General features: G+C 41.6%; 1 protein-coding gene and 1 pseudogene across 1 annotated transcript; one reads left to right on the top strand and one right to left on the bottom strand.

Moving 5' to 3' along the window:
- Positions 1-14,475: 14,475 nt before the first annotated feature.
- Positions 14,476-66,964, top strand: LOC113449842 (olfactory receptor 6M1-like). Its single transcript, XM_087917279.1, has 4 exons — positions 14,476-15,452; positions 44,080-44,361; positions 54,571-54,849; positions 66,919-66,964. Exons 1-4 carry the CDS (start codon positions 14,476-14,478, stop codon positions 66,962-66,964), a joined length of 1,584 nt encoding a protein of 527 aa, XP_087773405.1.
- A 2,077-nt stretch (positions 66,965-69,041) lies between these two features.
- Positions 69,042-69,985, bottom strand: LOC113449843 (olfactory receptor 6E1-like; annotated as a pseudogene).
- Positions 69,986-72,089: the final 2,104 nt, after the last annotated feature.

Genomic DNA, 72,089 nt, shown 5'->3' with positions numbered 1-72,089 from the left:
GGCGAGTCGGTGACTAAGGACCGCCCCAATTCCAAAAGGGGATGCGTCTGCTGCCAGTACTAAAGGAAGGTTGGGGTCGAATTGGATGAGCACTGCCTCTGACGTAAGTAGTGATTTGACGGCGTTAAACGCCTGGTCTTCTTTGTGCCCCCAGTGCCACGGTGACTTTTGTCTAGTAATCTGTGTAGGGGTTCGGCTACTGAGGCTTTATGGGGCAAAAAGGATGCATAAAAGTTTAGGAGTCCCAAGAAAGCTTGTAGCTCTGTTTTGGAGGTCGGTGTGGGAGCTTCGTGGATCGCCCTGACCTTGGACTCCAGGGGGTGAATGCCAGAGCGTCAATTTTATAACCCAGAAAGTCCACCTGTCTAGTGGCAATGGCGCATTTTTCTTTTTTTTAACTTGAGGCCATGCTGTCTGAACCTCTCTAACACTGCTCGCACTCTCTGGAAGAGTTGGGGTCTGTCCCTGGCCGAGACCAAGATGTCGTCAAGTAGGGTACTACACCAGGAGGCCCTGTAAAATCCGCTCCATGAGGGATTGAAAAATACCCGGGCAACACTTACGCCAAATTGGAGACGCTTGCATCGGAAGGCACCCCTGTGAGTGACGATGGTCTGAAGTTCGCATGTTTGGTTATCAACAGGAACTGTTGATATGCTTGAGACATGTCCAATTTAGCAAAATACTGCCCGGTTCGAATGTGTGCAATAAGTGCTGAATGACGGCACGGGGTAGGCGCTAACTTGTAAATATTTATTGATTGTTGTCTTGTAGTCCGAGCAAATTCTCAGGCTACCATCTTTTTGAGGGTGTGACAATGGGCGTCTCCACTTGGCGAAATCTGTTGGCTCAATGACCCCTTGTTTTAGTAGTTTATCCAATTCAGCGTCTAGTTTTGGTCAAATAGCAAATGGAACTCTACGTGGTTTTAATCTGATTGGGACTGCCTGGGGTCAACGGTGAGCGAGATGGGGGTTCCATTATAACACCCCAGCTCCTCGCTGAACACATCTGCGTAGTCAGCGAATAAGGAGTCAGTGTCTGAGGTTGAGACAGCATGGACTCCTGTTAACCCTAGGCGAGGTGGGGAAACCAATCGAGCCCCAATAAGGTGGGTAGATTGCCGTTAACTACCACTAGAGGTAGGTGGCCTTTAAAAGCTCTAAAACTGACAAAGAACTTGCCTCTGCCGATCACGGGAATGGCCTTCCCTGGTAGTCCTTCAGACCGAACTGGCATCTCTGAAGCCGGGTAGTAGATAGGCTGGGGTGGAGTCTCTTGAGGGTGTTCCACGAGATTATTGAGAGCGCTGACCCTGTGTCAACCTCCATGTGGCACGGTTTACCTTCTAGGAAACGGAGAGAGAAATTTTACTAACAGAGTGGCAAGTACGCCTGGCAAGGCGGTGCATGCGACAGTTTAATACTTGCCTCTGTGGTCCCGAGTGCGAGGACGGGGGTCTTTGTGCAGTGCTTTGGGGGCTTGGCAGACTCTCGCAATGTGCCCCTCTTATGGCAGTTGTTGCAAACGGCTCCTTTAAACTTGCAGGTGGCCCTTTGATGTGATCCCCACAGGCTAGGCACAGGGTGATGTGCTTGGGTGGACCGGTGTATTCTTGTTTGGCCCCTACCTGCGACCGTCTGTCATTGGTGAGGCGATGGACATCGTTCTCATCGTTGTGGCCTTCCTCCGCTTCCACCTCTTCGAATGGACTGGGAACGCTGCTAGCTTGGCGCTTGGGCCCTGAATTTTGGTGGCTGAGTTCGTTGCTAGCTCGGCTGCTAGGGCCTCCTCTACCGCTTGCTGCGAGGTTGAGGTCTTTTTAGCTAGCAGTCGCCTCTGTAGGTTGAGATCCTTGACCCCACAAACCAATTGATCGAGGAGCATGTCCTCCAGGTATGTTCCAAACCCGCAGTGCAGGGCTGCTGTTCTGAGGGCGGCCATATATTGGTTGATGGTCTCCTTACTTGATTGCTTCCTCATTCGGAGCGTGAACCTCCTGGCGATTTGTGAAGGCCTGGGAGCGTAGTGGTTTGTGAGGATCTCAAGCAACTCCGGACCACGGAACGCGTTTTTAATTCTCTCGGCGCCACGAGTGCTGCAGCGGTATCGTAAAGCGGTGGCTCCGCAGTAGATTAGGAAATAGGATTTTTCCGATGCTCTCCGCATCCGACAGGCCGACCGCATCGATGTAATGATTGAAACGGTTCTTATCGATTCCCACTTCTCTTTGTCTGGTTTAAACGCCGGGAATACTGGATTGGAACTCATGGTGCTGGAACGGCTGGGCTACCTGCGGAAAAATCTTTCTGGGACTACGAACGCTCGTGAGTTACTAGTGATATCAGCTCTGGAGAGGTTTTTTGCTACCCTCTCTTTCTCTCTCTCTGGGTTACCACGTTGGCTGCTAGCCGTTGGAGGTGTCTTGATTCGCGCCAAAAAAGTGGGCGTTAGTGACTCTCTACAGCGCTGTGCTGTGATTCCTACTGGCCCGAAATTCAAATGACACCCGTTTGAATTTCGCGCAAATGCAGAGCGGCTGCGGCTCGCAGCGCTTCACTTTCCCCGTAGCGAGGCTAACAAGCGGCTACAGACGCTTCTAACTATTTGACTCAGACCGCTTTCTCTGGCTGCGGATCTGCGTTTGCTCTTTGATCGCTCGTTTCGCTAGCTGACCGCTCTCTCTGGCTGCGGATCAGCGTTTCCCTTGTTGCCAGCCGATCGCTCTCTCTGGGCTGTAGATCGGTGGCTAGTGACTCAGCGGTTGCAAGGTGCTTCTGGTAGCCATCCCACCTTCGTCGCCAGTGTTAAGTTTGAGCAATGAGAGGCTGAACCAGAGCATGAGTGCAACAGTACTTTATTTTACAAATAAAGGGCTGACCGTGCTTGCCAAGCCTGGAACTGGCTCGCAGCAATCAGCAGCCAGTTGGACCCCGCAGCCTGCTTTTATAGCTGGCTGCTGGGGAGAACTCGACCAATGGGAATGGGGGAATAACGCCCACACAAAGTGAGTGGACCTGAGTGAGAACTCCTTGAGTCCTCAGGACATAACACCCACCAAGCCACACCCACAGAACTGGTAGTAAAATGTTTTTGAATCCCACCACTGCTATAGTTGAATGCAGTGGCCTCACTGATCTCACTAAGCATGTGATATTCTAGCCAATGAAACACTTGGCTGCTGTGTCCAATTACATGCACCTTCTGATTTGCATCAATCTAGAAAGAGGGATTGTAACTCCACCTCTCTTTAGGCCTGTCTTTGCTTCCAGTTCTGCCAATAAACCAACTTCTGTTTCAGTATCACTGTGTCTGGATCTCTGATTCTAAGGAGTCTCTTTGAGGGAAATATTTTCTACTACATAAACTATGATTCAGAAAGGGGATAGGCTTCTATTCACTGCAATAATAGGTTCTGGACCAGATAAAATTGGATTAATAAATTTGAAATCATCAGTGAGAGAACAATAGACAAACATCTCTTGGAAAGAAGGAGCATCAGGTTTTTACATGCTATCATCCAAGAAATTCTAAAACCCATACTAATGTGAAAGGTACACACTCTGCCAATCATCCCAAAGGTGCTTTTTCTAGAGGCATCTGGACTTTCTGTTTTTTCTTTGAAGATGTTTCACTTCTCATCCAAGAAACATCTTTAGCTTTTGTTGGATGGTGGGAACTGAAGAAGCTTCTTGGATAAAAAGTGAAACATCTTCAAACAAAAACCAGAAAGTCCAGTTGCCTCTTGAAAAGGCACCATTAGGAAAACCATTATCTGGATGACTGAGAATCTCCACATTCACTCTGCAAAAATAATCTAGGTCTTGTCTATGGAGATTCACAGTCATCCAGGTCGTGGTTGTCCCAAAGGTGCATTTTCAAAAGGCAACTGATGTTGTTAGTTTTTCCTTGAAAATATCTCACATCCTATCCAAGAAGCTTCTTCAGATATTTAATATTCAATTTCAGAAGCTTTTGGGATGGGAAGTGAAACATCTTCAAGGAAAGACAAAGTCCTTTTTGAAAAAAGCACCCTTGAGACAATCTAGGTTTTGGCTGGTAGGAAATATAAGTGATCCTTGTTGAATGCCCATTTATTCAAGAATTGTTTGAACATGCAGCAGTACTGAACAAGGGACACTAATTGTGGTATTCACAGAACTGACGGCAGTCCCCACTCAGGTCTGCAGTTCTGGCGGGAGCGCCGATCGCTCCCATTGGCTGATGCCATTTGACAGCTGACTATAAAAGGAGCTGTCAAACGGCATCAGCTGTTGCTGCCAGCTGATCTGCCTTGTTAGCCTCGGCAGCTGCGGCAACCCTTTATTCATTGAATAAAGCTTCTAACTGTTCGCTCTGAGTCTGTCTCGTATCTCCGCCACTCCACAACACTGGCGATGAGGGCGGGGTGCAATAAGAGGCAACCAGACATTCAACAAGTTGAGCTAAGTCACTTAAAAAAGAGCCGGACCCACCAAGAGCTGACAGCTGCAGCCACTGACTCTCTCCGCAAGCACGAAGTTTAAAAGCCTCCACAGCTGAGGAGACAGACACCGCCTGACAGGCACACCTGCAATCACTCTTTTAAGAGCACGATTTTCAAACCTTCCCCAGCTAAGGAGACAGACGCTGCCACCTCACGATGACTTCCAGCCCGGCATTCCCACCCTTCAAGCCAACTGCTGAGATGTGGGAATCATACAAAAATAGTTTCTTCTGCTTCCTAGATGCGATAGACCTCACGGATGCCACAGACCACCGAAAGAAATCATACTTCCTTAGTTTTTGCGGGGCCACGGTTTTTGACACCGCTACAGTTCTGGTCGCCCCTCGTTCTATTAGAACTATCCCCTGGGAAGAGCTTCAAGAGATCCCCTCCAACCACTACTCCCCTAAGCCTTCCCAAATTGCTAGGAGACATGCCTTTAGGATGAGGAAGCAGTCTGAGGGGGAGTCAGTTAGTGAGTATATGGCAGCTTTACAATCAGCTGCCCTACAATGTGGGTTCAGAGATTACCTGGAAGACATGCTCCTAGATCAAATTGTCTGTGGGGTCAAGGACCTGAGGATTCAAAGATGTTTGCTAGCTAAAAAAGACCTGACCTTAGCTATAGCTATAGAGGAAGCCCAAGCTACTGAGCTATCTGCTCTGTCAGCAGCTGAAATACAAGGGACCCCTATCAGGCAAGGAAGCTCAACTATCCACTCTGAGGAAGTTTCCCTAGATGAAAATCCTGAAGACACAATGGAGGTAAACCGCCTTAGACAACAGAAGCCCGCCCTAGAAGGACCTAGGCAAAAAATCAACCTCGCCCCCAGGCAGTAACCTATCTGCCTGAGCTGTGGAGGTACCCATTGTAGGGCATCCTGCAGGTTCAGGAATGCAATCTGCCTGAACTGTCAAAAGAAAAGCCACCTAGTTAGAGTCTGCCAAGCAGGGAGAACTTTTCCACAGAGACCTCAACCTACTGCTAATTTTCAAAGGCAAGTTGAGGATGGCTATACCTGCTACCACTCAGATCACACTACAAAAGGCTCTAACAAAATAAGTATCTTTGTTTTTCTAGAAGGTAAGCCTTGCAGGATGGAGGTGGACACTGGATCTGCACTCACAATCATCTCCTGGGAAACCCTGAAGAAGATGCATCCCAGAATGTCCAAGAGGAAGCTCCTGAACTGCCACCTGACTGCGTGATTACCAAGGCAAGAATATCCCTGTCCTCGGGAAAGGCAAGTTTTTAGTCCAATTCCAAAACTTCAAAGGCCACTTGCCTTTGCTGGTAGTAGATGGTGCCCTCCCTAGTTTACTGGGACTAGATTGGTTCCCTGCTCTTGGCCTCAGCATAACTGGTATCCATGCTGTTTCAACCTCTGAAGTAGACACCCTACTCACAGACTACCCTGGTGTATTTAGCAAAGATTTAGGGTGTTACTCTGGTACCCCTATTTCATTCAACATAGACCCACAGGCAACTCCCATTCGCCTTAAACCACACAGAGTAGCTTTTGCTATTCACCCCAAGTTAGACATAGAGCTAGATAAATTGCTAAAGCAAGGGGTGTTAGAACCAGTAGATTTTGCAAGATGGGAGACTCCCATAGTCACCCCACTTAAAAAAGATGGCAGCATGAGAATCTGCACTGATTACAAAACTTCCCTCAATCATTTCCTGCAAGTCAGCGCATACCCTGTCCCTGTCATCCAACATCTTTTACACACCTTTGAGCCTGGGACTATCTTTGCAAAATTAGATATGTCCCAGGCCTACCAACAGTTTCCTGTTGACAAACAGACTGCAGAATTACAAACCATAGTCACCCATAGAGGTGCATTTAAGTGCAAACGTCTCCAATTTGGTGTTAGTGTAGCCCCTGGGATTTTTCAATCACTAAGGGAGAGGCTTCTCCAAGGACTCCCAGGCATAGTCCCCTATTTTGATGACATTTTGGTTTCAGCTATGGATAAGACACAACTAATACAGAGGGTCAGAACAGTCCTTGAGCGGTTTAGGCAGCATAGCCTCAAACTTAAGAGGGAGAAGTGCACCATCGCCACTAAGCAAGTGGACTTTCTAGGCTACAGAATTGATGCCTCTGGTATTCACCCAATTGAGTCCAAAGTCAGGGCTATCCACAAGGCACCCACATCTTCCAACAAGACTGAACTCCAAGCCTTCTTAGGGCTTCTAAATTTCTATGCTGCATTCCTCCCACATAAAGCATCTATAGCAGAACCTCTGCACAGACTTTTAGATAAACAATCCCCCTGGCATTAGGGACCTAGGGAAGCCCATGCATTCAAATCCGTCAAGTCCTTGCTCACATCTAATGCAGTTTTAATTCAATTCGATCAGCAGCTGCCCCTAGTCCTGCCAGCAGATGCTTCCCCCTTTGGTGTAGGGGCAGTTCTGAGCCACAGGCTCTCTAGTGGCTCTGAGGCACCAATTGCCTTCTTCTCAAGAACCTTCTCTGCTGCAGAAAGAAACTACAGCCAAATTGATAAAGAGGCTTTGGCTGCAGTTGCTGCTGTTAAAAAGTTTCACGAATTCCTTTATGGTCACTATTTTGAACTTATTACAGACCATAAACCACTTTTAGGCCTTTTGTTAGGGGACAAGCAAACCCTACATGTCCTATCACCAAGGATGACCAGGCCGCCTATTCATACAAACTAGTGCATTGCCCGAGAAAGAACATGTGCCACGCAGATGCCCTCAGTTGTTGCCCCCTACCAGTGCCAGTCGAAGACCCCGCACCCATACATGCCATTTTTGAGGTCAACGAACTCAACTTGCCTATTACAGCTGAAGTCATTGCCACTCACTCCAAAAGGGACAAGGTAATTGCCCAAGTCCTGGACTGGGTGGGAAGGGGGTGGCCTGCAATTCAATACACTCCTGAATTTTTACCATTCAAGATTCGCAGGGAAGAGTTGTCATCCCTACAGGATTGTTTGTTGTGGGGAACAAGGGTGGTCATCCCTGCCACACTACAAGAGCCAGTCTTAAAGGTCCTACACGAAGACCACCCGGGCATTGTGAGGATGAAGGCCCTGGCCCGCAGCTATGTGTGGTGGCCAGGCATGGATGCCCAGATCTCCAGCTGGGTAAGTTCATGCCAGCCATGCCAAACTACCAGACCAGCCCCACCTGCAGCCACTCCTACTCGGTGGGAGGATGCTGGAGCCCCTTGGTCTCAGCTACACATCGACCTGGCAGGCCCAGTGCATGGGCAGACTTTCCTAGTCCTAGTGGACTCCTTCTCTAAATGGATTGACCAGGCTCTACTTCCTTCCACAATCACACAGGCCATCACAAGAGCCCTGACCAGAGTATTTGTCACCCATGGCCTCCCTGACACACTGGTATCCGACAATGGCCCCCAGTTCACCTCTTGTGAGTTTGAGGTTTTTGCAGCCAATCTGGGCATCAGGCACATCCGCACAGCCCATTTTCACCCTGCAAGTAATGGGATGGCTGAGAGGGCAGTTAGATCAGTAAATGAAGCATTGGCGAGGTTTGGCCAAATAGACTGGCACTCCAAACTGTCCAGATACCTTCTGACCCAGCATACAACCCCCTGTACCATGACTAACAAATCACCTGCAGAATTGCTAATGGGCAGGTGCCTTAGGACCACCTTGGATAGATTGCACCCCCATTACACCCCTGGCAACCCCTTGGGTTCTGACAGCCTTACCAGGGAATTCGCCCTGCATGACCTGGAATGCCAGGAATTATGCAGGGACCCATTATGGGTACCAGGACAGGTTGTATCAGTTACAGGGCCAAGATCCTACAGGGTCCTCCTGGACGACAGTCGTCTGTGGTGCCGACACGTAGACCAGCTGAGGAGGCATTGGAGAAGGACTACTGATAACTCCCACATCCAGCCAAGCAACCTGGTCCATGCAGCAAACACCAATGGTCCCCAGCCAGGCGAACCGATCCACCTATCAAATGCCAAGGAACCGGTCTACCCGTCAGACGCCAAGGGTCCGGTCTACCCAGGGAACGCCGAGGGTCCGGTCTACCCAGCCGATGCCAAAGGTTCTCAACCAAATGACCCGGTCTACCCACCCAGCTGAAAGACGTGCCCGAACCAAGCCGAATGGAGAAACCTACCTGGAACACCGCAGGGCACTCGGACTAAAGTCCCTGATGATCGAACTCGCACTCCTGCAGCTTCCAGGGCGATCCAAGGGGTGAAGGACTCTGCCCAAGCTGGAGATCCTCCAGGACTCAGGCGGTCCAACCACCAGTGCAGGCGGCTGGCCTATTTACAGGACTATGCATGCTCCTGGCCAGGGGAAAGGAGTGTGGTATTCACCAAACTGACGGCAGTCCCCACTCAGGCCCGCAGTTCTGGTGGGTGTGCCGATCGCTCCCATTGGCTGATGCCATTTGACAGCCGGCTATAAAAGGAGCTGTCAAATGGCATCAGCTGTTGCCGCCAGCTGTTCTGCCTTGTTAGCCTCAGCAGCCACAGCAACACTTTATTCATTGAATAAAGCTTCTAACTGTTCGCTCTGAGTCTGCCTCATATCTCTGCTGCTCCACAACACTAATGACTAGTTCTTGAAGTTCCAACAGTCACAATATACCATGATCTTGTTGTTATGGGTGAAATTTGGTTATTATACTTGAGAATATAAAGGGCCAAACTGAAGCCATTTTGTGTCCGTAGTCTGAACTTTTAAAAGCTCAGAACAGTTATGAAATGTGGTTTTGCTAGACAAATATGTTTGATTGTAAAACTTTGTATTTGGCTTACATTAGAGAAATGTTCTAGGGCACTCTGACATTAAATAGTCACATTAAGAGAAAGTAATGACCCTATTATAGCTTTCTGGTATTTGCATAACAGGAAATCTGGAGATAAATGTGAATAAAGAATGTCGATAATTGTCGAATGTCAAGTGGGGGAATTTTTGTGGAAAGACCCACAACTTTCCTATGGGATTCTATGTATTTTTGATTTGGAAAACAAGATGTGTTATGGAACTCTTTATAAAACTATATTTGGATATAAATATGTGGTCTTTTTGGAAAAAGGCATATCCTTTTCCTCATACTATGATCAGTATGTGTTAAAAGTTGATCGGTACTACAGTATCTTAAATAAAAGCCAGTTACATGTTTCAGCATATCAAGTCTGTTATTTCATTTCATTTCTGCTCCTACTTATAACATTGTGATCATAATTTTGTAACCCCTTTCAATTTCCCACAAATTGCAACTTGTGGTGGTATGAAGTCATCCCTTAATGAGGCCAACCAAGGCCTCGCAGAATTCTGTCATTAAGTAGTACAATCGTGTGACATTGCACTTATCAGTCCCCTTGCTTAGCAATGGAAATTTTGGTTCCAGTTACCATCCTTAAGTGGTTTATATTTTAATATTGTATTAAGGATAGCAATAATGTCAAGAATAGCAGTGAATCCTCTTCAGCAAGCCAAGCTTAGGAAAATAAAAGTTGTATTAAAATAAAATATACCAGATAATTTGAATATTTAATATTTCAGTAGATCATAGAGAGGAGATGGAGATCTAGAAAAAGTTCATCTTAAGATATTTTGTTGTAGGGAAGGACTTCTGCAGTCATGACATAAGCCTAAGATTGAAAATCAGGTTTGTCAGATGTTGCATCTTTTCTATCCTGCTCTATGGAGTGGAGAGTTGGTCTTTGACAGAAAGCCACTTAAAGGGTCTAGAAGCATTTGGAATGTAGAATTACAGGCGGTTGTTATATATAAGCTGGGTTGACATAATCAGAAATAAGAAGGTGATAAGCCACCTGGGAAAGCCAAGGGAAATCACCAAAACCTAAAAAAGTGAAAATTAGAATATGTGATGTGGCACCCAGAAAAATATGGCCTATTTCACTTAGTCCTCCAAGGAAAGATTGAAGACAAACGAGGTCTAGGCAAAAGAACATCATGGCTTCAAAATCTAAGGGACTGGTTTGGACAAAACTCAGCAGCACTTTTTTGTATGGCTGTTGATAAAAGTAGGATTGCCAACATAATCGCCAACATCTGATGATGAATAGAGCAGGAGGAGGAGGAGCAGGAGGAGGAGGAGGAGTGGCAAATAAATCTAACAAGCAAACACATAGCAATACTTGATCATAGCAATCCTAGATCTTTAATAATAACCAAGAGGCATAATGTTGGACTGTAATCCTCAAATTCATTCAGTTTCATTGCACACATGTTATACATTGACAATGAAGATTTGAACTTGAAAATTTATATTAAAAACAGATTTTTTTCAGAATCATGTGTGCAAACTAGAATAGAGAAAGAAGAATTAACTGAAACCACAGAGATAATGTCTAATCTATGTTGTGGCATTTACAGGTGGTAATTCAATCATCTGTTGGGAGGTGGCCACAATAATTATTCTCTGTGAAAACTCCCTTTTGTTGGAACAGTTTGTCCCCAGAAGCTCTTCCACCACAATCTTCTGACAGTTTATTACAACTTGACTGTTCAGGATGGCTGTTCTCACCAAGGCTTCCTGAGACAGAAACAATCATGTGCTTAGAACCAAAAGCCCTCTTTTTATTTCAATGGCTGTGAATTATATTCATTCACAGCCTGTAATGGGTCTCAAACAGTTTGTGAATAATCCAACAGAAGTCTACCATAGTCTTTTCAGGATAAGGCTGATAAGCACCCATCTTTATGTTCCTTGAAATTCTGCCAATGACTAAAATGCCAACTGTACAAGGCCAAATGGAGCGCAAAGCCAACACAAAGGTTCAGAGTTTAAACTGATCAGAACAAACAAAGTTGCTTCCTGCAAAGGCTCATGTCCCTTTGCTCCTCCTTTATATCTTATGGGAGTGGGTAATAATCTTCAAACCTTACTCCCAAGGGGGCAATCACCTTCAAGCCTTACTCGCCCCTTTTGTCTTAACTGTTCTTGCCTTCTGGCAGTTCTGTGCATGCGCACACTAGGAACAGGCTCCCCCTATTCCGCTGCCTCACTGAAATCAGATTCTGGAGGCTCCAGAGTCAGCACTTAACTTTCAGATGGCCCTGGCCCGTTCTCTGAGTTGGATGCAGATCTCTCATCCAAGTCCTCTCCAGACTCCAGGATTGGCCTATGTTCCTCCCCACTGTTTGACTCTGCTGCCAGCTCCGCAGGCCGCTGGTGGACCTCCACAATGGCTTTGGGGTTATAGGACAACATAATACAGTATGCTTGACTGAGTGAAGTGACAAACCCCCATTGCATTAATAATATAAATGCATATACAATCAATGCAATAGATGGTATCTCAGCTCACCATCTCATTTCATTAACTGAGAATCCCACAGGCATTCTATTCCTAGGTACAGTATTTACTATTGCCATGTTGATCACTGTTCCAGTAAACAAATAAACAAAACAACAAATCCTAAGGCCCACATCTATGGTACCCATTTGTTTGCATCACTGGGGCTCCATTAAGTTTGCAAGAGAGCCATTGTTCTCAGCCCAAAGGAGGAACAGTGGTGTGGAAGTTTAGAAGCTTCTCCTTGTAATACTATTACAAGGAGACTGGAAGCAATGAATACGATTGTGGGTTTCACTCATATTGAACTGGAAACAATGAATATGATTGTGGCCAAACTGATTTAAAGGGGTGTATAAAAGTGAAAGATGAAGTATTAATACTATTGGAGAGGTTGGGGCTAAATTTGGAAACTTTTCATGGAAAACATGCATCTTATTAAAACTTTTAAGACTCAGTAGATTTTTTTTTAAATAAATGGTCTTTGAGAAAGGAGTGAGTACAACAGTTTCATTTTAGCAAAGCATAGTACAGTAACATCTTGGTTTCTAGGTACTATTGTTTCTAATTAGACCCCTAGAGTGATGGGTTATATTCTCCCATGGAAGTAGACCCAGTGGATTTTGAAAAAAGAATTTTTAAAAAGTGCAGAATAGAACTGTAATAATTGGACAGAGAGAAACTGAAAGGTTTCTTTCTTGTACAGTTAATATAGGCAATGTTTTAAAATGCTGGCTTAAAGTTGTTAAAGATCTTTCATATTTTAGATAAGAATCATATCCATCTATCTGTCTGTCTATCTGTCTATCTGTCCATCTATCATCTCTATTTTAATAGTTACAAAAATCTGATGAGCCAGGCAAATTACAAGTAGAAACTATAATGTATGTACGCATGCTACCAAACATGTCTAGTGCCATAACGTATGACAGAGAACTGGCTTTTGATGACATCATTTTGACTATTTGGGCTGTATGTTCATTGCCTGATGTTTTGAGAAGGTAACGTGAAACTAATTGTTTATACTTCCCATATCCTGGGGAATGAAATCTTTTTTAACTCAATGAGGTGACCTATGAATAAAAATATACTTCATCGTGATGAAGAAAAAAAAAGTTCTGGCTCAATGCCATGGACAAAAATTCCTTGAATTGTACATGGTTGTGTGATAGCATCAGCTTCTTCTTCTGAGCAGATTCTACAGTACACAGCCCACCATGAAGATCTAAAATCGAAGTCGTAAGCTGGTAAAAGTTGGTATTCCTCAAAGGATTATGCCGAAGCTTTCTTTGCCCTCAAATATGGAATGAATGGAGAAAGGTGCTTGTGTGAGATGGCATTTCATCTATTATGCCTCCAGAATGTGTGCAGGGATATCAACATTCCTTCCTCTTCTTTCACACATCTACAATATCTTTTTGAGCATTTGGGTGAGGGACGCCATATGTCTATGAATATTCTTTGGTTAAGGAAGGTGATAGCTATTTCTTTAATCACACCCTCCCATCACAGCAACTGTGTTCATATGAACACAGTTGCATTGTTGCATTGTTACTTGTACTATAACTAATACTGGTCCATATTGCTTAGTATACGGGGTTCATTTGAATTTTCCAAGTCTTTGGAAGATTATCTACTGATTTTAATATCACTCACTGAAGGACATGCAGCATAAGTCATACCTGCAGTCAAATGACATGGTTATAATGTGTGGGAAAGAAAGAAGGGAGGGAGGGAGGAAGGCTTGAATAGAATGGTTTTATGACTATAGGAAATGCCGCAAATCTATGCAGAAATGTTTGGGATATATAGCTGTAAGAAAGAAGAAAGTAGGGAAGAAAGGGAGAGAGGGAAGGAGGAAGGAAGTAAGTAAGTTGGTCTTTTCAATGCTAAAACTTGTATATTTCAATTTTATTTCTTGGGAATTGAAAACGTGGGGTCTAGTTTACATTCATCACACTTAGTTCCAACTGAAAGACATAGATTTTAACTTAAACCCCTTTGTCAATGAACCTAAATGTAACCATGTTAAGTAAAGCTTTAGTTGACCACAATGATCAAGATGGAAGTGGAGGGAAAGAGCTAAACAGCAAATCTATGTGAAGGAGGTTTGCCTAGAAGGCTGTTTGTTGCTTGGGCACAGGATTTTATTTTATCATTTGAAGGAGATAAAATCATAAATAATGTTTTTTTTAAACCTAAAAAATACTGTAGCATTGTTAAAATACACATCTACCTGCAAGAACAACTGTGCAATTTTTATAGATGTGCAATTTCTGTGGTTGGGTTTCCATGGGACACTCAGGTCTGGCTGAACAAATTAATTTCTTCAGAGAATGAAGCTGCTGATGCTTGAGAAATTGAGTTATACCACCATCTTCTGAACTCCCACAACTTATTTTGATTACAAGTGGTGAATTGTTCAATCCCAATTTAGCCTAGCTTTGGGAGACAAAGCTTTGAAGTTTGGGAGAGCTCAGCTTTTTTCTAAAACCATCGTGGCACCATAGGTGGTGCTTAACAAGAGGGATGGGGCAAGAAAGTATGAGAATGGGGCAAGAAAGTAAGAAGTATTTGAATGTCAAACAACAAGGAGAGGTATAGTTATGACATTGTTTCAACATGCCTATTTTTGGGGAAGTAAAACATTTTGGGAAGTCAACCCTTCTTTTTTTCTTTGTGAGATTAGAAATGGGAAATCACACCAGCTATGAAGAATTCATCCTCTTGGGCTTTCTGATTGGGCGAAAAGCAGAGAAATTTTTGGCAATTATACTGATGGTAATGTATACATCAACAATATTTGGTAACTCGACTATTCTGTTCATTATCATTACCAACAGTTGTCTCCCTACACCAATGTATTTCTTCCTCAGCAACCTCTCTATCCTAGACCTTTTTTTTTCAACTGTAACTGCTCCCAGTTTGTTGAAGAATTTAATCTCTGGAGTCAGAACCATCTCCTTTGCTAGCTGCATGGCCCAATCCTATTTCTATTTCTTCCTGGGCAAAGCGGAATACTTCCTCTTGACATGTATGTCCTATGACCGCTATGTGGCCATCTGCAACCCATTACATTATCTGGTGATCATGAATGATTGTTTTTGCATTCAAATGGTGGTGGCTTGTTGGTTGGTTGGCTTTGCCTTTGTCCTCTATCCAACCACCATGGTCACCAGGTTCTCCTATTTCCACTCCAATGTCATTGATCATTTCTTCTGTGACACTGAACCTCTACTGAAGTTATCTTGTACAGATACTAGCTCAATACAAATTATCCTCTTTCTGTTATCATCCATTGCCATTCTTTGTTTTTTGAACCTGACACTGGTCTCTTATATTTACATTGTTTCTATTATTTTGGTTATACCCACTGACTGTGGGAGAAAGAAGGCCTTCAACACATGTGCGTCACATTTCACTTTGTTCTTGATGGCTTCAAGTGTCTCCATGTTACTGTACATTGTACTGTACATTGTCCCATTTAAGCCATCAACTTCGTGGGTTCGGAAAATTCCGGCATTCCTCAGCAGCATAATTAACCCATTCCTGAGACATTTTGTGTACACCCTGAGGAACGATCTGGTGAAGACAATTCTTCAAAAGCTCTTTGATCGGACTCAAACCATGGTTCAGAAGGCAGGGAAATTCTTCATAATTGTGGTCAGGTTAGTAGGGAAAACTAGAATTTAAAACAGTGGCATCCCACTCTTATTCCCCAGTCTAAATATGGAAGCCATGTTCCAGAGCATTCCTAGAAATGAGTCTGGGAAGGAAAAACAACCCTTCTACATTAAATTCAATGTAATGCAAATGTCATTAAAATACTCAAATAAGGTTAAAATTATGACTTTCCATTCATTTAATAAGCACCACATTCTGCCATTTAAAGATTTATTCTTTCTTTCTATAGTGTCTTCATACTTTCTATGATTTCAACATTAAATATTATCTAGATATTTTTCTTTCTAAAAAATGCACAATTAGAATATATTTGCTGAAAAAAAAACCCTCTGCACTGGTGACAGGAAGGGCAGCAGGCCAGTAAACACCCAGCTCCATTCAGTTGCCCAGACTCAATCCTCCATGGGATTATGGAGTCATTAAAAGAAGATGATTTTTCTTAAAAAAAAAAAACTCAAGTGACAGATAGTCCTTGACTTATAACAGTTTGTTTAGTGCCTGTTTGAAATTACAGCGGCATAGGAAAAAGTGACTTATGACCATTTTCACACTGACGACCATTGCAGCATCTCCATAGTCACATAATCAAAAATCAGATGTTTAGCAACTGGTTCATATATATGACCGTCACAGTGTCACAGAGTCAGATGATCCCCTTTTGCAATCTTCTGACAAGCAAAGTCAAAGGGGAAGCCAGATTCACTTAACAACTTTCTTACTGTGGAGAGAAAGGTCATAAAATGAAGCAAAGCTCACTTAGTAAATGTCTCACATTGTGTCTCTGAAATATTATTGTGAGTCTCATGTGTAGCGTGGTGTGAGAAGCAGTCCTGCACTAAAGCACTATGGTAAACATAGAAGGCGGAGATTCTATTTCTAAACCAATTAGTTTTTTTTGTTTTGCCCAAATTTTTTTATTTCAATCAACACATACACAACAATACATTAACAATACAGCGTCAATATATCATACATTTTAGTATAGGCAAAATTAATAATACCAATCATATCTCTCAACGCATATATTGACATTAATTCATAATCTTTCAATGCTTATTTTCAACCTTTCAAAACTCTCTCCAAATGCTTATCACCATATCAGTTAAACATACCTAGTAATTCCATTATTGAATTTTCTCCCTGCTTTTATTTTATTTTTTAAATAAAAAATTCTCATTTGACAAGCAGTGTGCTTCCAGGTTTCACATCTCAATACAAACATGACCATAGTTACCTGTTCATTTTGTTTAATTTCATATTGCATCATCCTTATTATTATTAAATATTAAGCTTATCTTATCCATAAACCAAATAGTTTTTTGACATTATTGGTTTAACTCAGCGACTTTTTGTAACAAAAGTTGGGCTATCCTGTGTTTAGGGGAAAACAATATTTCAATATATTTACAATTCCAAAACTTGACTTTCCCTCCTCCTAACAGTGAGATATCATGACATAGACAATATTGGTAGATTTAGGATAAGTGCACATCTCTTAAATATTTCTATTTATTCTGGTACAGTCCACTTCAGAAGATGAAATGAGTTCTGATTCTGCATTAAGTGAAGGCCTGCTAGGTCACACAGTGTGCAACCAGATGTATTTGGTTAGCTCACAATCGGGCCTCACAAGAGCGACTGTCTCCTTCTATTGTTCTCCACAACCAGTATTTCAGGTGTTCCCCCTTGGATCACAATTGGACATTTCAGTCATTGATCATCCTGTGTATGTGTGTCAGGGGTGGGTATCCAAATTGTTTCTTACCAGTTCTATGTGCGGTTCTATGCATGCACATTTTGCATGTGTGTGTGGGAGGGGCGGCCTCAAAGACAGATCTCTGCTGATGCTGGTAAGCTGAGCTTTGCACACATGAGCACCTAATGCATAGTTTGCATGAGCACAGAGGGCTCAAAGACCACCCTCGGTGTCAGCACTGATAAGCTGAGCTGTTTTATTTTTAGCTCAGCTGAGGCACAGTAACCTGCTCTGCAAGCGCAAATCAGTGGAGCTAAAAACACAAGGGAATGTAGGAGAGGTAAAGGCGAGGGCAGGTGGGCAGGGCCAACCGGAGATGGTATTTGCCAATTCTCCAAACTAGTCAAAATTTCTGCTACTGGTACACCGGAACTGGTCCCAACCGATTGAATACCACCTCTGGTGTGTGTGTGTGTGTGTGTGTGTGTGTGTGTGTGTGTATGTGTGTGTTTGTGTGTGTGTGTGTTTGTGTGTGTGTGTGTGTATATCAGTGTATACATTGCTGACAGCAGCATCTACCATAGTTTAAAAATGTGTTGTAGGATGTTAAAACTGAAAATCTACTTGTCTGTTGGCCGATGTAGAGCCACCGCACATAAAAGTAACTCTGGACAGTGTACAAACCTAATTAAAAATAGTAAATATATAATTTATATATGTATAATAATTTAAAATTTTTCTATAAGAAAGACACACACCAAACGAGAGGATGGTGTTCATTACAATAAGGAAGCTAACACAAGTCTTTCAGATCCTTGGGGACCAATACCAATATAATATCATGTATTGATAAACATGTGGACTGTTGGGGTGGATCAAAGGATTCCACAAGGTAGATGTCATGACAAAAAAGACCTGCCTCCTGGGACTTGTCAAAGGTAATTTCCTGGAAAATGGGTCCCACAATATACCTTCTCCTGACCTGATGGCCTACACAAATGCAATTGGAGAGAGACAATCCATCATATAACCCAGCCACCTGCTTCTTCAGTGCTATTTGTCAAGACTGACTGTTGAGGTAATTCCCCGTTAGGAGAATGAGTGCATACAGGAAGATGTATTTGAGAGGAGTGTTTGAATAATACACATACAGCACACAGATACACTGTACAGTAAATGTAGGTTTTTACTTCCAGAAACGTTAAGCAAAGTCCAAAATAGGCAGTCCAAAGTCATTCACAGGTAAAATGAGTCAGTTTTCATCCAGGGATAATCCAAATATCAAATTCCAGTGTCAAAAACAGTTCAGTATCAGACTTACATTAAATCCAGTAATATCAGTCAATTAGAAGAAATGAAGCAACGGCAATACTTTCCAACAGAAGGAAACAGATACACTCACACTGTCTTCTGAGATTAAGGCCTAAGATAAATCAGGTTTCTGGCTCCATCTTATGGCCATTTGAGAAACCACACCCAATTGCAGTTTTTAGCATGCTCTTAAAGATACAGTTTTAAAATGTTTATCCTGGTTTATATATTTTTAACCCAAATAGCTGTTAGGTGACTCATATTCCTAACATTCTCCCCTTTTGGGTAAGATAATATATACAACCTTACATTCTAAGTCCATAATCTTCACAGCAAGCTTTATGCTTTATAGAGCCTTGGGCCTTCGTAAAATGATCTGCTGTATTGTTTTCTGACATACAGTATTCTAGCTTAATCATTTTACTTTGCACACATTGTCTCACATTTAAAAATCTTAAATCTGTGTGTTTCGTTCTTCTTTTAACAGCAATATTTGAAGCCATCTGTATTGCTGATTGGTTATCTTCATAAACAACAACAGGATCTTTTACATCAATTCCCATATCAATTAACAATTGCTTATACAAAACTAAATCTGTACATAGTAAAGACAAACATGAGAATTCAGCCTCCATTGTTGACAAACTTAGATGTTTCTGTCTAATAGATCTCCATCCAATCAATGCGTTTCCCAATAATTGGACTAATCCAAGATGGCGGCGCCCAACTAGGAAGGTGAAGCTCTTGCTCCTGGAGCACTATCTCCCTATAAAGCCACCACCTACACCAGAAATCACTTTTAAAGCTGCTGCTTGCACCAGTAACCATGAGTAAACCTGATCCCAAAAGACAAGCCCAAAAACTCTGGATTCTGAAGCTGTAGAGCCCTAATAATGCTAGCAGAGCTCCTGCTAATTGATCCGGAGCCCTCGTCTCCTTCCCCAGCGATGTGAAGCTCTTTCCATCGAGTCCTATTAACCACACTGGTGGAGCTCTTGAACTGGATCACTTGGAGCCTGCAGAGTGCAAACAACGTACCTTCATTTAAATCCCTCAAACAGCCGATAGAAGTATCTTCCACGCCAGACAATGCATTCCCCTTAATATCCCCCACACAGTTTCCCCAGAGCCACATCGGACAGCTGGCAGGGAGAAACAAGGAGGGAGGAGAAAGCCCTGAGGCTCTTAGGAGCCAAAAGTCACCCTGGACGGCTGAGGAATGCTTCAGTTGTCGAGAGGAGAGGACAGACTCCTTGACTGACCCGAAGAAAATCCCTCCATCTGAACTAAAAAGAAAATTGCCAGCATAGCTAAATCAAAACCAGTAAGGCAACTGAGACAGAAGTGAAAAAGAAAGGAAAGATCTTGTAACAGCGTGCTTAGTCTTGGTAAGAATCACTCCAATTTCTGCAGTGGAATTTTCCTTGGAAAGTGGGACTCAAAGGAGGAAAATAACTGTGATTAACGATCTGGAGTGACTGTCAGATTTAGTTTTAAAAAAAAAGTATTGCAACTAGAAGTAACTTTAAAAATAAAGGACAGATTGGATTAGTTAACCCAAATTTCTGGACTGTATTTTTAGTACTACTCAACTTGAAGAACTTCAGGAAACTATTGCAAAACAATCTTATTCAGAGACATATTGATTGTAGTTAAAGTGTTTTAATTCAGCGAGTTTTGCTCTCTTTCAAAAACCCAGCGTGCTTTGAACATCCTGTTACAGCCTTTTGTTTACAGAGTAATAGTAGCAGCAATCAGAGCAATAAACTCCTCTCACCCAGTCCATCACAGCTGCTAGTAAAACAAACAACCCTTTCCTTGAAGACTCTCAATACTACCTCATTACTTTAATCAAACACCCATTAATTCATTACCTCAAAACTTACAAATTTTCTACCTCATCACCTATATCAATGATTAGATAATCAATTTCTATAAAATATTTTATTAATGGTTTAATTGATTTATTCTTTTAATTGATTAGTGTGATTAGAGTGTTTAGTGCAAATAGTGTGATTACTGACTAGTTTAAAAGATCAAGATTCATGTAATTTAATTGATTAGTAAAATCAGTGATTTAGTGAATTTAATTGAACAGTGTGACTAATGATTAGTGTAATTAATTGATTAGTGATTAGTGTAATTGATTAGGTTGATTGTTGCTTAGGAAAATTATCTGACTAGAGAGATTACTGCAATTGATTAATTGGTGTGATATTGGCTATATTGATTACCCAAAATTGTTCCATTAATTAATTCAATCAACGTACTATCTTAACAAACCTACCATGCCAAGAAAAAAATCCAATGCCAAACCACAACCTAAAGAGAAATTAATCCCCACCAATGAACCACAAGACTCCTGCACATGCCTTAAATGCTACAAAACTCTAAAGGATAATGAAAACTCCATCAAATGTTCTCCGTGTAACAAATACTCTCATCATGACTGCTTGGGATTACCCAAGCAAATGGTTCAATACCTAGAATCATGCAATGAGTTTCCATATCTCTGCAAATCATGCAGACCCAAACTGGATCTGTTAGAAAGAGTTGATACCATTGAAACACGAGTAACATCCCTTGACACCATAGTAGCATCCCTGGACGCCTTAAAAGAAAGATTATCCAACCTCAAAAAAAAAGACACAACGCAAAAACCTGAACATCCAATAGCTACAAACCACATCTCTACCCAACAACCACAACCCAATCCACAACCCAATCCACAAAAACATAACCCAGACAAATATTGATATCCCAATCCTCATCAGAGAAGCTGTTGAGCATGAACGGAAACGCCCAAACGCCATCTTATTTGGTCTAGAGGGCATCAATGATAATGATGACATCACAACTGTCCGAAACATCATCAGTGATTATCAAGCATCAACCATCTCCCCTGATGAAATACTTGACATTTCCCGCATTAGCTGAGAGCTCAAAAACAGAGACGGCTCTGTGACCCCACGCTTCTGCAGGGTCATTTGCAAAAATGAATCAAGCAAACTCAAATTCATTTACACTATAAATTCACTTGCCAAAACCAACACCAACTATAAGAACCTCCGTTGTCGCCCTGACCTAACCATACAGTAACGTGCCCACTCCCGTGTACTCCGCACTGAACTCAAAAAACGTCTAGACAATGGAGAGAAGGACCTGTACATTGACTACCATGCTGACTGTATCAAAAGTAAATCACACATCCCGCAACTCAGCTTTAACCTTCAACCACAACCCTACCTCAACCAATCCACCATCACCCAAGACTAGGCACACATGCTCCTAACTACCTCAATGCCAACTACTACTGGCCTTAAATGCAAGCTACTTAACGCAAGAAGCCTTGTAAATAAAATACCTGAATTTTTCCTCCTACTAAATATGGCTAAATTCGACATTATATTTGTCTGTGAAACATGGCTCAACGCATCTCTCCCTGACTCCATTACCACAGTAAGAGACTATCATGTTTACCGATCAGATCATGAAATTCGTAGAGGAGGTGGTGTTGCTATCTTCTATAAAAAGTCCTTACATCTAAAAAATATCCAAGTTACCCAGGAGCTTGCTCTTCCTGAGACCATTATCTGTGAACTATCCTTAAATATCACAATTCGATTCTTACTATGTTACAGAGCACCTGATTATGACATCGAAACAAGCTAAATATACTACTAACATGGGCAGCATCCTGCCCATACCCTTTTATCTTTCTTGGTGATTTCAATCTGCCTCATATTGACTGGACCCTAAATGAATGTACAACTGAAACCATACATGCAACCTTCTACAATGCTGTTACAAGTCTGGGACTGGAACAACTAGTAACCAACAACACTAGACTAAACAACTGCCTCGATCTCATCTTCTGCAATAGTTTGAATTTAATTTATGGAATACAAACTAAAGAACCCTTTTCCAGCAGTGACCACAATATGATTGACTTTTGTCTCAACATACATCCACACAAAAACCACAATGACGTAATCCCCAATTATAACTTCAAAAAAGCCAACTATGATCTTATAAACAACGATCTCTCATCCCTTGATTGGCAATTTCTATTCACTGGATGCAATACTGTTGAAGACCATTACAACATATTCTTACTTGAAGTCAAAAGAGTCATCAAACTATATGTACCAACAACAACTCCCAAAACAAAACAAAAAAACAGATTACCCATAACAATAAAGAAACTTCAATCCAAAAAGAGATCACTCTGGCAGAAAAATAAATCTGGTCATGTTGCCAATTTCAAAAGCCAATACCAAAATTTATGCCACCAGATAAAGACCGAATGCACCAATTATCACATTAAACAAGAGGAAAACCTTCTAAGCACCAATTCCACCCGTGCTTTTTACAATTTTGTAAATAACAAACTAAAAGACTCAAGGTCCATCCCACCCCTGATAGGACCTAATGGTAAAGACTACAATGACGACACCATTAAAGCCAACATCTTTAACACATTTTTCAGCTCAGTATTTGTAAACAGCAATGGATCATGCCCAGTATTTCCTAGCCGAACCACAGATAACTACAATGATCTAATACATATCGATTTTACAGAAGACAATGTTGAAAAAGCACTTCGCAATCTAAAACCATCTCTATCTATTGGACCAGATGGAATATGTGCCTACTTCTTAAAAAAGTTATCCACTGCCATAGCTGAACCTTTAAGCATAATCTTTGAAAAATCTTTCAGGACCAGTTCCTTGCCTAACCTATGGTCACAAGCCACGGTCATCCCCATCTTCAAAAAGGAGACCCCAGCCTAGTTGAAAATTACAGACCAATCTCCTTATGCTCGTCACCTGTAAAGTCATGGAATCAATTATTAACCAATCCATCATCCTTCACTTAGAGACAAACAACCTACTCTCCAATAAACAATTTGGTTTTAGAAAAAAACTATCCTGTAATCTGCAACTCTTACACTGCAAAAACATATGGACGACACAACTCAATCAGGGCAAAGCAATAGACGCAATCTACATAGACTTCTGTAAAGCCTTTGATTCAGTGGTACACGACAAACTACTCCTAAAAATAAAATCCTATGGTATCTCTGGACAACTGCATAACTGGATAGAAGCATTCCTGTCAAACGGACAACAAATGGTCAAAATTGGGAGCGTCCTATCAAATTCTGTACCTGTCAATAGTGGTGTCCCCCAAGGCAGTGTTCTAGGACCAACTCTCTTCATACTCTACATAAATGACCTCTGTGATCATATTAAGAGCAACTGCGTTCTTTTCACTGATGATGTAAAGCTGTTCAATACCACAGACAATACTGCTACCCTTCAAAATATCTTGACTATGTATCAGAATGGTCAAACAAATGGCAACTTCAAATCTCAACAAATAAATGCTCTGTCTTACATATTGGCAAAAAAAAATCAGAAAATAAAATACAGGCTGAATAGTCAAGACCTTGTTGATGATCCAAACTCTGTCAAGGATCTTGGAGTACTCATATCAAATAACCTAAGTGCTAGAGCCCACTGCAACTACATAGCCAAAAAGGCATTAAGAGTTGTTAACCTAATCCTACGTAGCATTTTCTCTGGTAATATCACACTACTAACTAGAGCATACAAAACATTTGCTAGATCAATACTTGAATACAGCTCATCAGTCTGGAACCCACATCACGTATCTGATATTAGCACAATTGAGAAAGTCCAGAAATATTTCACAAGAAGAGTTCTCCACTCCTCTACTCGTTGTAGAATACCTTACGCCACCAGACTTGAAATTCTAGAACTAGAAAACCTTGAATTACGCCGTCTTCGGTCTGATTTAAGCATGGTATATAAAATCATACATTGCAATGTCCTACCTGTCAATGAATACTTCAGCTTCAACCATAACAACACAAGAGCACACAATAGATACAAACTCAAGGTTGACCGTACCAAACTAAATTGCAGGAAATACGACTTCAGCAACAGAGTGATCAATGTCTGGAATACTCTACCCAACTCTGTAGTTTCTTCCCCAAACCCCAAAAACTTTAACCTTAGACTGTCTACTATTGACCTCACCCCTTTCCTAAGAGGTCTCTAGGGGGCATGCATAAGCGCACCAACGTGCCGACCGTCCCTGTCCTATTGTTTCTTTTAGTTTTCTTTATTTTTCTTATATGTACCCATTTCATGTATTCAAAACTATGTATACACTTATACTTATTATCTTGTAAACAACTGACAAATCAAATAAATATAAATAAATAAATAAATAAATAAATAATACAGCAGTACCCGATGTAGATTTTTGTGTATTTATGTCTGTAGCAAAACTTGCATCAGCATATGCAGTTAAATTCAGTTCATCTTTTGGCTCCAAATACAATGCATAATGCATTGTCTGTTTCAGATATCTTAACACACATTTGGCAACTTGCCAGTGCCTTTCAGTGAGCTCAGCATTAAATCTCGCTAATTGATTAACATGGTATGCAATATCTGGCCTTGACCAATTATTGAGATAAGATAAACTACCAGTCAAGGACTGATAAATGTTTTTATCAAAAACAGGACTTTGAACATCACTATGGCTAAACTCCATAGCTCATTGGTGTTTTAGCCAGCTTACAAAGTTCCATTTTAAAACTTTTTAGTAATTGGTTAACTTTATCTGCCTGTGAGATTTTGTATCCTCCCCTAGTTCTATCTATCTTTAAACCAAGATATTGTTTGATTTCTCCTAACTGTTTTATCTTAAATTTATTTTCCAATAGTGAAATTATCTCAGTAGCTTCTTGTTCACTTTTGGTGATTAATGCTATATCATCAGTAAACAATAGCAACAATGAAATCATACCATTACTTTCTCTTTTAAACAAACATGGATCAGCCATGCCAGCTACAAAACCTATTTTAGTTAATTCTTTAACTATACATTGGTTCCACTCATATCCTGATTGCTTCAAAGCATAAAGACTCTTTTTCAATTTCCAGCAATTGTTATTATCAGTATTATCATTTTTGAGACCTAAAGGTTTCTTTAAATATATAGTGTGTTGCAACAGTGCATGCAGATAAGCTGTCTCTATATCCAAATGATTTACAATGTATTTCTCTTTAGCTGCCCACACTAATGCTGTCCTTAATGTAGTAGCCTTCAGACTAGGTACAAACACCTCATCATAGTCATTTGCTGTCTGATTGAACCCTTGTGCTACTAACCTGGCTTTATGGGTAACAGTCCCATCTACACCTGTCTTTAGTTTATATATCCATTTACATCCTATGGCATGTTTACCTGGTGGTAACTTAACATTTTCGTATACCTCCAACTTTTTTAAAGATTCCAGTTCCTTTTCCATTGCTTTCTGTCAAGCAGCCTGATCCTTAGAAGGAAACAGTTTTAATTCACTATAATTACTTGGAACTGTATTCACTTTGCATACAACACTAGCCTGATATCTATCAGGTGGTCGTGTTACTCGGGTTGAATGTCTTGGTAATACAGGGCTTACTGGTGGACTTTCCTGTGCCACCTGCTCCTGTTCTTCTACCTCCTCCAGTGCCTGTTCTTCTACTTCCTCCTGTTCTTCCTCTTTAATGGCTATTTGGGGTTTACTGATTTTATCTTTAGGGACTATTTGGGTGTCAATAATAATATCATTGCTGGATTCCTGTTCCAGTTTATCCCATCCAACGTGCTCAAGAAATTTTGCACTAGCACTACAATAAACATGAGCTGTGCCTTGATTCCAAAATCTAAATGATCTATGGTTGGCCTTGTAACCCACAAAAAATAACTTCTTAACTCTATGTTGCCCTTTCAGTCTTACTTGTGAAGGAATATGCACCCATTCTGGAGCTCCAAATGTGTGTAGGTAACTTAAATTTGGCTTTCTGCCATGCCAATGAGTGAATGGCAATTCTCCAGTTGTTGTATTAACTACATTGTTTAAAATATGGTTACTACACATTATGGCCTCACCCCACAGTGTTTCAGGTAAATCTGTGTCAGATAACATAGTACGAGCCATGGCTTGTAATGACTCATATTGTGACTCATATTCCTAACACTGACTCACCCTTTCACCTACTTTCTCCTTTGCCTGATAATGAAAGGGAGGGTAGGTGGAATAGAAACAACAGGGGGGGCCTTCCAAGAATCCATTGGTTCCCTTGTGACATTGCTTCCATTTCAAGGATATACCAAGCAGATTTTATTTATTTGTTTGTTTGTTTTGTCAAATGCTTACAATATAATAGAAATAAGTATAAACATGCTTAAATACATGAAATAGGAACTAATAATTGGGGGACAATAGGACAGGGGTGATAGGCATGATTGTGCGCTTATGCATGCCCCTTACAGACCTCTTAGGAATGGGGTGAGGTCAGTAGAGGTTAGTTTGAGGTTAAAGGAGTGGGGGTTGGAGCATGTGACAAGAGAATCAGGTAATGAGTTCCAGACATTGACCACTTATACTTCCTGCAATCAAGTTTGGAGTGGATTACATATCTGTTGTGTGCTCTTGTGTTGTGGTTAAAGTTGAGATATTCATTAACTGGTAAGACATTATAACATATGATTTTATGTACTATGCTTAAGTCCAATCTTATCGGGTGTAGTTCAAGGTTGTCTAAGCTTAGAATCTCAAGTCTGGTGGTGTAGGGTATTCTGTTGTGAACAGAGGAGCGTAGTACTCTTCTTGTAAAATACTTCTGGACTTGTTCAATTGTATTAATGTCTGATATACAGTGCAGATTCCAGACAGCAGAGCTGTATTAAAGTATTGGTCCAGCAAAGGTTTTGTATGCCCTAGTTTGCAAATCATTATTACCAAAGAAGAAGCTTTGTAAGATTAGATTTGCATTGCTTTTAAATTAGATGTCCCAGCATGGCCGGCAGGTTCCCATAACAAAATGAGCAGAAATGATTGGTGGACATAATGGACTGTGGTTGGCCCATAGGGGAAGTATGAATTAATTATGCTTGCTTTGAGTAGGAAATCCAGAGCTGCTTTTGCTTTTTCTGTACCAATGTGGTAAAAGTTTATACACTTGGTAAAATAATGTCCCAGGAGTTTCTTTTTCTGAATTCTCCAACTGGACAATAGAAAGCTATATCAAGTAAGTGGCATCACAACCAGTGATTGTGTGGTTTATATGTGGCATGAAGTAGGCATTTATGATTTCCAAACCATGGTTTATGAATGTGCAACTTTCACAATTGTGGCTTTATTTAAGAACAATAAAGACATTTGCAGTAGGTTTCACTAAGTTACCTAATATATTCCCATGTAAATATTAAAACTAGATATAATTTATATTAGCTTCCAAACAAGTCCAAAAGCACTGTGAATCAGAAATTACCTGACTTCTTCTTTTGAACTCAGAAATCCATTTCTTAGTTTTACAAAGTAATATTTCATCACACTATTATTGAGAATTACAAACATTACAAAATGGCTACTTCTGGTTTGGGCTTCTTTGGTGATGGACCGAAATCTGCAATCATCCACGGTTTTGATCCGTGTTTGCCACTGGAGCACCAAGCTGCCTGGATTCTGGGCTGAAGCCACCCCGTAGAGGTGGTGAAGAAGGGGGAGCCCTCGGCTGGCCATTACTCCCTTTCCCAAAGGTGGTTGCAGCAGTGGTCAGAAATTGCTACCTCAAAGAAGAATCCAACCGGACAAGATTGTGCAGGAGAAAGTTAAAGGAGAAAGGAGAAAGTTTGACCGGGTTGTGGAGAACATTTATTTAAGGTACCTGGAATCAGAATTTTAAAAACTAATACTATTCCAAAAAAAGATCTTAAGCAGCGAAAGAGAAAAGGAAAGGAAATGGAATTGGCTTTTTTTCCTCTCATTGACAGTTTTAATTGACTTGGAACATTAAGAAGAAGAGATTCGAATAAAAATTGATAGTAATCCACTTTGACATTAATAGGCTATTTCTAGCTGAAAATAAAGTGTCAAAAGGATAAAGATTCTTGGATAATTTAAAAATTTTCTTAAAAAAAGAAAGAAAGCAGAGGAGGGAAAAAGGAAACAAGAAGGTGGAATCTGGAAAATGGAGGAGACCACCTGGAACTTAAAAAAATTGATAGTGGAATTTTAACAAGGCTTGCAAAAGATACATTGTGGCTGAAACTGAGAAAAGAAGCAAGAAACAGTTTTGTATTATTAGATGATTCCTGGAATTTGGGATGGTGGATCCTAATGAAACAAAATAAAACCAGTTGGGGGGTGTTTAATTTTTTTAAAAAATGGCATCACTCCTTGAAGAATTAAAAATGAGACTTAAAGAATAAAGAGAAGAAGCACAAGAGGGAAGAGGATCTTTTGGCTTTGTATTTCAATTTTTAGAAATTGAGATTTTGAACTATGAAAAACAACAAGAAACGCTGGCAGAACAAGAAGGGTGGGATAAAGAAGAAGCCATCTTTAATGACCAACCAAGTTTAAGTGGGGTAAAAAAGGGAAAGGGGAGAAAGAGAGTTAAAAACTTAAACATTGAAGCAACAACCCCAAAAAAGAGTAATTTGAAAAGCAATCATAATATCAGGAAGAAGCAGAAGGGAGGATCACAGAAGGGAGAATCAGATAGAAAAGGGAATAAAAAGGGGAGGGAGAAGAAGAGAGGGAAGAGGGAAAGGAAAAGAAGCTACAAAGGACAGAAACAAGATATAAAGGTACAGGAAAAGCATACAAGAATTAAAGGTATAAACCTATTTAAAAAACACAGAGACAATGGTTAAAATTTAATTTAAGGAGAGGATTCTGCAAGGGTGCATAGGATAGCATTGTTATATTAGAAATAGAAAAGGGTTAGAAAATATGTTTAGATGATTAAAGTGATAGAAAAAAAATTGTATTGATGTGTAATGGAATATTTGTTTGAAAAGAGAATAAGGCTCTCAATGATTTAAAAAAGAAAGTTAAAAAAAACTGAAAAAAAACATGGAAGATTTTTATCAGTTGACAAGATGAATTTGAATAAGAATAATAATTTTATTGACTCCTTCTAATAACTATTGTTTTGTTTTTATTTAAGTCAGTAATGAAATATAGATGATTAAAGTGAAAGACAACTGATATTACTACCGTGTTTCTCCAACAATACCCCCCCATAGGAAGACCCAGCATGTTTTCTAGACATAAAATGAAATTAAGCCCCTCCCCCAAATTTAGGCCTAGTTTAAAACATGCAAAATTGGGGGGTAGGCATGGGGAAGTTAGGAGTGCCCTGTGGGCAGCTATGACTCACCATCAGTCACTCCTAACACCATAGTAGAGCACAGAGGGCTCCCTTACCCCTTCCTTACCCAGGTCAGCAGGTGGGTGACGTCAGTGTGGATGTCCAGCAGCATTTCAGCCGCTTCTCAGGCCTCTATAGCTTCCATGGTTCCCACCGGTGCTGGTGCCTTTCTAACCAGTGCTGTCTCCAACAACAGCATCTGGGTCACTCCCGCTTTCCCCCCGTCCCCATAACAACAGGAAAAAAAAGATTTTGAGGTACCTGGGAGCACCATGTGCTGCATTTTGGTTTAATTCTGAATGGCTGGGTGGGTGTGAGAAAAGCCGAGCAAGCGTCTCTGCTGCTGCTACCCTTGGTGCTCCAGCCTTGGGCTCTGCAAGTTTGCGAAAGTCCCAGTACGCAGCCCATTCCTGCATTCCAAGCGCCCAGGCCAAGCTGCAGCTGTCCCTCTCTCGCCAGTGCCATCTGCAATAACAGTGGCAGCAGAGGCGGGAACCATGGAAGTTATGGAGGTGGCTCCCCCACCCAAGAAGCAGCTAAAATGCTTCCATGGTTCCTGCCGCTGTACAAGCCTGAAGATGATGACTGAGACTTCGTCGAAACATTGCCAAGACACTTCCAATTTTATGTGGGAGAAAACCCTAATAACCAAAGGTCCACATACAAATACCTGAGAAAACCTCAGAAAACACACACACACACACACACACACACACACACACACACACACACACACACACATTTGTTTTCATAGATTTTCACGGGTACAGGTATGCAGGTCTTGGTGTGTTCGGGTCTTTTCCCGTGTAAGATTAAGAGTATCTTGGTTTCAGCGAGGTCCCACTCACCATCCTCAGGCTGGTGCTTTCGGCTTTGTGCCAGTGCAAGCAGTGTGTGATCGGAGCTGCCATCTCTCTATAAATACTGGTGGTGGGGGCTCGTGTGCTGGGCTGGTTGGCTGCACTGCTGCCTCTTGATTGGTTGATGGAGTTGATGTTGGTATAATGGGCTGTGTGATGGCCTTGTGAGTTTTGTTGTGGAGATATTCTGGACCTTGTGCTGTAATCTCCTGGGTCGTTTGTTTTGTAGTGATCTTTTTTCCATTATCCTCTTGTGTTTTGATGGCTTGGGTAATGGGTTCTGTGATGGGCTTGCGAGTTCTTTTGTTGTGGTATCTTGGGTCCTGCATTGTAATCTCCTGGGTTGTTTGTGTTTTGATCTCTTTTCCATTAGCTTCCTGTGTAGTAACAGCTTGGGCAATGGGTTGTGTGATGACCTTGTGAGATTTATTGCTCTGTTATCCTTGGTCTTGTGCTGTGATATCCTGGGTCATTTGCTGTGTTGCAACTTCTTGAGTTCTTGTGGTATAATTTCCTGAGTTTTCTGATGTTATGTCCTGAGCAGGTGGGTGTGATGTAGCATTCTGGGTTTTAGTCTGGCTTCGAGCTTCAGAGCCTGATGATGGCAGATGAGATTCTGCTGAAACATTGCTATAACTTTAAAAGCACAATTATAATCACTTGGGAAAATACCCAAACAAAGCTGAATACCATACATGTAAGTACCCATGAAAACTTAAGAAAACAAATATCAGACCTCTACGGGGAGGAAATAAACAGCCAGACCTAAACCTATGAGAAGCTGGAAGTAAAAAGAGCAGGAATACTATGTGACCTCAAGCCTGATGATGGCAGATGAGATTCTGCCAAAACGTTGCTACAACTTTAAAAGCACAACTATAATGTTCGGGAAAATACCTGAACAAAGCTGAAGACCTAATCCCAAAAGAAACCTAATCCAAAAAGAAACCCCAACCAAAATCCAAGACAGAGAACAAGAAAACGGCAAAGCCCTCCTCCCATATATAAAAGGCACTACAGACAAAATCATCAAGATCCTCCAAAAATACAACATTAAAACAGCATTCTGCACAAACAGAAAAATATCCACCATCCTAAGAAACCCCAAAGACAAAATCGAATTAGAAAACCAAGGAGTATACGAAATCCCCTGCACTGCCTGCCCCACCACATACATTGGACAAACTAACAGAAGAATAAGTGCATGCATTGAAGAACATAAGAACTCAATCAAAAAAGAAGAAATGACCTCTTCCCTGGTCCAACACCCCAAAACCACAGGACATGAGATTGACTTTAAAAATACCAGAATCATCGCCAAAACCGAACACTTCAACAGCAGAATAATCAGAGAAGCCATAGAGATAGAAAAACGCCCACACAGCATGAACAAATGAGATGACACCTCCCGCCTTCCAGCCATTTGGAAACCCGCCCTCATGAACAGACGAGTACCTAACATGAAGAATGACACCAGACCTACACCCATGAGAGCCACACAAGATGCCACCACCACACTTCCATGTAGAAAACAGACTCACACCCACTCAGAAGATGAGACACGACCACGGACCAGAAGCCACACTGCAGCTGCATCACTACCCACTTCAAACCCCTCCGAGCCATACATGAAGCAAACTGACACCCAGTATGAAGATGCAGCACGACCACAAACTCGAAGCCAAACAGCAAGATCACAGCTCACCAACTCAAATCCCCCAGCAACTAAGACTAACCTGAGCACAATCAAGCCCCCACCAGAACAGAACACGCCTCCAGCCAATCAGAACACGACCAACCCCCCAACCAATCAAAACACAGCCAAACCCCCTACCAATGAGAACACACCCCCACCCAATCAGAACACAGCCAAGCCCCCACCCAATCAAGTCACACCCCACTAGCAGTTAAAAGGAAGAAGCAGCTGCAATCTCACATCACTCTGAGAAGCCCAGAGCCGAAGACAGAAGCCTGAAGATGATGAATGAGACTTCATCGAAACATTGCCTAGATATTTCGAATCTTACACGGGAGAAAACCCGAACAACCAAAGATCCACATACAAATACCCGCGAGAACCTCAGAAAACACACACACACACACACACACACACACACACACACATATATATGTATATGTATATTGCATAAAATTAAGGAGAGACATTATTAAGCATATTAGACCTTGTAATGTTAAACTGAAGGGATTAGAATAAGATAAAAGGGAAGAGATAAGCATAGAAAATGCAGAAGGGAGTTGATACAATGGATGATAATATTGAAAGACTTTTTTAAGAAAATAGGTAGATTTGGGAAGCCTAAGATGTCCACCACGATAACTACCACTAAGATTGGGAAGTAAACAACATCCAACCTAACATCAACAATAACATCACCAGCAGGACAACATTCCATAGAGAGCATGATGAATTCTGAGAAGGCAAGTCAGGTATCAAGTATGCAGACAATTCAAATGGCATTAACAACAATACAAGAAACAATGGTGAGAAACTACACAGACTTTAAAACTGAAATGGGGAAAATGAAATATAAAATATGAAAACTAGATGAGAAAATAAGTACAATCCAACAAACAGTAGTAAAGATGGAACATAAAATGAAAGCAGTGGAAACAAAGGTTGAACAAACAAATAAGAAAGTAGAATCAATAGAACAGAAATTAATGGGAGAGAACAATTGCATATTTGGAGATGGAAAAGGCTGATTTCTTCCTCAGATTTCAGAATGTAACAGAAGAAAAGGGGGAGGACTTGACCAAATTAATGGCAGATCTCATAGCAGAAGCATTACAAAAAGAGGGCCAAGAGGTTCGAAGGGAAATAGATGAGGTATATAGAATATATACCAACTATGCAAGACATTTTAGACTTCCAAGAGAGATTCATATATGATTCTCAAAGAAACAACTGAGAGATGAGATATACAAAGTGACAAGAGACAAACTGCTGATATTCAAGGGAACAGAAATTGTAACGTTGAAACAAATTCCAAGAAGAATAAGGGAACATAGAAAGCAATACAGATTCCTGGCCGCCCAACTGAATAAAATAACATCCTGTTCAAATGGCTCATCCCAGAGGAAATGTTAATATCATGGCAGGATAAAAAATTTAAAATAGACAGTATAGAAAAAGCAAGAATCCTTTGAATGAGACTTCATCCAAAACATTGCCTAGATCTTTCAAGATCTACACGGAGAAAAACCGAACAGCCAAAGATCCACATACAAATACCATAAGAACCTCAGAAAACACACACACACACACACACACACACACACACACACACACATATATATGTATATGTATATTGCATAAAATTAAGGAGAGACATTATTAAGCATATTAGACCTTGTAATGTTAAACTGAAGGGATTAGAATAAGATAAAAGGGAAGAGATAAGCATAGAAAATGCAGAAGGAGTTGATACAATGGATGATAATATTGAAAGACTTTTTAAGAAAATAGGTAGATTTGGGAAGCCTAAGATGAATGTAACAGAAGAAAAGGGAGGACTTGACCAAATTAATGGCAGATCTCATAGCAAAGCATTACAAAAAGAGGCACAAGAGGTTCGAAGGGAAATAGATGAGGTATATAGAATATATACCAACTATGCAAGACATTTTAGACTTCCAAGAGAGATTCATATATGATTCTCAAAGAAACAACTGAGAGATGAGATATACAAAGTGACAAGAGACAAACTGCTGATATTCAAGGAACAGAAATTGTAACGTTGAAACAAATTCCAAGAAGAATAAGGGAACATAGAAAGCAATACAGATTCCTGACGCCCAACTGAATAAAATAACATCCTGTTCAAATGGCTCATCCCAGAGGAAATGTTAATATCATGGCAGGATAAAAAATTTAAAATAGACAGTATAGAAAAAGCAAGGGAATCCTTTGAACTGTATGTGGTATCAGGAGAAGACCAGGACAGCAAAGAGGAAGTGGAAAGTAGGAGCCAAGAAGATTGGATGGAAGAAAGAGAAACCGAACAAGAGGAAAGAGAGCAGGAAGAAGTGGAAAGAGAAGGCGTAAGAATGAGACACCAAACAAGAGCAAATAAGCTTCAACAAGAAACAACTACAGAGTAAGATGGTGGAAGAAATCAAATTGATTTCCATTAACATCAACGGTTTAAATTCACAAATTAAGAGGAAAAAAACAGTAACTAAATTACAGAAATTCAACTTAGATATTATATGCCTTCAAGAAACACATATCCAGAAACATCAAGGTAAACTGTTAGAAGCACCAAAGTTAGGAGATTTATACGTATCTCTTGCCCATCAAAAAAAAGAGGGGATAGCAATATATATTACGAAACATTTACAAGCAAAATATATGCAAATGAGGAGGGTAGGATTTTGATGTTAGAAGTTTATATAAATTATAAGAAAATGTTATTGACAGTGATATATGCACCAAATGAGAAACAAGAAATTTTTTATACCAAACTATACAGAAAATTAGTAGAACAGGAATATGAGAACCTATGCCTGCTAGGTGATTTCAATGCAATAGCAAATTTAGGAAAAGACTACAATAATGAAAATCTAGCGAAAAAAAGGAAAAGGAAAACATTACCAAAAGTATTTTATCAAATGGCGGAAGAATTAGGATTAAAAGATATATGAGAGAAAGAAATCCAGACAAAAACCGGTATACTTACTATTCAGCACCACATGCATCATGGTCAAGATTGGATATGTTATGGACAAATGGGGAAATGGAATGTAATATAAAAGAAATAGAAATTGAATCTAACACATGGGCGGACCATAATCCCATTAAAATAATTTGGAAAGGATTGAAAAAAAAAAACAGAAGATGGATGCTAAACAAGGAGATCCTAAAAGAAAAAGAATGTGTCAAGATGATGGAAAAAGAATTGGAGTTCTTTCTGAAGGAAAACAAAAAACAACAAACATCAATTCCAAACCTATGGGACATGACTAAAGCATATATTAGGAGCCTAGCAATTTTGTATAATACACATAGATATGAGGGAAAAAAAGGAGAACAATCTAAACTACTAGATACTCTTAAGGAGTTAGAAAAAACACTAGTAAAAACATCACAAAATATGACAGCAAATACGGAGAGGGTAATGATTAGACATAAATTGAACATGTTAGCAAAAGATGAATGGTTAGAGGACATGAAAAAGGTAAAACAGAATTACTTTGAACATGTGAATAAGCTGGGAAGGTGGCTAGCTTATAGACTTAAGAAAGAAAAAGAAAAAAGAGCAATCCAATAATTGAAGGATGCTGATGGTACACTACAACATCAATCTGAAAAGAAAAAGCATATTGTTAAAAGTTTTTTTGAGGAACTATATAGTAGGCAAGATGTACCAGAGGGAAATATCCAATATTACTTAGAAGGAAAAGGTCTACCTGTGATCCCGGAAGAGGATAAAGAAGAGATAAACAGGGAAATAACTGCAAGAGGCAATCCTGAAACAGAAAAACAATAAGACACCAGGACCGGATGGTCTCCCTGGGGAACTGTATAAAACGCTCCAAGGAAAATTAGAAATGCAATTATTAGAACTCTATAATGAGGTACTGATGACAGCAAAACTACCTAAGTCATGGGGGGAGACATATATAACATTGATCCCAAAAGTAGATTCGGATCATCAATTAATTCAAAATTATAGGCCCATATCCCTTTTAAATGTTGATTATAAAATATTTATGTCCATAATGGCAGAAAGATTGAAAAAAACCCTTAACCAGATCATTCATAGCGACCAAAACAGATTCTTACCGAATAGACAAATTAAAAATAAATACTAGAATGGTATTGAATATAAAAGAATATTATGAAGCAAACCCAGGAAAACAATTGCCAATGGTCTTCCTCAATGCACAAAAGGCATTTGACAATGTTAATTGGCAGTTTATAATACAACAATTAAAAAGCATGCAATTTGGCAATAAATTTATTAAACTGATTTCGACAATTTATACAACACAGGTGGCCAGTGTAATAATGAATGGTGACAGAACGGAAACATTTAAGATCAACAAGGGAGTAAGGCAGGGATGCCCACTGTCAGCCCTTCTCTTTATTCTTACCTTAGAAAACTTATTGGAAAATGTTAGGAAAAATGTAGAAATCAAAGGGGCTTTAATTAAAAAGGAGCATTATAAGGTACAGGCATTTGCCGATGATATAGTATTTTTTCTGGAAGATCCAGAGGATACAGGGGTAAAATTAATAAAGGAAATAGAGGAATTTGGCGAGGTTGCAGGCCTTAAGATTAATAAAAACAAAACAAAATTATTGACTAAAATTTTAAAAGATAAGCAAAAAAAAAAAAGAATTAGAAGAAAAATTGGGAATGCAAAGTGTGAAAAAGGTAAAATATTTAGGCATTTGGTTAACAGCAAGATGCTCTTCAATTAAAAAAGATAACTATGACAAATTAATAATACAAATCAAAAAAGAATTGGAAATGTGGGGGAAATTACAGCTATCACTACTGGGGAAAATCGTGGCAATTAAAATGTGTACCCTACCAAAAATACTGTATCTTTTTCAAACAGTACCAATAGGATTGGATAAAACCTTTTTTAGAGAATTAGATCGAATAATAAGTAAATTTGTTTGGGATGGGAAAAAAGCTAGGATAAAAATGAAATTGTTACAGGACAAAAGAGAAAGGGGTGGCTTTGGACTCCCTGACTGGGAAATGTATTATCAGGCTGTGGCTATGGTATGGATTAAAGACTGGATCAACTTAGAAAATAGAAGAGTATTGTCAATAGAGGGTCACGACTTGCACAGAGGGTGGCATAGTTTCCTATGGGATGGGAAATGTAAACAGCATGCATATTTTCAGAGACACATGACTAGAGATTCATTAATTCAGACATGGAACAAGATTAAAAAGAATCATTATACTAAAATACCGAACTGGTTGTCAACTATGGAAGCACAAATATACCCAAACGCAATGGATCTGGGAAAAAAGAAGGGTTACAAATACCTATTAGACCCACAAGGAAGATTAAAAATGAGACAAGAATTACAGCAACAAAATATAAAGATAGATTGGTGGCCATACATGCAAATTCAGGTGAGATATCGGAAAGACAAAGAACAATTTGATCAATTAGATAAAATTCTACAAGAAATGGAAAAGAAAATGATTTCAAGAATATATAACTTTTTACTAGATTTTAAAATGGAAGAGGAGATGGTCAAAGAGACGATGGTGGTATGGGTGAAAAATGTTGGCCATAATATAGACCTGGAAAATTGGGAGAGAATGTGGAGATCAAATTACAAACTAATTACATCCACAGCATACAAGGAAAATCAATACAAAATGTTCTATAGATGGTACCTTCCTCCCGCTAGATTGGCAAAAACGTTAAATTCAGACCCAAATTGTTAGAAATGTGGAAAAGAAAAAAAGCACTTATTTTCATACCTGGTGGACATGCCAGGAAGTGAAAAAATATTGAAATAAAATTAGACAATGGATAGAAGAAATAATGAATCAGAAAATTGAATTTAATCTGGAAACTTTTTTATTAGGTATAATAACACAAAAATGCAATAAAACAGATAGATATATTATGTTACTTATATTAACAGCTGCAAGGATTTCCTACACACAGCTTTGGAAGGAAAAAAGGGTTCCACCAGAAGGCATGGTTATTAAAAAAAATAACAGATTGTATAGAGATGGACAGGCTAATGATGAAAATAAAAGACAGAGAAGATTCAATTTATTATAGGGCCTGGTATGCCTGGTATGAGTGGTTTAGAAATAAAAAGAAAATAAAATGGCAATTAGGAAAAGAATGAGGGAATATGCAAATATGTAAATATACCATGGAGAAGATTGAGATGTAAGGATAAAAGATATTGATTTATAGTAAGAGTAAGATATAATGGTAAAGGAATAAGTAAATACATATACTGAAAAATGTGAGGAAATGCAAAAGATGTCTTGATGTTGATAACAATCTATAAAGTTTTGTTTTATGTTTTTTAAAATTTGGAAAATTAATAAAAAAATTATTTAAAAAAAGAAGATTGATTTGATTAGCTGTTCAGTTCGGATTAAATAATACAAATCAGTTTTCTCTCAAACGATTTTGAATAGAAAAGTACAAGCATAATTTTTGCAAAACACATTGAAAATAATGGAAATCAAATGGACTTGGCTATGTCTAATTCCATTGACCAGTGTTAATAAAAACCGAACCTCCCAGTGGGACAGTGGATTCAGACAGAAGATATTTGAGGAAGAACTGCAGTGCTTTACAGAACATAATCAGAACTTGCAAGTTGGGGTCCATTTCTTCTCTGGACTCATATTTATTTTATCCAACTGTAATTTTGCTTGCATTGTGAGTCATTCAGAAACTTCCCTCTTCTTTCAATTGTAGCTATTCCACCATTAAGCAGACATTGTCAAACACGGATACAGGGATGTTTGCACGTATCTAATGACCTTGTTTTAGCCAACTGCAAAATGTTTCAATATGATCACGAAACACTGACTGTTGTTACTTTCCATCCCAGGACACGTTAGCTCAGTATGATAAGCATAATTGCAAGCTTGCAAACTATCACATACTTTGTTCTTTGTTCTTTGTTTATGATCTTCTTCCATATAAGGTAAAACTCTGCTACCCCCTGTGTGCTCCCCCCACCCGCTTGAAAGAGGATAACAAATGAGGTTTGTGCAAAGCACTCGGGGCTGCTCCTGCTGCTGCTGCTGCTGCTGCCTGGGTCAATCCATCTGCCCCGGGTGTGATGTGCTTCCTCCTATGAAAACAATCAGATGTCTGGTGTCTGTTATTGGTATTCACCCTTGCGAGGGTCCCTCTAAACTTCTTCCCTGCAGGGAATTCCATAGGCAGCAAAAGAACGCAGACGGAACAACGGACCGGTCACTCGCTGCGACAACTGGGGGCTCGTCCAGGATCCGCCTGCCTTTCGCTGTCTCAAAGGTGTGATCTCTGTCTAGAGGTGCATCTCCTTCACTCCCATTCTTACGCACCTGGGAAAGGCATCGCACAATCGTAAGTAATGGGCTCCTCACTTTCCAAAGTTTCGTCAAGTCATAGGGACGAACTTTATACTATAGTGAAGAAGGCTAATTCATTTCAAAAACTTAATGGCACCACTGTATATCCTCTTTCAAAAAATCCTGAGAAGGGAACACTTTAACACTCTTCATGGCAGAAATTGGGGAAGTATCTACATGATATCCCCCGAGCCCCGTCTGAAATATTAATATCTTGGCGGGCTGTCATGGCAGCATTATTCTGAAACTCTTTCTGCTTTCCCTCTTGCCCTTCCCCCGGGAGGTGGCGGCAACCCTGTACATACTAACATTGAATTTATTGATAACGCTACTGCTAAACAGGAATTACTCATGAAATTGGCCTTTTCTAATGCTAATCATGACTGTCAAAAATTTTTGCAACCTGTTGCTAACAAGCCAGGGGTTACTTTGGCTGAGTTTCTCCAGCTTTGTAGAATTGTTGGCACAACCTCTCATAAAATGGATGCGCTCGCAGCGGCTATTTCTTCTTCTTTACCTACCCCGCTTCCTCTCCCGACGCTTTTGCTTTAACTCGTAATGGTAACTGTTTCAACTGTGGCAAGCCTGGACATTTTAAAAATCAGTGTCGGATGCCAGGAGGAGGAGGGCACCCCTTGACCAAGCTAGGGGCCCTCCGCCTCCTGATTCTAAAAACCAAAAACTATCTGTCCTCGCTGTCGTAAAGGCTTTCACTGGGCCGCAGTGTCGTAGTAACCCCCTCTGCTCAGCCTTCGGAAACTAACTATGGGGCCCTCAGCTAGCCCCGCTACCAAGGCCTGACCTCCCCACTACCACTTTCCCGGTAGTGTTATCTGAAGACCTTGTGTATGATGACCCTGGTGCTGTTGTAACGCTTCCTTTAACTGCAACTCTTTTAACACCCTTGCCTCCCTCATTGCCTATTCTGCTCATTCCCAATTCCACTCTTACCATAGAAGGTATCGCTGCTCCTTACCTATATGAGCTCCTCTGCTCTCAATAACTTGGCTCTTGCTGCAATAGGATCGCTGTTTTCTTTAAAAAAGGGACTGTGGTCGCTACGCTTATCTTAATGCCACTTACTGATCCGCCTTCCCTATTTGCATTACAGCAACCTGTGCATGCTTCTAAACCTACCCTGTCTGTTACCTTGAATGGTTACACTTTTGATGGCCTGATTGACACGGTGCTGATGTTTCTGTCATCTGCTCTGCTGAGTGGCCACCTACTTGGTCTCTTACCGAGGCTGCCTCAGTGCAAGGCGTAGGCGGAGCTCAAGCCACTAAGGTCAGCTCTAATTGGCTCTCTGCTTCTACTCCACATTCAACTATAACACCATACCTTAAGCCTTATGTTCTTCCCCTGCACTGCAATCTATGGGGACGTGATTTGCTTTCTCAGTTTCATGCCTATATTCAGCTACCCCTAACACCTCTGTAAAATCTTTGCTTTCTTTCAATATGTCTATTGCACCACTAACTCTCACATTGAAAACATCTTTGCCTGTATGGACTGATCAATGGCCTCTTACCAAAGAAAAGTTAGAAGCATTGCACCTTCTTGTTCAGCAACAGCTTACGGAGGGGCATATTGAGCCATCTACAAGTCCTTACAACACTCCTGTTTTTGTTATCAAAAAGAAATCAGGCAAATGACGTTTATTACAAGATTTAAGGACTGTGAATATTATCTTGCAGCCATGGGACCTCTGCAGTGTGGTTTGCCTAATCCTAACTTAATTCCTGTCTGGATATGATCTTATCATTATAGATTTGAAGGATTGTTTTTCTCCATACCTTTAGCACAAAGGATAGAATCATTTTTGCCTTCACAGTACCGAGCTCAACAACTCAAAGCCCTTGGCTTGGTACCAGTGGAAGGTCCTTCCGCAAGGCATGTTAAATTCACCAACTATGTGTCAATTTTTTTGTTAACGAGGCGTTACAGCCTTATAGGTCTCAATTTCCTTTTTCTTGTTTATCATTATATGGATGACATCTTGATTGCTGCAGATGGGCCAAAAGGAACAGTTCAGAAAACCTTTCCAGTCCTTTTAACCACATTAGCAAAAGCAGGGTTACACATAGCACCTGAAAAAATCCAGTCTCATTACCCAATGCAGTATTTAGGTCACAAGGTATTAGCCTCCACGGCTTCTCCATCTATTCCCTCACTTACACTTCCTCAACCAACCACCTTGGTTCAGCTGCAACAATGCCTAGGGGGTCATCAATTGGGCTAGACCTTATCTTGCATTGACCACACATATGCTGTCACCACTGTTTCAGGCACTAGTAGGATTAAAGCATCCAGCAGACCAAAATTTATCTTTCAGAACAACACTTACACGCTTTGCACCAGGTAAATACAGCTTTAGCCACTAGATGGGTGGACACGTGCCCTCACTGATAGATCACCCTCCTTGCCATTCTCTCTACCCAACAGCTATTAACTGCTATAGTGATTCAAATTTCAGATGAAAACGCCTCCACATTTGGAATGGTTACACCTACCACACACTCCCAAGACATCTATAACCACTAGAGCAGCTCAGATGGCTTCCCTAATAGAGAAGGGGTAAGAAAACAGACACAAAGCCTTGATGGGAATGGATGTTTTACACTATATATCCCTTTTAAAATTGCTCAATGGGAACCTCTCCTGCAAACCTCCATGGTATTGCAGGATGCATTGGAAAGATTGGTGTGGTCAAGTGTCATGCCATCTTCCCCTGATGCCTCGGCTACAAGTTTCGCGAACAGTCCCTTTTGTTCTGAAGTCACCTTTTTGTTCAGCAGCCCTTGAAAGAAGCCCTTACTGTGTTCACTGATGGCTCTAAAACTATTGGGGCCTGTGTGTGGTACATAGATGCTCAATGGAACAAACGCTTAACTGCCCGCAGAAATCAGTACAACAGGCTGAATTGGCTGCTTTCTCATTGGCCTTGTCTCTTTTTCCACAGCAACCTTTAAATGTCATATCTGATAGTATGTATGTCACTTCAAATGGCTGTTTGCATGTTTGATGCCTATATTTCCCCTGTTACCCCTCCCTCTCTCATGACACTTTTTTACAGCTCCAAAAGCTACTGAAGGAAAAGTAAGCCCTTATTTGTGGCTCACATTAGAAGTCATCAACACTTGCCTGGATTTTTATCAGAAGGCAATCATATGGCCGATAAGGCCTGCAAAATCATGACATCCTCCCCTTTTCCTCAACCACTTTCATTGGGGAGAGTCATGACTATTTCCATCAAAATAAGAAGGCCCTGGTACAGCAATTGGGATTACGTGCCAGGAAGCCATAGCACATAATCCAACAATGTCCCACATGTAGTCTCCAGGCTAGAGGTATCCCTGAAGGTGTTAATCCCAGGGGTATCCAAGCTTGTGACACATGGCAGATGGACGTCACTCATTATCCTCCCTTTGCTCCTGAAATACATTCATGTGTCCGAGACACTTATTCAGGGTTTATTATGGCAACATTGCAAGAGGAGAGGCAACTAAAAATGTTATTAATCACTGTATTAGATCATTCGTAATGTTGGGATGTCCAAAAATTCTTAAAACAGATAATGGTCCTGCTTATGTCTAGTCTCCTTTGCTGAGTTTTGTCATAAGTGGGCCATCACTCTAAATCGGTATACCATTCAATAGCCAGGGTCAGGCTATTGTGGAAAGGAACAAACCAAACTCTGAAAAATGCCCTTGATCGGCAAGCGGGAAAAAGGGCTTAGGCCCCGAACCTCCGGCGTTGCACAAAACATCTTGAACATTACACTCTATGCTCTTAACTTTCTTAACCTCACTGGCTCTCCCTCTTCTACGGCTGCTTCTCGCCATTTTACCAAGCCAGTGCCCCCTCCTCTCACCCTCTTGTCTATTTCAGGCAACTCCCAGATCCTGCGTGGAAAGGCCCTGCACAGCTCATCACGTGGGAAAGGATCGCTGCAGTACAACTTCCTGACAAAGTGCTTTGGGTTCCTGTTCGTGTGTCCGCCTACCATGGAGCCACCCAATGGCCAAGACTCCTCTATCTCTCACCCTCTTGCTGACAATGATATTTCCAGTCTTTTCACTCTTTAATGCATCTCCGGGGTTATCCTAGCCCCCTTCTCACACACACAGTAACCTTTACTTATGAAGACAATTCTCTTCCTGCCTGCAATTATGCCTTTCAGCATAATGGCCGCCCCTCTTCTGCCTGCTTCAGAAATCACTCTCTCATATTATTATTTCCCTTGCTTCATTTCTCTGACTATACAGGTAACTTCGCAAACAATTGGCTCCTATTCTTGTTTGAGGCTTTTCTTTTAATCATACTTACCTCAATCATACTGTTCTCTTATTGTCCTACCCCTCTTCTGCTTTTCCTCCCTATCCTCCCCAGCTTCTATCCTGGCTAAGCAGCTGCTTGACTCCAACGTCTCTCCTCTTTCGAACGTCTGGAGAGACACCTTCACTGCTGCACTCCACCCTGCGATTCCGCTGCCTGCCTTTGGAGATCCACTCTTCCATCTTATTGGCCCCAGGCCGTTATAAGCCACCCTCGGACCGCAGACATCGCCTCATCCTCGATGGCACTTCTCACAAAACAATCACACTCATCCGGACGCGCTACGCCTCAGATACCCTGCAGTTCCGGGTCTCAGCTCCATTTCCAACGCCATGGAATGTGTCCAACGCTCTCCGGTAAAAAGAAGGGAACTATTTGGAGGTGGTTTAGAAATGACACACTCTGTTGACAGATGACACCCAATATTCCATCACTTATTATTTTCGTGCTACAACCCTGGCCCTTCACCATGTGCGATTGGCTGACTATGGACATTACCAGTGTGAAATTACAAAAATGGTCAATGGATTTGCCACTTCCTCCCGATTGACTTCTCACTTTGTATCAACAACCGCTCCACACATCACCCATCATGTCCGTTGATCCCCTCAGCAGTCTCCACGAATGCACATCAGCCACATACCTATACCTGGACTATCCTGGACTTTCAAGGACAAGTTCTTAATAGCACCACCAATTACACTCAGTGGCCATGGTTTCCCCCATTATCCATGGACTTTGCTGAAATGGGTACTGGGGTCCAAGAAATTTGCCTGACAAAAACTGCAAGCTGATAAATGGGACAAACAGGGCTCTTGCTCTCAGCTCCTGCTCATAACTTTCCTTTGTACTTTTTCCTGCTCACAGCACCGCGTAATCCCACGCTGCTTGTGGTGGTCCAATCGATAGGTATTGTAAAAAATGGAACTGTGTGTCCACTGGCCACATTCGGTGGTCACCCCCTACCAAAGGAGATTATATCAACATTACCCGCACTGCAGTGCACCTTCCCTGCTCTTTGTGGCCATGTTGTGGCCAAAGACTGAACCTGCTCACCATTACCTTTACCGAAAAAGGGAAGACATTGACTCAACAACAATGGATGTCAGGGTTTACATGGGGGGCGCCAATGGGATGGTCAAAAGGATGAAGGCAACATTTTCACTATTCGTTTAACAATGTCTTTGCCCACGTATGACATAGGTCCAAATCAAAATTTGAAGTCTGCCTTTTACAAAAATCTGACACTCAGGCCAATCCATTAATTCAATTGGTTAATTCTTCTTTTGCATTGTTAAAAGCCACCCTTAATGACTCCTCCAAAACGGACCAATGCTGGCTCTGCCTATCTGACCTACCACCCTTTTATGATGCGTAGCCTCAGATGAACCCATTCGTAATTCACCTCAAATAACAGATGCCGATGGAATACTTCTTCCCATCACAGTTACTGACATAGTAGGTCAGGGATGCTGTTTGGGAAATATCCCTGCTAATTATTCCAAGTATTGTCATAATGTTTCATTGGGTCATCATTGCCAAATCTATTTGACCAAAGAGCGGTTAGCCATCACATCCTTTGCCGGGCATGAGTGGATATAACCCATTATATACCTCTTCTGGAGCGACATAACTGCTCGCCTCCAGGGTCAGTATTTCATTCCTCGGTAACAACTCCTGTTTGGGCATGCCCACGGGAGCCACAGCCTGTGCTCATGGGGGACGTTCTCATTGCTCAAAAATCCTTTTGCATGCTGGGCAAAATTGCTCCCCCAAGGTAACTTATTACCCAGGGCCGGAGCTTGTTAATGTGTAGAACCCCCAAAATTTCCATCATCAAAAAAGAGAAATTGTCACAGCTCTCACATTGTCTGTGTTGTTGGGGCCTTGGTGCTGCTGGGCGCAGCAACTGGGGTCACAGCTCTGGCTGTTGGTCATCAACAAGTAGCAACACTCAGTTTACAAATAGATGAGGATCTCAACGTGAGACCTCCGATCTCTGCACTCCAGGCCTCGCTCACTTCTCTGGCTGAGGTCGCCTTTGCAGAATAGAAGAGGTCTTGATCTGCTATTTTTAAACAAAGGGGATTATGTGTATCCTTAAAAGAAGAATGCTGTTTTTATGCTGATCACTCCAGGTATTGTTAAAGATTCAATGGCTGAATTACTTTTAAACGATTGAAGGATAGAGAAAATGAGCGACAGCAGAATCAAGCATGGTATCAAGGCATGTTCAATTATTCTCCATGGTTAACTACCTTGTTGTCTGCTGTGCCGGTCCTCTGATATTGCTATGCCTTGCCTGTTTAATAGGTCCATGTGTTATGGGACGATTGCTAAAATTCTTACAAGGTCGCTTACAAGCACTTGATAGTGAAATCAGTAATACTCAAAAATGGTCAGTTTCTCACATCTGTTATTGTATCCAAGGATTCTGTTAAACAGCCTCTGCTGGAATGGTCTTCTGACCCGAAGAGTCAGAGAATGAAATAGATACAATGCCTCCTATGCTCCCAAAGGAGCCTTATTGGATATGAGTGATGAAGGCAGTCAGAAGGTGAGTGTTCCTCCTAAATGCGAACTGGTGCAGCAGGGTCTCAACAAACCGGAAGGGTTTGTTTTGCCACCCTTTGAATCCATTTCAGAGGAAAAAGGATTTTACCTGGAGATGGCATCACAAAATAATAAAAAGGAGGAATTGTAGCTATTCCACCATTAAGCAGACATTGTCAAACACGGATACAGGATGTTTGCACGTATCTAATGACCTTGTTTTAGCCAACTGCAAAATGTTTCAATATGATCACGAAACACTGACTGTTGTTACTTTCCATCCCAGGACACGTTAGCTCAGTATGATAAGCATAATTGCAAGCTTGCAAACTATCACATACTTTGTTCTTTGTTCTTTGTTTGTGAGTCTTCTTCCGCAAAAGGTAAAACTCTGCTACCCCCTGTGTGCTCCCCCACCCGCTTGAAAGAGGATAACAAATGAGGTTTGTGCAAAGCACTGGGCTGCTCCTGCTGCTGCTGCTGCTGCTGCCTGGGTCAATCCATCTTCCCGGGTGTGATGTGCTCCCTCCTATGAAAAAAACAATCAGGATGTCTGGTGTCTGTTATTGGTATTCACCCTTGCGAGGGGTCCTCTAAACTTCTTCCCTGCGGGAATTCCATAGGCAGCGAAAGAACTCAGAGCGGAACAACGGACCGGTGCTCACTGCGACATTCAATCTTTCCTTAATATACTAAAAGAGGTCTAAAATGAGAACTTAAGTCACAGTGAGCAATATAAAGGAAGGGAGGCCTTGCTTACCATTTTCCCCCAATATGCCAAAAGCAACTTTGCATAAATTCTTGTTCAGTCTTGAGAAATGAGATGCTACAATTTAAAAAGTTTGATAATCTTGTGGGTTTGATTTGAATTAATAAACAAATACCACCTTGTTAGAAATTAAAAATTTATTTTATTCATTTTATTTATTAAGTCTTTTTGCTGCCCACTTCATATTGAGGTGACTGTAGGGAGCGCATGCAAACATTAATTTCTTACATTCTCTAACCGTGGATCTCATGTTTCATGCCTTCATTATGCATTTTCTGTTATATTTATTATTCAGAATCATTGCCTGATGATCTTCCTTCCATAATCATAGACCTCCATTCCCTCACTTCTGTTATTTTAGTTGGGAAAAACTTCCAGAGGAATAGCCACATTCACCTGCCAATATTAATGTACACTATATGTGAACCAAACCCAGATTTCTTATTGTATTCACTACTCATTTTCTTTTATATTCAGGATTATTCAAAATCATTTGCCTGATGATAGTTCCATAATCACAGATCTCCATTCCCCACTTCTGCTACCAGTTCTAGAGAACTGGTGGTAGAAATTTGGGTAGTAGTTTGGAGAACTGGCAACAGTTACAACATCTGACTGGCCCCATCATCTATTCTCTGCTTCCTGAGTCCAGGTGATTGGCTGGATCTTCTTTTGTTTGGAAACAATTTTATTGGTTTTTAAAAACAAGCAAAAAAACAAACAGAACATAAAAACATCAGCCTCTTCCATAGCATATATACAAGCAGTGTGGTTGGTTCATCAGCTTTGTAGCTATTCATTTCGTATCTCAATTATAGTTACATTGCTATAACAACTCGTTTTATCAATCCAAACTTATATCCTAGTATCACTATTAGAGAATCCAGTTTGACTTATGATTTTATTCATTCATACTTATGAGTATAATTAGAAGTTTATAGGGTAGTTTATTCTATAACGGATCACATAAATCATGCCTAATCAATCCTAAAAACACTTTTAGTGATAGATATCGAATAAAATAAAAGAAAAATAAATAACAAAGATATTCTTTCTATATATTCCTTTGTTATCTAACATTCTAAATATTCGCGGATATTGTATTTTATCATCCGCAACCATTGATAGAAAAGGTCCCAAATTTTGGTAATTGTTATCCTCCGTTTCGGAAAATGTCAACTATTCATCTCAGACATTCCAACATTTTCTTAATAATTCTTCCTCAAGGATGGTATTTTTTCAATGGATAGAAGAAATAAAATTAGAATCAGAAAATTGAATTTAATCTGGAAACTTTTTTATTAGGTATAATAACACAAAAATGCAATAAAACAGATAGATATATTATGTTACCCATATATTAACAGCTGCAAGGATTTCCTACATACAGCTTTGGAAGGAAAAAGGGTTCCACCAGAAGGCATGGTTATTAAAAAAATAACAGATTGTATAGAGATGGACAGGCTAATGATGAAAATAAAAGACAGAGAAGATTCTAATTTATTATAGGGCCTGGGATGCCTGGTATGAGTGGTTTAGAAATAAAAGAAAATAAAAAATGGCAATTAGGAAAAGAATGAGGGAATATGCAAATATGTAAATAATATACCATGGAGAAGATTGAGATGTAAGGATAAAAGATATTGATTTATAGTAAGAGTAAGATATAATGGTAAAGGAATAAGTAAATACATATACTGAAAAATGTGAGGAAATGCAAAGATGTCTTGATGTTGATAACAATCTTATAAAGTTTTGTTTATGTTTTTAAAATTTGGAAAATTAATAAAAAATTATTTAAAAAAGAAGATTGGATTTGATTAGCTGTTCAGTTCGGATTAAATAATACAAATCAGTTTTCTCTCAAGCGATTTTGAATAGAAAAGTACAAGCATAATTTTTGCAAAACACATTGAAAATAATGGAAATCAAATGGACTTGGCTATGTCTAATTCCATTGACCAGTGTTAATAAAACCGAACCTCCCAGTGGGACAGTGGATTCAGACAGAAGATATTTGAGGAAGAACTGCAGTGCTTTACAGAACATAATCAGAACTTGCAAGTTGGGGTCCATTTCTTCTCTGGACTCATATTTATTTTATCCAACTGTAATTTTGCTTGCATTGTGAGTCATTCAGAAACTTCCCTCTTCTTTCAATTGTAGCTATTCCACCATTAAGCAGACATTGTCAAACACGGATACAGGGATGTTTGCACGTATCTAATGACCTTGTTTTAGCCAACTGCAAAATGTTTCAATATGATCACGAACACTGACTGTTGTTACTTTCCATCCCAGGACACGTTAGCTCAGTATGATAAGCATACACTGCAAGCTTGCAAAACTATCACATACTTTTGTTCTTTGTTCTTTTTGTTTATGATCTTCTTCCATATAAGGTAAAAACTTCAGCGCTACCCCCTGTGTGCTCCCCCCACCCGCTGGAAAGAGGATAACAAATGAGGTTTGTGCAAAGCACTGGGGCTGCTCCTGCTGCTGCTGCTGCTGCTGCCTGGGTCAATCCATCTGCCCCGGGTGTGATGTGCTTCCTCCTATGAAAACAATCAGATGTCTGGTGTCTGTTATTGGTATTCACCCTTGCGTAGGGTCCCTCTAAACTTCTTCCCTGCAGGGAATTTCCATAGGGCAGCAAAAGAACGCAGACGGAACAACGGACCGGTCACTCGCTGCGACAACTGGGGCTCGTCCAGGATCCGCCTGCCTTTCGCTGTCTCAAAGGTGTGATCTCTGTCTAGAGGTGCATCTCCCTTCACTCCCATTCTTTACGCACCTGGGAAAGGCATCGCACAATCGTAAGTAATGGGCTCTCACTTTCCAAAGTTTCGTCAAGTCATAGGGACGAACTTTATACTATAGTGAAGAAGGCTAATTCATTTCAAAACTTAATGGCACCACTGTATATCCTCTTTCAAAAAAAATCCTGAGAAGGGAACACTTAACACTCTTCATGGCAGAAATTGGGGAAGTATCTACATGATATCCCCGAGCCCCGTCTGAAATATTAATATCTTGGCGGGCTGTCATGGCAGCATTATTCTGAAACTCTTTCTGCTTTCCTCTTGCCCTTCCCCGGAGGTGGCAACCCTGTACATACTAACATTGAATTTATTGATAACGCTACTGCTAAACAGGAATTACTCATGAAATTGGCCTTTTCTAATGCTAATCATGACTGTCAAAAGATTTTGCAACCTGTTGCTAACAAGCCAGGGGTTACTTTGGCTGAGTTTCTCCAGCTTTGTAGAATTGTTGGCACAACCTCTCATAAAATGGATGCAGCCGCAGCGGCTATTTCTTCTTCTTTACCTACCCCCGCTTCCTCTCCCGACGCTTTTGCTTTAACTCGTAATGGTAACTGTTTCAACTGTGGCAAGCCTGGACATTTTAAAAATCAGTGTCGGATGCCAGGAGGAGGAGGGGCACCATGCTGCCAAGCTAGGGGCCCTCCGCCTCCTGATTCTAAAAAACCAAAAACTATCTGTCCTCGCTGTCGTAAAGGCTTTCACTGGGCTTCGCAGTGTCGTAGTAACCCCCCTCTGCTCAGCCTTCGGGAAACTAACTATGGGGCCTCAGCTAGCCCCGCTACTGGTTGACCTCCCCACTACCACTTTCCCGAGAAGTGTTATCTCAAAGACCTTGTGTATGATGACCCTGGTGCTGTTGTAACGCTTCCTTTAACTGCAACTCTTTTAACACCCTTGCCTCCCCTCATTGCCTATTCTGCTCATTCCCAATTCCACTCTTACCATAGAAGGTATCGCTGCTCCTTACCTATATGACTCCTCTGCTCTCAATAACTTGGCTCTTGCTGCAATAGGGGATCGCTGTTTTTCTTTAAAAAATGGGACTGTGGTCGCCACGCTTATCTTAATGCCACTTACTGATCCGCCTTCCCTATTTGCATTACAGCAACCTGTGCATGCTTCTAAACCTACCCTGTCTGTTACCTTGAATGGTTACACTTTTTGATGGCCTGATTGACACCGGTGCTGATGTTTCTGTCATCTGCTCTGCTGAGTGGCCACCTACTTGGTCTCTTACCGAGGCTGCCTCAGTGCAAGGCGTAGGCGGAGCTCAAGCCACTAAGGTCAGCTCTAATTGGCTCTCTGCTTCTACTCCACATTCAACTATAACACCATACCTTAAGCCTTATGTTCTTCCCCTGCACTGCAATCTATGGGGACGTGATTTGCTTTCTCAGTTTCATGCCTATATTCAGCTACCCTAACACCTCTGTAAAATCTTTGCTTTCTTTCAATATGTCTATTGCACCACTAACTCTCACATTGAAAACATCTTTGCCTGTATGGACTGATCAATGGCCTCTTACCAAAGAAAAGTTAGAAGCATTGCACCTTCTTGTTCAGCAACAGCTTACGGAGGGGCATATTGAGCCATCTACAAGTCCTTACAACACTCCTGTTTTTGTTATCAAAAAGAAATCAGGCAAATGACGTTTATTACAAGATTTAAGGACTGTGAATATTATCTTGCAGCCCATGGGACCTCTGCAGTGTGGTTTGCCTAATCCTAACTTAATTCCTGTCGGATATGATCTTATCATTATAGATTTGAAGGATTGTTTTTTCTCCATACCTTTAGCACAAAAGGATAGAATCATTTTTGCCTTCACAGTACCCGAGCTCAACAACTCAAAGCCCATGGCTTGGTACCAGTGGAAGGTCCTTCCGCAAGGCATGTTAAATTCACCAACTATGTGTCAATTTTTTGTTAACGAGGCGTTACAGCCTTATAGGTCTCAATTTCCCACTTTTCTTGTTTATCATTATATGGATGACATCTTGATTGCTGCAGATGGGCCAAAAGGAACAGTTCAGAAAACCTTTCCAGTCCTTTTAACCACATTAGCAAAAGCAGGGTTACACATAGCACCTGAAAAAATCCAGTCTCATTACCCAATGCAGTATTTAGGTCACAAGGTATTAGCCTCCACGGCTTCTCCATCTATTCCCTCACTTACACTTCCTCAACCAACCACCTTGGTTCAGCTGCAACAATGCCTAGGGGTCATCAATTGGGCTAGACCTTATCTTGCATTGACCACACATATGCTGTCACCACTGTTTCAGGCACTAGTAGGATTAAAGCATCCAGCAGACAAAATTTATCTTTCAGAACAACACTTACACGCTTTGCACCAGGTAAATACAGCTTTAGCCACTAGATGGGTGGACCGTGCCCTCACTGATAGATCACCCTCCCTTGCCATTCTCTCTACCCAACAGCTATTAACTGCTATAGTGATTCAAATTTCAGATGAAAAACGCCTCCACATTTTGGAATGGTTACACCTACCACACACTCCCAAGACATCTATAACCACTAGAGCAGCTCAGATGGCTTCCCTAATAGAGAAGGGGTGAAAACGAACCAAAGCCTTGATGGGAATGGATGTTTTTACACTATATATCCCTTTTAAAATTGCTCAATGGGAACCTCTCCTGCAAACCTCCATGGTATTGCAGGATGCATTGGAAGATTGGTGTGGTCAAGTGTCATGCCATCTTCCCCCTGATACTCGGCTACAAGTTTTGCGAACAGTCCCTTTTGTTCTGAAGTCACCTTTTGTTCAGCAGCCCTTGAAAGAAGCCCTTACTGTGTTCACTGATGGCTCTAAAACTATTGGGGCCTGTGTGTGGTACATAGATGCTCAATGGAACAAACGCTTAACTGCCCCGCAGAAATCAGTACAACAGGCTGAATTGGCTGCTTTCTCATTGGCCTTGTCTCTTTTTCCACAGCAACCTTTAAATGTCATATCTGATAGTATGTATGTCACTCAAATGGCTGTTTGCATGTTTGATGCCTATATTTCCCCTGTTACCCCTCCCTCTCTCATGACACTTTTTTTACAGCTCCAAGCGCTACTGAAGGAAAGAAGTAAGCCCTTATTTGTGGCTCACATTAGAAGTCATCAACACTTGCCTGGATTTTTATCAGAAGGCAATCATATGGCCGATAAGGCCTGCAAAATCATGACATCCTCCCCTTTTCCTCAACCACTTTCGGCTGGGGAGAGTCATGACTATTTCCATCAAAATAAGAAGGCCCTGGTACAGCAATTCGGGATTACGTACCAGGAAGCCATAGCAATAATCCAACAATGTCCCACATGTAGTCTCCAGGCTAGAGGTATCCCTGAAGGTGTTAATCCCAGGGGTATCCAAGCTTGTGACACATGGCAGATGGACGTCACTCATTATCCTCCCTTTGCTCCCTGGAAATACATTCATGTGTCCGTAGACACTTATTCAGGGTTTATTATGGCAACATTGCAAAGAGGAGAGGCAACTAAAAATGTTATTAATCACTGTATTCGATCATTCGTAATGTTGGGATGTCCAAAAATTCTTAAAACAGATAATGGTCCTGCTTATGTCAGCTCTCCCTTTGCTGAGTTTTGTCATAAGTGGGCCATCACTCATAAATTCGGTATACCATTCAATAGCCAGGGTCAGGCTATTGTGGAAAGGGCAAACCAAACTCTGAAAAATGCCCTTGATCGGCAACGGGAAAAAGGGCTTAGGCCCCCGAACCTCCCGGCGTTACAAACATCTTGAACATTACACTCTATGCTCTTAACTTTCTTAACCTCACTGGCTCTCCCTCTTCTACGGCTGCTTCTCGCCATTTTACCAAGCCAGTGCCCCCCTCCTCTCACCCTCTTGTCTATTTCAGGCAACTCCCAGATCCTGCGTGGAAAGGCCCTGCACAGCTCATCACGTGGGGAAAAGGATACGCTGCAGTACAACTTCCTGACAAAGTGCTTTGGGTTCCTGTTCGTTGTGTCCGCCTCTACCATGGGCCACCCAATGGCCAAGACTCCTCTATCTCTCACCCTCTTGCTGACAATGATATTTCCAGTCTTTTCACTCTTTAATGCATCTCCGGGGGTTATCCTAGCCCCCTTCACAGCACAGTAACCTTTACTTATGAAGACAATTCTCTTCCTGCCTGCAATTATGCCTTTCAGCATAATGGCCGCCCTCTTCTGCCTGCTTCAGAAATCACTCTCTCATATTATTATTTCCCTTGCTTCATTTCTCTGACTATACAGGTAACTTCGCAAACAATTGGCTCCTATTCTTGTTTAGGCTTTTCTTTTAATCATACTTACCTCAATCATACTGTTCTCTTATTGTCTACCCCCTCTTCTGCTTTTCCTCCCCTATCCCCACCGCTTCTATCCTGGCTACAGCTGCTTGACTCCAACGTCTCTCCTCTTTCGGAACGTCTGGAGAGACACCTTCACTGCTGCACTCCACCCTGCGATTCCGCTGCCTGCCTTTGGAGATCCACTCTTCCATCTTATTGGCCAGGCCGTTATAAGCCACCCTCGGACCGCAGACATCGCCTCATCCTCGATGGCACTTCTCACAAAACAATCACACTCATCCGGACGCATCGCCTCAGATACCCTGCAGTTCCGGGTCTCAGCTCCATTTCCAACGCCATGGAATGTGTCCAACGCTCTCCGGTAAAAAAGAAGGGAACTATTTGGAGGTGGTTTCGAAATGACACTCTGTTGACAGATGACACCCAATATTCCATCACTTATTATTTTCGTGCTACAACCCTGGCCCTTCACCATGTGCGATTGGCTGACTATGGACATTACCAGTGTGAAATTACAAAAATGGTCAATGGATTTGCCACTTCCTCCCGATTGACTCTCACTTTGTATCAACAGCACGCTCCACACATCACCCATCATGTCCGTTGATCCCCTCGAGCAGTCTCCACGAATGCACATCAGCCACATACCTATACCTGGACTATCCTGGACTTTCAAGGACAAGTTCTTAATAGCACCACCAATTACACTCAGTGGCCATGGTTTCCCCCATTATCCATGGACTTTGCTGAAATGGGTACTGGGGTCGAGAAATTTGCTGACAAAAAACTGCAAGCTGATAAATGGGACAAACAGGGCTCTTGCTCTCCAGCTCCTGCTCATAACTTTCCTTTGTACTTTTTTCCTGCTCACAGTACCGGCGAATCCCACGCTGCTTGTGGTGGTCCAATCGATAGGTATTGTAAAAAATGGAACTGTGTGTCCACTGGCCACATTCGGTGGTCACCCCCTACCAAAGGAGATTATATCAACATTACCCGCACTCGTGGGCACCTTCCCTGCTCTTTGTGGCCATGTTGTGGCCAAAGACTGAACCTGCTCACCATTACCTTTACCGAAAAAGGGAAGACATTGACTCAACAACAATGGATGTCAGGGTTTACATGGGGGGGACGCCAATGGGATGGTCAAAAGGATGAAGGCAACATTTTCACTATTCGTTTAACAATGTCTTTGCCCACGTATGACATAGGTCCAAATCAAAATTTGAAGTCTGCCTTTTTACAAAAATCTGACACTCAGGCCAATCCATTAATTCAATTGGTTAATTCTTCTTTTGCATTGTTAAAAGCCACCCTTAATGACTCCTCCAAAACGGACCAATGCTGGCTCTGCCTATCTGACCTGCCACCCTTTTATGATGCAGTAGCCTCAGATGAACCCATTCGCAATTCCACCTCAAATAACAGATGCCGATGGAATACTTCTTCCATCACGGTTACTGACATAGTAGGTCAGGGATGCTGTTTGGGAAATATCCCTGCTAATTATTCCAAGTATTGTCATAATGTTTCATTAGGTCATCATTGCCAAGTCTATTTGACCAAAGAACGGTTAGCCATCACATCCTTTACCGGGCATGGTGGATATAACCCATTATATACCTCTTCTGGAGACGACATAACTGCTCGCCTCCAGGGTCAGTATTTCATTCCGGGTAACAACTCTGTTTGGGCATGCTCCACGGGAGCCACAGCCTGTGCTCATGGGGACGTTCTCATTGCTCAAAAATCCTTTTGCATACAAGTAAAATTGCTCCCCAAGGTAACTTATTACCCAGGGCCGGAGCTTGTTAATGTGTTAGAACCCCCAAAATTTCCACTTCGTCAAAAAAGAGAAATTGTCACAGCTCTCACATTGTCTGTGTTGTTGGGCCTTGGTGCTGCTGGCGCAGCACTGGGGTCACAGCTCTGGCTGTTGGTCATCAACAAGTAGCAACACTCAGTTTACAAATAGATGAGGATCTCAAACGTATTGAGACCTCGATCTCTGCACTCCAGGCCTCGCTCACTTCTCTGGCTGAGGTCGCCTTGCAGAATAGAAGAGGTCTTGATCTGCTATTTTTAAACAAAGGGGGATTATGTGTATCCTTAAAAGAAGAATGCTGTTTTTATGCTGATCACTCAGGTATTGTTAAAGATTCAATGGCTGAATTACGCAAACGATTGAAGGATAGAGAAAATGAGCGACAGCAGAATCAAGCATGGTATCAAGGCATGTTCAATTATTCTCCATGGTTAACTACCTTGTTGTCTGCTGTAGCCGGTCCTCTGATATTGCTATGCCTTGCCTGTTTAATAGGTCCATGTGTTATGGGACGATTGCTAAAATTCTTACAAGGTCGCTTACAAGCACTTGATAGTGAAATCAGTAATACTCAAAAAATGGTCAGTTTTCTCACATCTGTTATTGTATCCAAGGATTCTGTTAAACAGCCTCTGCTGGAATGGTCTTCTGACGAAGAGTCAGAGAATGAAATAGATACAAATGCCTCCTATGCTCCCAAAGGAGCCTTATTGGATATGAGTGATGAAGAGTCAGAAGGTGAGTGTTCCTCCTCGTACGAACTGGTGCAGCAGGGTCTCAACAAACCGAAGGGTTTGTTGCCACCCTTTGAATCCATTTCAGAGGAAAAAGGATTTTACCTGGAGATGGCATCACAAAAATAATAAAAAAGGAGGAATTGTAGCTATTCCACCATTAAGCAGACATTGTCAAACACGGATACAGGGATGTTTGCACGTATCTAATGACCTTGTTTTAGCCAACTGCAAAATGTTTCAATATGATCACGAAACACTGACTGTTGTTACTTTCCATCCCAGGACACGTTAGCTCAGTATGATAAGCATAATTGCAAGCTTGCAAACTATCACATACTTTGTTCTTTGTTCTTTGTTTATGATCTTCTTCCATAAAAGGTAAAACTCTGCTACCCCCTGTGTGCTCCCCCCACCCGCTTGAAAGAGGATAACAAATGAGGTTTGTGCAAAGCACTCGGGGCTGCTCCTGCTGCTGCTGCTGCTGCTGCCTGGGTCAATCCATCTTCCCCGGGTGTGATGTGCTCCCTCCTATGAAAACAATCAGATGTCTGGTGTCTGTTATTGGTATTCACCCTTGCGAGGGTCCCTCTAAACTTCTTCCCTGCGGGGAATTCCATAGGCAGCGAAAGAACTCAGACGGAACAACGGACCGGTCGCTCACTGCGACATTCAATCTTTCCTTAATATACTAAAAGAGGTCTAAAAATGAGAACTTAAGTCACAGTGAGCAATATAAAGGAAGGGAGGCCTTGCCTACCATTTTCCCCCAATATGCCAAAGCAACTTTGCATAAATTCTTGTTCAGTCTTGAGAAATGAGATGCTACAATTTAAAAAGTTTGATAATCTTGTGGGTTGATTTGAATTAATAAACAAATACCACCTTGTTAGAAATTAAAAATTTATTTTATTCATTTTATTTATTAAGTCTTTTTGCTGCCCACTTCATATTGAGGTGACTGTGGGGAGCGTACAAACATTAATTTCTACATTCTCTAACCGTGGATCTCATGTTTCATGCCTTCATTATGCATTTTCTGTTATATTTATTATTCAGAATCATTGCCTGATGATCTTCCATAATCATAGACCTCCATTCCCCACTTCTGTTATTTTAGTTGGGAAAAAACTTCCAGAGGAATAGCCACATTCACCAATATTAACACTATATGTGAACCAAACCCAGATTTCTTATTGTATTCACTACTCATTTTCTTTTATATTCAGGATTATTCAAAATCATTGCCTGATGATATTCCATAATCACAGATCTCCATTCCCCACTTCTGCTACCAGTTCTAGAGAACTGGTGGTAGAAATTTGGAGTAGTTTGGAGAACTGGCAAATACAACATCTGACTGGCCCCATCATCTATTCTCTGCTTCCTGAGTCCAGGTGATTGGCTGGGTCTTCTTTTGTTTGGAAACAATTTTATTGGTTTTTTAAAAACAAGCAAAACAAACAGAACATAAAAACATCAGCTCTCTTCCATACATATATACAAGCAGTGTGTCGGTTGGTTCATCAGCTTTGTACATTCATTTCGTAGTCTCAATTACAGTTACATTACATAATAACTCGTTTTATCAATCCAAACTTATATATCCTAGTATCACTATTAGAGAATCATTTGACTATGATTTTATTCATTCATACTTTATGAGATAACTATAGTTTAGGTAGTTTATTCTATAACGGATCATATAATCATACCAAATCAATCCTAAAAACACTTTATAGATATGATATCGAATAACAAAAGAAAAAAAACAACAACAAAGATATCTTTTCATATATTCCTTGTTATCTAACATTCTAAATATTCTATTATTGTATTTTATCATCCAACCATTGATAGAAAAGGTCCCAAATTTTATAGAATTGTTTATCCTCTTGCTCTCTGATTTCAAATGTCAATCTATTCATCTCAGCACATTCCAATATTTTCTTAATAATTTCTTCCTGCGATGGTATTTTCTCATTTTTCCAATTTTTAGCAAATACAATCCTAGCTGCTGTTAATACATTTACAATCAGGTATTTCAAGTCTTTACTGTATGTATCTGGTAAGATTCCCAATAAAAAAAAACTCCGGTTTCAAATCTATGTGTTTCTTTGTCATTTTTTTCCAACCACATGCGGATTTTAGTCCAATATTTTCTAGCGTCCTCACAAGTCCACCATATATGGTAATATGAGCCAGGTATCTGATGACATTTCCAGCATTTTTCAGATTTATTCTTGAACATTCTTGCTATTCTTGTCGGGGTAAAGTGCCACCTGTAAAACATCTTATACAGGTTTTTTGTCATTTTATAATTTTGCGACCACAGTTTTTGCCATTTCTCTAAATCAATCCCATATCCAAAATTCTTCCCCCAAGCAATCATGGTTTCTTTAACTTGTTCTTCCTCTAATTTAATTCCCAGTAAATAACCATATAATTTTTAATCACCTTTTCATCAGTACCTGTCAAAATCTTATCTAGATCAGTCAGTTTATCATAAAATCCCTCTGTTTTAGAATCTTCATCATAACCTTGAGTGTATTTGCGCATATGAAAACCAATTCATCTTTATACCTTGCGGCTTTGCTCCGCATTAGGAGGGCTTCTCATTGAGTCCAATGCATCAAGAAAGAGACCAAGCCGGTTCAGTCTTGGATGAGCAGCCCCGAACACGCGCTCAGGGAAGCTCTTTTATTGAACACACATTGTTAAACTTCACAAAAGAGAAAGTTCAGTCTACTTTACATGTTAAAAGAGTGGGGGGGGTCTCAGTGGATACATTGTAGCGCCCAATCACAGTGCTTAAGGGATACAAAGTAACTAATCCGTGCCTGCAGTCCAGCCAGTAGCCCAAGGTGGGCAGCATCCTTTTGTTCCTGATACCTGCTTTCAGCCTACGTGAGGTCTTGCAGGTATCGAAACTCCTTTGCCTACGTGAGGCTTGGCATATATCAAAACTCCTTTGCCTACGTGAGGCTTTGGCATATGCCCAGACTGTTAGATGTGGATTCGCTGCTGCATCTCCTCTGTTTTAGTTTTACGCAGAGGGATTTCTTCTGGTTCCTCGCTATAGCCCATACAGAAGCCCGTGCGCATGTTCTCATCGGGGTCCTCTGAGGGTATAGCTTTGTACAGAAATTCTTTTTCCCAGAGGGCATTGACCTGTGCAATGGCACATTTTTCTGCTAGCAGTGACAGACTATTGGAGATGGGGCGAACAAAGATTGGTAATATACATGGAAGAATGACACACCCAGCAGCAATAATACCTATGAGCGCTACTATAGCTTGTAATCCTGGCAGTTTTGGGAGCCAGGAGCCAAAGATATTTTTGAGGTCCATACCTCGCCATACTTGATCCGGATTGTAGGTTAATTGTCGCATCTCAGTAGTTAACTGCGCTACGACTTTGTCAACCTTGTCAATTTGAAGACAGCAATTTGTGAGATTAAACCTTCCACATACCCCCCCTTCCTTGGCTAATAAATAATCCAAAGCCAGCGATTTTGGTAGACAGCTGTGCGTAATTTGTCTGTAGCAGTTGCAAGAGTGTTTAGAGCCTTATCTATTCGTTGACCTGCTAAATCTAAGACAGCTTGCAAACGAATGATTCTATTAAGCATATATATGGGGGTCCTGTACCCATAAGACCCGTCTTGAGCCCAAGTAGCCATGCCATAGGTGTAGACGATTCTTTCTGAGGTCCAGGTGTCCCCTGTGTATTCTGATTGGCAGAGGAAGCCTTCAAAAGCATTGTCGGCTTCCCTTTTTTTGCGAGACAACATGTCATAAACAGGGATGCCTAGTTCCTGCTTCACTGAGATTGGAAGGAGGAAGAAGGAAGGTCTTATCCATCCCAATACACATGACCCTTGCCAATCTGCTGGGAGGGATGGGTAGGCTAGGTTGCCGCAGATCCAATACATGTCATTGGGTGCAGTCCAGTTCTGGGAGGATGAAGTGTCCCTGAGATAAGGGAGGAGGGTTGTGTTGAATTTTGTGGGTGTGGTAGTAGCATTATCAGGTGCTGTCCAATTCCAGTAGGAGATGTCCCACATACCTAAACAAAGAAGATGTCCTACCGGAATGGACCCGTTTCGGGAGAAGCAGTTTCTACCGATTAGATTGGTAGTAATTGTCCAGATAAGGGGGTCGGGGGCAGTTCTGGCTGTTATGTTTCCTATAGAAGACATGTTGTTGAACAGTGATGGCGAGGCTTCTAAGGCTTGCCATGGCCACTGTTCTCCTGTGGTGGTTCCCCTGCAGACAAAGCAATTGGTTATTGCAAGTTGTTTTGCAATTTTTTTCTGCCATGTCCATGAATAGGTTTTTTGCTATTATGCTGGTATCAGGGCTTTATCTAACTTTCTTAAATTATTATACACCGACCAGCCTAATGATGTTTCCTTACCCTCATATATCACTTCTGTTTTTATAGTAATGTAGGTGTTTGGGTCTGCTCCTATGCCATCGATCCCTATACCATAGGTATCCATGGCGGGGTGTTGTCTGGAGATAGTGATCTCTACCTTGTTGTCCTTGGTAGACCCTGATACTTGTTTAAAATGTGACAGATGATTGCAGCCTGAGTACCCTCCCCCAGTGTAATCACAGTCACAAGACCAACCTGAGCATTCAATGGAGCCCCCACAAGGGATCCAATGATTAGGGTTTCCTACGGCCCAATTGATGGGCATGGGACACAAATACTTATGATCATGAGCATATTTGGTTTTCCAATCATCTGACCCACAAGGATATCCCCCTGGTTTGGAACAAGCAATGCAAACATCAAAAGTTAAGACAATTGGGTCAGTACCATCCTTAAGCACAGTGGTGTGATTTAGGTAGTAAAGTTTTCCCTCCCCTTCAGGATCGGCTCTGCCAGAGGCTTTTGGAAGTCCAGCCCACAAAGTAACATTGAGGCGAACAGCCGTCTTGGGGTCATAGCAAATAGTTTTTGAGTTCATTTTGCATAACTGAAACATAGTCCCGTTATTCTGGCAAGTTTTCCCAGTAGAAAGGCATCTCTGTGGTTGCTGGGTATGGTAAATGAGAGTCAGTCGAGTGAAGCCTGCTTGTGTGGTTTTGGTCAAGCAGGGGGTGCAGTCATCTGGTTTGGTGGGTTTTTGTGATCTTTTAATCCTATGCAGCAAAGTGGGGTTCTGAATATGAGTGTCAGGCTGATTCACAAATTGTCTGTGATGATGATGAGGTGAGCGAGGTCTGAGGATTGTCCAGGAGCTGTAGGTGTTGCGCGTAGAATCATGGAGGCGTCGACCTGAACAATAGTAGGTGGTTGCAGTAGGATGGGATATGAGGAGTGTAGCTCGAGGGGGTTGTTCAAAGGTGTTGACCCGGAAAGAAGCATTGCTGGAGATGTAGGACCATGGCTGAGGAAGCGTTGACCATCTGAGATAAGGGGGGAAAATGTCCCAGGATGCAGTGCAGGTCAGAAGGAGCGGGGTGTCTGGCGTGAAGTATGTTACTCTGGATGGAATGGAAACTTTGGAGGTGTGTGCAGCAAGGAGGAAGAGGAGGAGGAGGAGGGTCAGTGAAGCAGCAGGGCAGATCATGTTGATATGTCTGCAGCTGGTGGTTTTGCTACCTTGGGGTGGTATGGTCTGACGTGCCGTCCAGGAACCCACAGGACACGATCTGGAAGCTGGATAGCTGCATAGCCGCGACCGCAGGTGAGGAGATCAGCAGGACCTTTCCAAGCAGGGTCTGGCAGTTGGCGGTAGTATACCTGTGGTTTGGGAGAATCCGGAGAGGGGGGGAGGAAAAGTGTCACTCCGCTGCTGTCGTAGCAGGGGTGCCAGAGAGATTGAGGAAATTAAGTGTATAAAGGCAAAGATTAAGGGTGTTTTGCATCGCCGGGAGGCCATGGGTTTTTTTCCCTTTGGTCAGATGTCGTTCTAGCGCTGTCTTTAAAGTTAAATTGGCTCTCTCTGCCAAGGCTTGTCCCTGGCTGTTGTAAGGGATCCCAAATTTGTGGGTGACCTGCCACTTAGAGCAAAATTCTGACATAGCCGCACTAGTGTATGCAGGACCATTGTCTGTTTTTATTTCGTTTGGGCGTCCCAACGATGCAAAGGTGCGAATGCAGTGGTTAATGACATGTTTAGAGGCTTCTCCTCTCTGCGGGGTTGCCATTATGAACCCTGAATAAGTATCAATTGTGACATGCAGGTACTTCCAGGGGGCAAATGGAGGAAACTGAGTAATGTCCATTTGCCATATTTCACAGGCTTTCAACCCACAGGGATTTACTCTTAAGGGGATGGAATTGGCTTGCTGACTGCAGGTGGGGCATTGCTGTCTGATGGCTGAGGCTTTGGCATTTTGATGAAAGTAAGAATGGCTTTCCCAAGGAGTTAGGGTGTGCGTGGTCATAATAACCTGCAGCCGCTTGATCAGCCATGTCATTGCCTTCCTGAAGAATTCCTGGGAAAGGCTGGTGGCTGCGAATGTGGGCTACAAAGAGAGGGTGTTGTCGTTGCGCAACAAGCTGTTGCAGTGTAACAAAAAGAGAGAGAAGGTTCTTGTCAATAGCGGGAGAGAGGTAAGAGTCGTGGATGGTAGAGACTATTTGGGTAACATACAGGCTGTCCAAGATCAAGTTGAGGGGTTCGCTGAACTTTTGGAGGACTAGTATGGTTGCAGAAAGCTCAGCCCTTTGTGGTGAAGTCTGCACAGGGGTGATTTTGGTGTGCCATGCTCCATTCTTTTGCCAAGCGCATGCCCCTCGTTCCCTGATTCCATCAGCAAATATAGTCAGGGCACTGACCCAAGGTTGTTTGCTGATGGGAGAGGAGAAGGAGATGGGTATGGTTCGAATGATCTGAAAACGTGGGTCAGCGGGTGGGTGGCAGGAGACTAGCCCAGGCCAGTCGGATAAGGCCAACTGAAGCTCCTGGGAGTTTTGGAATAGAGGTTCCCAAATTTGCAGCGAGAAGGGGATAAAAAGTGTCGAGACATCTATCCCCATTAGTGCTTTTGTGCGTCTCCTGCCCTTTACGATTAATTGAGCCAATTGAGCTGGTTTGGAAGTGATGGAGCATCGGGGCGTGTGGGAGAGATGGATCCACTCTAAGATGTGGAGCTTTTGGTCCTTTTGGGTCACTGCCGCGGTCATGAGCCTTGGGGTGGCTAGAATGACCATATCTAGAGGAGTAGTGGCAGCGGCCCTATCCACCCATATTCTACGTATGTTCTCTTCTATATGGGTCAGCGCTTGAAGCTGAGGTTGCTGCAAGGATATTTTGTCAGCGGGCCCTTTTCCCCAAGTAAGGGCTTCGAACAGCAGAGAAAGAGTGTCAGTGGTAGTGGCAGGAAAGGTCGGGCCCAATTAATGGTGCCCAGATATTGTTGAAGCTGAACAAGGGTAGGTTGAGGAGGCAGAGAGAGTGAGGGGAGTGAAGGATAGGCAGTAGTTGAGAGCATTTTATAGCCTAGATATGCATAGGGAGTCAGCACTTGTACCTTTTCAGGCGCTATGTGCAAGCCTCCCTTCGCGAGGATGGCTTTCAGGAAAGAGAACGAAGCAAACACTGTATCTGGGGGTCCAGGAGCAGCAACAAGGATGTCATCCATGTAATGATACACCAGAAATTGTGGATAGGCAGAACAATAGGGTAACAGGACCTTATTTACATAGTGCTGACACATGGTGGGGCTGTTGAGCATGCCCTGAGGTAGGACTTTCCATTGAAAGCGAGAGGAGGGAGAGGAGTTATTCAAGCGAGGCAGAGTAAATGCGAACAAGGCGCGGTCAAGTTCATGCAGTGGGATAGAAAAAAAACAATCCTTTAGGTCAACAACCATGAGATCAAATTTTTCAGGGATGATATTGGGATTTGGCAGACCACATTGTAATGCCCCCATTGGTTTTATAATCATGTTCAAGGCCCTCAAATCCTGTAAGAGCCTACATTTCCCTGATTTTTTCTTTACAACAAAAATGGGAGTGTTGTATGGGCTGACAGATGGTTCAACATGCCCTTTGACAATTTGGTCCTGGACAAGTGATTGCAAGGCTTTTAATTTGTCTATAGTGAGGGGCCACTGATCCACCAAAACAGGCTCTGTGGTTTTTAGTTGCAGCCGCAGTGGGGTTTCAGTGGAGGATGCCATTAGTCTATGATGAGTTTTGCATTAAGTTGAGACATGAGATCACGGCCCCACAGGTTAGTGTGTAGTGGAAGCACCAAGGGTTGGAGGTAGGCAGTGCGAGAGATGTCAGATGAACTCAACGGTAGCCAGTGTTTGCTACGGTGGGTGTGCTGAACTCCTCCCACTCCCCGAACGGCCGGGGCAGTTTCCAGGGGCCAATCGTCCGCCACTCAGCCGCTCGGATGACACTAACGCCAGCTCCAGTATCTAAGAGACCCGAAAAGACCTTATCATTGATTGTGAATTGTAATACAGGCCTGGCTCGTTCCATAGACTGATGGACAGCGAATGCCCAGGCATCTTCAGTTTTAACAGGTACTGGAACAGCAGTTGCCACTAGTTCTCCCTTGCTAAATTTTGTGGGAGTATTTCCAATTACCGCTATGGCAACTGAGGAAAAGTCATCGGAATCTCTCAGAAATGGAGATGCAATAATTCCTTTTGCCACGAGGTCCCGGATGGGATAAATTATGAGGGGCGTCATGGCAGGAGGGATGGTTTTCAGACACGTGGGGAGAAAGTACACAGTGCCTGGGATGTCAATTTCCATATCTTCAGAAGCAACTAATTGGAAAGATATGGTGTCAGCCTTTGGAGTGGGGCTGGCTGACTGCTCCCCCTCTAGTTTCCCTGCGGTTGGGGGTGCTGCTGCGACACTGGCTTGCCCAGTGGTACCCTTTTTTGCACCTTGGGCAAATTGTTTTTGGCTTGTTGTTGTTTTGTGGATTGTCCCTAGCCCTACATTGTGCTTTGAAGTGGCCTGGTTTCCCACAATTGAAGCAATTCCCAGCTGGCCTGTTTTGAGAATTTGCTTGCTGCAGGGCCATTGCCAGGTGTTCCATATTGTAGGAAACAGTCCCCATGATTCTGCAAGCCTTTAGATAGTCCGAGAGGGAAGCCCCCCCTCGGGCAGCCAGAGGCTGCAGAATCCTTTTGCAATCCTCATTTGCATTCTCAAAGGCTAATTTCAACAGAAGCTCTCTGTGGGCCTCTCCATTTGAAATTTGCCTCTGGACAGCCTTTTGGAGGAAAAAAGGAGGTGCTGATGGTGTTAATGAGACCTCTGACATACGGTGCCTGAATGCCATACATGGCCACAGCTTGTTTTAAATCTCTAATTAATTTCATGGATAAGGGTTCAAGCCTAGGCACCATATTCCCAGCTCCATCCCACACATATTCTATGGGGCAGAGGGAGAGCTCCTCTAGGGTAAGAGAGCCCTCCTTGCGCCCCTGTGCCATGGCTTGTGCAACTGCTCCCATGAGTGTCTGATCCCCCGCAGGATTTAATTTAGGAGGAACCGAGGGTTCAGGAGCTGTGGGGGAAGAGGCTTCCAGTGGGAGAGCATCTTTGGTTTTGGTCTCAGCAGCATAGGGAGGGGGACCTCCCGCAGGGGGTGTGTGTGCCAGCATTAGTCAGCGCTGAGCTGTGAACTTTTAAACATTCCATAATTATCTGCCATGTGGTTAAAATCTTTGGCGGAGCCCTGGGAGTATCATGAAAAAAGTCACCCAAACGTTGCCATGTGGAGACTTTTAAGGACCCCTTTTCTGGATAAACTGGACACTGCATGTGGATGTACTTTAAAAGGGCTATGAGGTCCTTTTTAGTTGGAGCCGGGAGCGTTTTGCCCTGACTCCTAAGAATCAAAATTGAGCTCTTCATTAATTCCCTTAATTCTTGCAGATGCACCATCTGCGCTTTAGAAAATTTCCTGCCCATACTCACCTGAAGGGAGGATTTTCTCCTGGGGAGGGATCCGTGACACTAGACGGCGTCCCTGGGTTGCAACTGGCTCGTCCGGCCGGGTGAGATGGGAGGTCGAAGGCGGGCAGGTCTGCTTCTTTTCAGCAGATCACGTCGGGGTCACCAGATGCGGCTTTGCTCCACATTAGGAGGGCTTCTCATTGAGTCCAATGCATCAAGAAAGAGACCAAGCCGGTTCAGTCTTGGATGAGCAGCCCCGAACACGTGCTCAGGGGAGCTCTTTTATTGAACACACATTGTTAAACGTCACAAAAGAGAAAGTTCAGTCTACTTTACATGTTAAAAGAGTGGGGGGTCTCAGTGGATACATTGTAGCACCCAATCACAGTGCTTAAGGGATACAAAGTAACCAATCCATGCCTGCAGTCCAGCCAGTAGCCCAAGGTGGGCAGCATCCTTTTGTTCCTGATACCTGCTTTCAGCCTACGTGAGGTCTTGCAGGTATCGAAACTCCTTTGCCTACATGGGGCTTGGCATATATCCAAACTCCTTTGCCTACGTGAGGCTTTGGCATATGCCCAGGCTGTTAGATGTGGATTCGCTGCTGCAATACCTTGTTCCTCTAGATTTTGCATCGATTTAAGTTCACCCTTTTCATCCAATATTTCCCCATATCTAATTGTTTGTTCCTTCTTATAAATTATAGGATAGGAAAATGCTTCAATAGTCGATAACCAAACTGGAATTTTCAAATAACATTGTCTTTTAATCTTCTCCCAATTTAACCACAAAGACTCCTGTATATAATGTCTTCTAAAATAACCCTGTGTTCCCTTATACCATAAAAAGGAATGCCAACCCAACAGCAAATCATGACCTTCTAGTGTCAACAATCTGGTCTTTCTCAATGTTATCCCCACCAAGTCATGCCATGCCCACCAAGCCATGCCCACAGAACCAGTAGTAAAATTTTTTGAATCCCACCACTGGTCAGCATGTGCAAATTCTTCTTCTTGTGCCATATCCATCATTGGACATTGGTGATCCTATTTTTATCAACAACTACACAAAAAGATGCTGTTGAGTTTTGTCCAAACCAATCCCTTAAATTTTAAAGCCACAATGTTCTTCTTCTGCCTGGACTTCATTTGCCTTCAATCTTTCTTTGGAGGATTAAGAGAAGTCTGCCATATTTTACCAGGTGTCACATCACATGTCCAAAATATTTTTTATAGTTTTGATGATTTCCCTTGGCTTTCCTGGGCAACTTATCACTTCCTCATTTCTGATTTAGTGTGAATAGGTGGTGAATAAAGAAATACATGTGTGAATAGGTGGCAATAAATAAATAACTGTCTACTACATATATGACCTACTAATAAAACATACTTAGATGCAAGAAACAATTCGCAGAGAGTAGGTGTATGTTCTTCTTCAATCAGTTGTTTCCATCCCTGATCACATCATCCTCTATGCATTCTCAAGCCTCTTTGTAAGGCTAGCTCAGTGGGTGATTATTACACCTGAAGGCAGCATATACTATAGTTTAATGATACATTTAAGGCATTCTGTTTTTCTAGTTAGGATAAAACTTCAAGAGGAATAGCTATATTCACCAATAGACTCCATATGTGAATCAAACCCAAATCTCTTCTTGTATTGTATTGCATATGATCCACCCAAAGTGCCTACTAATAAAACATACTTAGATGCAAGAAACAATTAACAAAGGATAGCTGTGTGTTTTGCTTCAGAAGATGGCAAGACCTTTGAGGATGCCTTAAATGAAACTCTCATGCCTCCTTTGTCACATATTGTGCAACCAGATGTGTTTTGTAAATTGACAACAAAGAGAGGTGGGCAATTGTCTTTTTCCATTGTTCTTCACTAGCAACCATTTTTTCAGGGATTCTGCCTTTGATTTCAATCACATGTTTCCATCCCTGACTACCCCATGCTCAATGCATTCTCAAGTCCCTTTGTAAGACCATCTCAGTGGGCAATTATTACATCTGAAGGCAGTGCATGCTATAGCTTAATGATGAATTCTAAGACATCTAAACTGAACATCTAACTTAGAGTCATATCAATAGCAAATCATCTCAATTTTTTGCAAAACGGATCCTTTGTCTCAGTTCAGCCTTCAAAGCATCTTGCACTTGTCTGTTCCTCAAACAGTATATGATAGGGACAAGAAAAGGACTTATAACTATATTCAGAAGAGCCACCATTTTGTTGTAATCCAATCCGCTGGTGCTTTTTGGCTTGATGTACATGGAAAGGCAACTGCTGTAAGTGATAGTGACAATGGTAAAGTGAGAAGCACAAGTGGAGAAGGCCTTCTTCTTCCCTGTGGTTGATGGAATGCACAGAATGGTGGAAATGAGTTTGACATAAGACACAATGTTGACACTTAAGGTCCCAAGCAGAGAGAATATGGCAATTACAAAATGAATCATTTCTAGGGAGCTGGTATCAGCACAGGCCAGTTTCATTAGGGGTCCATTGTCACAAAAAAAAAAAAAAGATTCATGACATTAGGACCACAAAATGGCATTAGAAATAAAGGAATGCATGCAACTAGAATTAGTGATAATCCCCCAGCCAAGCAACAAAATACCAATAATGAGCAGATTTGAGTATTCATGATGGTTGGGTAGTGAAGAGGGTTACAGAAGGCTATGTATCAATCAACAGACATTGTAGCTGTTAGGAGGAACTCAGTGGTACCAAGGACCAAATAAAGAAATATCTGTATGAAGCAACCAGCTAAAGAGATGCTCTTACTACCAGTAGCTATGTTGACCAGTGCTTTGGGAATTACAGTACTCATAAACCCAATATTTACCCATGCCAAATATCGGAAGAAGAAATACATTGGGCTAGAGAGTTGAACATTCACCTGTGTGATAATAATAATCACTGTGTTTCCTATTAGAGTTGAAAAATAAATTCCAAACAGGAGGAGAAAAAGGGTAACTTCAAGGGGAAAGTTGTCAGTCAGCCCTAACAATATGAATTCCTATACTGTGATCTCATTTGTCATCAGCTTATTCCTAAAACAGAGTGAACATATTAATTTCCAATCTCCCTTCTTCTTTTGATTACATGTTTCAAATGGGCATCATTTTATCAGTTTCCATTTTTGTTAAAATCAAAGAGAAATTAAAACCTGATGGTTTGAATCAGAGCAAGATTTTTTTGATATGTTATTCTAAGTTTTTCTTCCTTGTAGACTAATTCTGGATGTGGCTAATCCAAGTGTAGTTAGATGGGATCCCTCCATGTTTCAAAAACAATTAATCCTTGTGGACATGCAAATATCTTTTTCTGGATTCCTATTGTTTGGTTATGTCACCTTTGCTCAGTATTTGCCAGATTGTTCTTCTGAGATGGGTCCAAAATCTCTTTCAATATCTTTACCTAAAACCAATGCAAACAAACAAATATGAACATATCCAATGTGAACAGTCAAAGATGATTGGGGGAATAGGAGGGCTGAAGGCTAAAACATGTGAAGTACAGTTGCAGGAATTGGGTATATCTAGTCTAATGCAAAGAAGGAGTAGGGGTGACATGATAGCAGTGTTCCCATATTTGAGTGGCTGCCACAAAAATGGGGATCAACCCAAAAGAAGGTGGAGCCTCCTCGCTGATGGACCACAGATCATGACTCTCTGCAGCTATGGTTCGTGCTCTTTCATTGGAGAGCCCCGATCATTACGATTAGGGGCTGAAGCTGCTTTGGAGGGGTGGTGGAGTAAAGGGAAGCCACAAGCCAGGTTGAGCGGAGCTGCATCTCCACCCCTGGGCTTGTTCTTTCCCCACCCGAAGATGACTGCAGCGGTGGTTTAAAATGGCCACCCCGAAGAGGAGGACTCAGCTGGATTAAGATTTGTGCAGGAGGGAAGAAAGAGGTGGGTAACATCTGAACTGGGACAACTGGGCGATACAACTAAACAAAAGTACCCTGGGATTAAGGTAACATGGAATTTTTAAGAAAAGAAAAGTGAGCAGCAAAATTACAAAGGGACAGGAAAAAAGAAAAAGAAAATATTTTTGACAGCTAAGTGGGGCTTCGAACCGGGAAAGGAAGAAGCTGGAACTAAAGATTTAACTAAATTGGACTAAAATATTTTGGCAATAAACAGGCATAAAATAAAGCTGGACTTAAGATTGTCAAAAAATAATAATAATAAAATTTACCAATTGGAGACTGGAGTGTGTTGGAATATTGAGGTTTGAAAAACCCTAAATAAAAAAATAGGGGAAAAAGGTGAAGACTTTATATAATGGAGAGTGCCACCTTTTGACAAAAACTTGAGCTCAAACAAAAGGGAAAGCATCCTGTTTTTGAATGAACTTGTGTGGATATAACATTAAAGAAATGTTGAAACAAAATACGAATCTTAAAAAGAGAAAGCAGAACCAGAATAAAGAAAAAAGCAAGGAAAGACTGACTGTGGAATTGATTGGTGTTTTTGGTATAGACCCTGGGCTGGAATAATTGAGAACTTTAGAAAACTGAAAGAAGAAAGAAGGAAACTAAAAGTGGTTTATTTTTTGTGGACTTTAACCATCATAAAATATAAGAGTGTGTAATGATGATATCTCTTCGGGAATTAAAAATGGAACTTAAAAATATGAGAGAATTGCTACAGGAAAGAGGCAAATCACTTTGCTCTGTGTTAGAAAAAATGGAAATGGCAATTGAAAAACAAGAAGAGCTTCAGAGGAGGAGGAGTCGACTCAAGGAGAAGACATCTTAAATAATTAACACAAAGAACGCTACAAAGAAGTGGGGAAAGAAGGAAGGTTAAAAAGTTGAGATTTAAGAAGGCAATCAAAAGGGGGAGTACCTGTGAAGTCAGGAAAGGCAGAAAAACCCAGCAGAAAAGGGGAAAGGAAGATATTAAGAAAGAGAGGGATATAAACTGGAATGAGAAAAGATATGGGGAAAAGAGGGGGAGGAGAAGCAGTAAGAAGCATGAAATAAAGAAACACGGAAATAGTAAAATGATGAAAAAAATTGTTTTTTCAGAGGTAATGGTTGATGAATTGAAAAGGGGATTTTGCAGGGTGATAAGGGGTAATAAGAATATTTATGCAATTAAAAATATTTAGAAAATAGGGTAATATAGATACTGATA

The sequence above is a fragment of the Pseudonaja textilis genome, chromosome Z (genome assembly GCF_049901715.1).
Source record: "Pseudonaja textilis isolate UNSWEBS1 chromosome Z, rPseTex1.2, whole genome shotgun sequence".
In the NCBI taxonomy this organism is placed as follows: Eukaryota; Metazoa; Chordata; class Lepidosauria; order Squamata; family Elapidae; genus Pseudonaja; species Pseudonaja textilis.
Note: the sequence above shows the minus strand (reverse complement) of the source record. Positions and strands in the feature narration are given on the sequence as shown.

Bases quoted from the DNA above. Each gene is read 5' to 3' on its own strand.
- LOC113449842 (XM_087917279.1), top strand. From the start codon at position 14,476: ATGGGAAATCACACCAGCTATGAAGAATTCATCCTCTTGGGCTTTCTG. The intron at 15,453-44,079 runs GTTAGTAGGGAA...CTGGCTAAGCAG, and splicing joins TTCTTCATAATTGTGGTCAG to CTGCTTGACTCCAACGTCTC. The intron at 44,362-54,570 runs GTAAAAAGAAGG...TCCTGGCTACAG, and splicing joins AATGTGTCCAACGCTCTCCG to CTGCTTGACTCCAACGTCTC.